Here is a 63513-nt window from a genome sequence, read left to right on the forward strand (position 1 = left end):
CATTATTTCCATAAGTTTATGCTTGTTGTTTTTCTTTCTCAAAACCTGATTTGCATTCTTTAAATAAAATACTGTACAGTATACACACCAATACATATTGCAGCCACAATTGTCACAAATAAGGTGGAGATTACTTCTTTAACCTATAATTGCCTACCAGACTTAGCACCTCTTTATTTTCTCTGGGATTTACACTCAAATTTTTGTAGGTTAGCTAAGAAAAAAAAATCCATTCCAACTACAACTGTACAGTACAGTACTTCAGATACAATAAGTGGGCTGTGAACCACACATCTTCAGTGATTGAAATTGTCAATGAACTATCTGCTTTTAGCAAGAGCAAACCACTCGGCAATATACAGTATATATTCAAGGTAAGCTCAACTGCCTAATAAGCTGACAACTGACAAATAATATAATGTGCGATGGCTAATATTCAGCACTACTGACACTAGTACAGCGGTCCGACTAATTACCCAAATGTAGCAAAATGTAGTCGCAATGGAGTCAATTAATGGTCCTACATGAATAAATCGGACTGCTAATCACTTCTCGACTAGTATTTGGTGTCACAAAGTCACAAAAAATTGGTAAAACTTAATTTAATGAGTTGTGTTGTGTTAGGTTAGGTCAGGTTAGGTTAGGTCAGGTTAGGTTAGGTTAGGTCAAGAACTCACCTTCATTCTCCTCGTCAATCTTGAGTGCCTTTGATATGTACTCAAAGGCTTTACGATGATGATGCTTCTGCCTAGCCAAGAGAGGGTCTCCTGGACCAGGGTTGGCTGGGGTTTTAGGCGGCATGTCTCCTCCTCCCGTAACACACAAATCAACTTGGGTACCTTCCTCTATCTGCCCCTGCCCGCCTCCACCGCCTATCCCCACACTATCAAGTTCAGTTATCACCACAGAGTTAGAGGCAGGCGCTTCGGTCTGACTTTGAGCCAGGTAACTACCCGCTCGGAACAACGTTTTTAACAATAAAAAGATATGATATAGCACCGAACGAAGTACATTAAACACCAATACTACAGGATAAGACGCTATGTAGAAGTTCTTCGTATGGACACTCAAACTTGGCGATTTGGTACTCTTGTCATCACTTTTTTTAGTTTTCTTTGGAGACCTGACTGCATGCCTCCTCAGCGAGTGGGCGCCATCACTGCTAGACATGGTGGGACTGACGTCACAGATACAGTGCTGGTGTTTACATCCAGTCTGGTGCTGCGCAAAGCGGTGTTCCCTCCGCTCACCCATCTACCACAAACCTCCACCCAGATCAATATCAACTAGATTATATTTTACAGTAAAACCTAAAAATTAATATTCATATTTTATGATATCAGAAGCATTTTTGTTTCCTTTATGATGTTAGAGAGTCTAAGATTATGGAGGAAATAGCTCTCTAATGTATTAACAATTTTCTTGAGGGAAAACAGTCGCACAGGTATTTTATGCATGACAGTCCTACAGCAACGAGTTAGCTTGTTCTTAATTTACCAGAACTTAATATTTAAAGTCATGGTTACCTCATGGTATGTTATATAGTGTATTAATCATATATTTTTTTTAAATATAATGGCAATCTTAGCTTAACAGTATTTGCAATAGTCCAGTGGTAAATCACACCCCTAATTACTCTATGACTGGAAGAGTTGTGGGCTCTTTTCCTCTTGCTGTTTTGTTTCCGTGTGAAGAATTTTATGCCATTTTCTTTTATATATTTGTACAGTACACTTGTTCTACGTCTCCTCTTTCCTTCTCTCTTCGAGTTTGCCTTCATAATTCTTATTTTATCTCTCTTCCCATGTCTGTAGTCCCACTAAACTATATCATCATACAAATTTTCAATGGTTTGCATTGTATACAGACTATGCAGACATACAGTTCAACATGTATATAAACAATGCAGGTACTGTGATACGGTGTGCAAAAAAGACCATGGAAGTACATAGATTGCAACTGCATAAACCCGGAGCATAAGCAGACACCCCCCCCCCCCAACAACACAGTGACGCACACTTCCATTCCCATGATGAAACAACTTGACATTACCCGGGGTTTAGATTATGTCATATTTTGGTAGGATAGGTTAGGTCAATTCAGGTTAGGCATTTTCTACCATATATGGCAACTCCACTAATATTTTGTAATTCTTAACAATCAGTTAAGATTCAATGTAAACTTGTATGACAATTTTATTTAACATCTGTCAGTCTATCTGTCCATATATCCAACTACAAATCCAGATAATCCAGGTTCGCACAGCAAACAAAATTAATTATAAAAAAAGAACTCATGAACCCTGAATTAACAAGTGATACCGAAACACCAAACCCTCAAACGCTCAAAACCCTGGAGTTAATGAAGCCGTTGATGAACCTTAATTTGTTTAATAATTTATGGTATTTATATTAAATACGACTATTATTATCCACACACAAGAAAGTGTGCAGATTTTTAGTTACACTTGGAAGATGTAGGTGATCTAATGCATAGAAGAATTAATCACTAATATCTCCCCCCCCCCAAAAAAAAGGTGTATTATTGTAAGTAGGTTAACAAAAATAGCTATAATAAATGCGACTATGATAAAGTAAAATAAAAATGAAGTGTAACAAGTTCTAGAAATGGTTCTATTATTTGAATCATGGGATCGGTATCGGTAGTAGATAGAAGGCAGCTACCAAACAGGGAGGTACTGCCGCCTGGGAAGATATTGGAAGCATAATGTGTTGTCTAATGGTAGACCCTGCTGTCATATGGCATCACGAAAATTGTGACAAAGTCCCAGGTTGCTGATCTGACTTTCTGCCTCATTTACACACAATTGCAGGGTCTCAATTGTTTCTCTTACTTTGACAACACAACATACAGTACTGTGCATTGATCTTTTTTAATTTTTGTATTTCTTTATGGTTCTTTATTATTATTATTATTATTATTATTATTATTATTAGTGTTATTGTTATTATTATTATTGCTATTATTATTTTATTTTTAATTTTGTATTTTTTATCATACATTTATTTACTTTTAGCTAATTATTATTATTATTATTATTATTATTATTATTATTATTATTATTATTATTATTAAATTCCCCAGGACCCCCCATATATATCGAGCTACATTATCAAGTTTGTGGACGGCTAGAAGAAACTATTTAGGAAGGTGGCAAGTCAAGATGTCGCAACCGTGCAAAAAGATCTGCACGAAATGCTCAAGTGGTGGTAAGACTTTCAAATGCTTTTTAACATATAAAATGTAAGACTCTTCACGTAGGATACAACAACCCTAATTACAACAATTTCTTGGATACCGTTGATAAGGAATACATCTAGGGCGCTGTGACAGACCAGTATACAATATACAAATACAATGCAGGTACACTCGCAGCAAAAAGTATCGGTGCATACTGTAGTGTGAACAATTTGAGACCAGTGACGATAGGTATTGGGAAAGGCGAGTTGTTCCAGCCGTATGTTGGCAGCCCTGGTCAAGTGAAACAAACCGTTATAAATAAGGTCGGGAAGTGATAAATAGACAGTATGAAATATGAGGAGCTCCCTGTTAACAAAATTATTTGTGATACTTGTGAATATTGCCACATTAATTTATGCTACCAAATAAACCACTCAACCTGGTCGTTCTAATGGGTGGTGCAGAGTGGACGGCCGCTCCGAGACCTGTCGTCTGAAGCACCAGTTTCGAGGTATCACCGAATCCATCGTACATTGGACACCAACCCGCCTGCTAATATCTGTGACGCCGAACCCTTCGTTATGAAGGGCAATAATAGCTCCTCGTGTTCCCTCTGAGGTTTCCATGTCGTCTGGCATGCGTAGATCTCTACTGCTTCATATTGCCTCTGTTTTATACCCACATTCACCGAGACCGAACCCTCGCTCATCATTCAGTCGACACAAAGCAACAATCCGACAAGAGGAAACAAACACACTGATTGTCAGCCATATGGCAACACCTAAGGGGGGGGGGGTGTTATGAGGATACACTTACCAACCTTCCCGATATATCACAGTGTATACGTATCGTTTCGGAAGTCGTCGATCTCACCCTGCACCGATACTTTTTGGTGCGAGTGTACAAGTATACAATATACAGTACATAGTGTTGGAGTAGACGATGGTCATTAATGATAGTCTCAGACGTGGTCGCTGATAACTTTGATTAACTTAACAAACGTAGCCTGGATAATTTAATATAATTGAAACGGTCATAGTAAAAAACTTAACATAATTTAGTTAAGGTAAATAAGGTAAACCTCATATTTCGTGATGGTACGAGTCCATCACAACCCCACGCTTTTGTGAGTTAAATAAGTTAATGAGGTTAATATTCGCTTGTTTCCATGCACGGAACTCTATATTGAATTTCAAACTGGAAGATAGAAAAAATATATTTTCGATTTTCTTTTTACGTTTGCATTTCAGGCTTGGTTCTTTAGGTTCCTTTGTTTTTAGATTACACATCAGGGTCCAGAGGGGCCAAGAGGTTAGGTCAGGTCCTTCTAGTTTGTCTGGTTAGGTTAGGTTTGGTTAGGTTGGGTTTGGTTAGGTTTGGTTTGGTTTGGTTTGGTTAAGTTAGACGGGTATACTGATATGTGAAAGTCTTTAGGTTAAGTTCTTGAAGATTTTTTTTTGTGTGGCCAAAAAAAAAAAATCTTCCCTCCATTTTCGGGATGTTCTTGATAAACCGCAGAACTTTTTTCCGAGTGAAAAGTTTCCTAACTTAGCTCCTGTACCCGGGAACCTGTAATTAAATACTACAATTTTTAAAGTTTTCTGTAATAGTTAAGTAAGGTCAGCTTTAATTAGGTTTCGTTCCGTAAGTTTTCGCGAGGTGTTACTCCCAAAGTTTCCATTTACTTCAAAGCCCTACCCACTTTGTGTGATCAAAATTAAAATTTTTAGTTAATTTAAAAATATAAAAAAAGAAGAAAAATATTTGAATTTTCGACGAAACGCATAATTACTGTTAATATAATTATAACACATGAAATATTTCATTTATTATTGAATAACTTGCCCGAGGTGATACAGCACTTTGACCGAAACAGGAATGTCAGAGGGGGGCGGGAGGCGTCCAAGAGGTTGTGGGTTGGGAAACATGGCGAGCACAGCAAGCCAACCCAGCTGTACGCTCCCCATATTTTGTTTCTATAACTCTTACCAATATCATGCGCAATTTGAGGTCATGTGCACTTGATATTAGGAGATATTCTGAGGTCAATAGTAATTACTTTTTACGATACAAAAAACCCTGAGTACAATGCTGTATTAAAGAAAGGGTGATGGTATTACGGATATTACAGAGATGATTTGTTATTTAATAAACAAAAATATGGTTAAGAATATTATGAACAAATTCTGCAAGTTTAACATAAGATTGTAGATTTTATGCATATCTATTAGTTGTATACACATCTGATTTATGATTAGTAGAAAGTTAAAGAGCTCTTGTTAAGACTAGTTTTGGGCAGGCTAGTTAGCATGCTAACCAGCTCCTTTTGATGTAATTGTCAATAAATGTTTTGAATTTGAATTTGATTTGTATTAAAGAAAAAGTATTGACATTTTCTGATGAAAAGGGAGGCTACGAACCCCCAGGACCCCCGGCCAAAAGCCATCATTTTGGAGGATTAAATTCGAATAACTATGTTACCCCATTACAGAGTGAGAGTTGGCGCTCAGATATTATAAGAGAAAACGGCCAAGAATATTATTTATAGGACACTATTTTATCTTGCTTAACCCCCCCCCCCCACCAACACTCACACACATTACACTTATTTAATTTATATTTGCCTAGGGAAGGAAGCTGTTAGCCTGTGCAGGATTTCTTTATTGTTTTTATGAAATTTTCCTCTGAACGAAGGCTCTAAGCTTGTATATTTAGAAATCTAGATCTTCATTTTGGTTTACGATAATACTCTATTATATAGCAGGCTGCCCAGTAACTTCAAGATAAATAAATATTCAGGTACTTACAGTATAGTCAAGAATTATACCTTGATCTGTCCAATGCTGGTTTAGTCCTTTCTTGAAGGTCAAAACGTTTGCGGACTCAACCACTTCATCAGTTAAGTTGTTAAGACTATGTTTGCTAACTAAATAATAATTATCTTCTAATGAGTATACCGCCCCTTGGGAATAATTAATTAGCGATGAAAAGGGTTCTGCAGATCTATAACACCAGTAACCAATTTTTCCTGGTTGGGATCGGTGTTTAGGCGCGTCTTGAGCAGTTTGAAGTTGTGACTACTGTTTTAAGCAGTGTAGACCCAGTGGTAATCACCCCTTCTTCAATACCTTGTATTGTACACGCCTTCTGAGCGTTTAAAGGTTAATCAGATTCTTCACGTTAAACTCGAACGTTATTTCAAATAAATCATACATTGGCAATCATACATAAATGTTTAATTTATCATTTTCACCACTTATCAGCTTACTAGCCATTCGGGTGGGTTGTCTGGGAGAGGACGCTATTGTGAGAGGCGCCAAAGTTACCCCTTAGATGAAGTGATTCATGAAATTTGAGGACAAATAGAGAACAATGTTTCATCATCGCCTCCTCAAAAATCGAGAGGAGTAACAAATAGTTGACAGTTGTATGCGTTATGTACCCTTGGCATTACGTTTTACTTAACAGTGTTCGTCTTTACAGTATTTGTTCTCAATGGTTCGGGCATGTGTCGCCATCAGCTTTTCCTTTGTCTTTCTTTCACCCCTCCACTTTAAGAGACCATTACCACGCGTCCTTATACTCATCCTAGTGTTGTAAACATCATCCAGGGAATGAATACCATTTCTTGCTGACTCTTATCACCCTCTAAAATTACTATCTTTCTCTATATTCCGACAACACTCATTTCCTCCTCTAGCTCATATCATACAACTGTATGTTTACACGAAGAAATGGGAACGCGTTTGGCGTAGCTACGAATCACGATCAAGTTCATTTATTGCCAGTTTGAGATAAACACTTGGCGATGTTGATAATTACTCGATGCTGGGATGGTTGTTGCGGCAGGGACATACAATACTTTCCTTGCTCAGTCTCCCACAAGGGCCGGATTATGGGGAGGGAGTACCGGGCGCACGCCCAGGGGCCCCCCACATCTAGGGGGCCCCCACATCTAGGGCCCGTCCACAACATTGTAAAGAAAAAGTTTTAAAAACCTTTACCTCAGAGCGATAAACAAGTGGAACAGATTGCCTAACACTCACTGTGCACCACTTACCGTAACTCCACCAGGACGCCACAAATATTTCCTACTAAAACTCATGTTTGGTGAACTGATTTAACTTATTTAACACAGAGTTTATAATAAAATAATAAAAAGGCTGTATAAATAAGTGAACACTACACCACACAAACTTCTTCAAGATCCAAAACTAATTATTCAATCAGCAGTAAATTCGCTGATTTCCCTGAAATGTTTCGTTGAAAGAAAGCGAGACAGTTTTGATGCCTATGAGGAAAAAGCAAAAGATTTGGCAGGAAGCACCGAGTTTGTCCATTCAGGTCGTCAGAGGCGATCAAACGTACGGCTCGCTCCACTGGATTATGGACGTTCAATAGAAGTGGATCTCAGTCCAAGAGACAGTTTCCAGACAAAATGCTTCCTCACAGTCATTGATCACCCAGTGGTATCCCTAAACGAAAGGATTTCTGCATACACGTTGGTGAAGGATCGCTTCGGCTTTTTAAGCAATCTGGAAATCATGTCAGCCGATGCCATTCATTCTGCTTCAGAAAATCTTCTGCAAACTTATGGAAAAGATATTGATGAAAACATCTCCAATGAAATGATTCAATTCTCGTCTCTGGTAAAGTTGTATGCAAAAGCCGCGGATGAGCCCAATGAGTCGTTTTATTACATAATTATAAAGGAAAACGATGACTTACAATCAGCATTTCTAAATGCAGAAACGGTTTTGGGCATGATGTTAATTTTAAAGTTAAGAGGCAGAGGGTGAGCAGGAAGAGGATTGAGGATCCTCGTCTTGTCAACAGATATTATGAGACCACATTCCACAATTCTCTGAGCAAATACATCCAGCAAGGCTTGGAGCCTGAGCTTGGTCTGTGTCATAATGCAGATATCATCAGCATAGCATATTACAGCCTCTTTTGTCCTCTAACCTCGGGAGTTGTATCTCATATTTTCATTGTTGGTGGAATAGTGTAATTACTAACCTTGTTACGCGCTTAAAGACATTAGTCGTTAAAGAGCCGTAATAACATTATAGCAACTCCTCTCTAATAGGCGTAGCTAATGTCTATAATTTCTAGTAATTGATGTTCTATACAGTGAAAGACCCTAGCTACTGACATACATAGATAGGTATAAAATAATAAGGAACATCTCGCTCTTGTATACTCCTACCTTAATAGAATACGCTAATTTGTTACAGTTTGCATTCTTCACATGCACATACAAACCTGAGCTGTACCTCAGATGTATACCAACACATCCCTACCACTGAAATACGTATATAGTTTTCTATTTCCACATTTAGCTTTCAGGGTACATTCAACTTTCAGGGCACATTTAGCTTTTGAAAATGTGATTTAGTGTTTCGACGTCCATCCAGCCTATTTTTACTCTTCATTTCATTTCGTTTGATTAACTTTCCCGTGACGATACCAGCTGCGCTATATGTATATTCAGAGTCGTCCTTTAAATTCAAATTGTCGACTCTCAATGAAAAGGAAATTGTGAGCCTGATATTCTTTTTCTCGAATTTAATTTTTTGCTTGCTTGCTTCATTAAGCTCTTCGTTTGGTGATTACAGTCTGCTGATGTTGATGCTCCTATGATAATGTCAGCAATTTGAAAGTAACTCAACCAGACGTCATTTATATTCCTAATTTAAAGTGAACAATAATAACCAAATAAACCTGACGATAACTTAAACATAACTACTATAAATTCGTACAGTTAAATTAGGTTTATATCATCTATTTATTTACTTTAAACTAACTGAACGGTTGGATTCGTAAAGCTTGGCCAACATTGACCAACTTGTTGATGTGATGTCTGAGCTACGTTTACTATTGTCCTCATAATGTCATCTCCTTGGTTTCCTATTTTATTCTGCCTATTCATTTATGAGCTACCATTTCTTATTCCATAGATTATAGACATTTTATTTCTTATCTATTCTGTTATTATTCTTGCTATAGTTATCACCTTCTCTATAAGCTCACTAAAATTCTTATTGCTACAGATTCAAAGGCTTCTTTTCTCATAATACATTGTTCCTATAGGTTGTTGCGCCTCATTTGTATTTCCTTAGTTTTTGATAAATTGAAGGGTAGTAGCCATTCCGGTGAGCATTGAGCAGGTATGGTGATATTACTCTTAAGTCACTCCTCTTGAGATCTCTTTACTGACTGATTTCTGTCTTTGTATTTTTACATTGTGTCCTCTTGTATTAAAAGAGATACGCTGTCAAACGATTCTCGAAATCCATAAATACCAACAAGGATTTTTTTATCCCTTCTGTTGTTAGATAATAATCAAATGTTGTCTGTCAATTTGTTATTCAAGATAATCCCTTTCTAATTATGTTATCATGAGTAAAGATAGCATTACACTGAGACAAAAACTATTTTACTTTACACATTTTCCTTCCACTTGTTTGAGTGGATGGTTGCTTGATTTAAAAATAAGATTATACTATGTTGAGAATAGTTATTTGTAAAAGAAATCATTAGATAAGATAATAGCCAGTGTCGATTTGTGTTTGTTTACTGTAAGACTAGTTTATCCTGTTATACTGATTAAAGATGTACAGTAAATGAACATGTGCAATACTTCGAACACTTTATCTCACACCTGAAGGGATATTTGAGAAGAGGTGAGTCTTACATATATTACGTGGCGAGCTATACAACTTTCTTACTTATAATCTTTGACCAACAGTAATAAAGTGCCCCAAAAAGACGTGACACAAAGAATGATACCAGAAATGTCATTACAGAAACATAACAAGTTACTTCCGTATCCAAATCATCTACTTTTCAAACCACCGTCAAAAATCCGCGCAATATACAACTCTTTTGATCTTATCCGGCATACCGTTAGCTTAGTGTTGTAGTTTTAATTGATATCATAAAATCATCAGTTACTTTACAACGTTTACATGTCAAGAAATAATAGGCCTATTGTGTCTATTATTATTATTGTATTGGTATTGTATTATCATTGTCGTATTATTATTATATTATAATTTTATTATTATCATTGTATTATTATTAATTCAATTTCAATTATTTATTCCTTGATAGAGGAAGCGGGATTCTAGTGCGGGCACTAGGTATCCCTGTAGAATAACACCAGAAGCATCTGGCAAGTGTCACAAGTATATACAGTATAAATAAATATGATAAAGGGGCTTACTAAAGCCTAAGGAAGGAAGGATATTCCTTTAACACATAATCAATATTATTTACATAATATCTGGCCAGTATGGGGAGGATCATCGTGTCTCCGTCATGGGGTCGTGGAGTGGTGGTCCAGCAGGCGTCACGGAAGCGTTGTGTGTGGGGACATCTTAGGAGGTATATTATTATTATTATTATTATTGTATTATTATTTTTACACAAAATATCGTGTTCAACATATTTGATTCAAGCTCATCACAGCCACATTTAACTCTTAATAACTATGCATATAAACGTAATTCAATCTCTCAGAGGATCGTTCAAGAACGTCCCCGTTGTCAGACGTGTCTGATACCATAGTTACCCCGTCCTCACCTACCCGGGTGAGCAGCATAGTTATAAGCATCACCTGACTGTGTCCGGTTGGTTTGCAAGATATCTTGCAGTTTGTGGACCCTCAGCACAGTATATTTACGACGATCAGAGTTACAGTGTTTAGTGGCGGTAAAAGTGCAATATCTCACATGCTTGTGTAGAGTAGGAAAAATAGTGCTTGGACAATTAAACAAAAATGCAGTCGTCTTCTGCGACAACAAGCGGCGGATCTTTCATATTGGTCGACTCGAAACACTCAGGTAAGTCAATGATTGATGAGATTTAAGAAGCAAGTGCTGTAGACGTCACCGCTCCTTTTCCGTCTTTTTTTCACGAATTGTCAGTTTTTAAAAACTGCTTAAGTATATTTATTGATGTTGACATTCTTTAATACATCTGATAAGTTTGTTTACATTGAGTCATGTGTTCAACTTCTTCACGGCCTCTCTATTCCTGTGCGGACATGATGATGATGATGATTGTTACCGCAAGCGGTACATACCGCCAGTCAGGCGGTTAAGGATATTTAGACTCTTCACGTAGTACTCGAACATTATAATTCGGTCAAACCTGTTGAATACAATTCATTTAGTATTTCAAATAAGTCATACATAGGCACTCCTACATAAATGTTTAATCCAATATATATTTACATAACAATTATGGATATGTAATTAGTCTAATCTTAACACTCACAATGAGTACTCAATTTGCCATATTTCTATATTGTCACACTGATAAATGATGTAATGGACACAATCTTCCTGTGTACACAATAAGTTCTAGTTTAACTTACGTGTTGAAAGTCTAGAGAGAAGCCAGGGTAGGTGTTGACTCTAAGATATGGGTAGCTATACTGAAATGCCCACCCTATAGCCTGGCCCCCTGGCTGGTCAGCTATGGCTGAGTCAGGTGATTATAATTATACATAAACAAACTCCCTTCACACCCTCCAACCTCCTTCTGGGCCTCTCATCTTCAACCATCTCAACATTCTACTTCCTGCATACGGGCAGGCACACCCAATAAACATGACATGACTTACAGCCTAACATATTATTTGTTTATGTGTTTGCTGCTTGCGGTAACACCCACTCCGTTGAGCGTTAACGCTCAAAACCATGTCAGGCCTTTGATACTTAATGCTTTGTCACGTTCTTGTGACCGGCTGGTGGTATTTAACTTTGTCACGTTCTTGTGACTAAGCTGCCATCAGGCTGGTGCCCAGCCGGGCACCGCCAGCCTCACTTTAGCTATCCCCATCACACCACCAACACCTAACCTGTTTCTCCTGAAGACTGTCATCACGTAAGTTTAACTTGTATTTATTGTGTACACAGGTAGATTGTGTCCATTGCTTCGTTTATCATTGTGACGACATAAAAATATGGAAACTTAAGTACTCATTATAAGTGTTAAGATTAGACTGATTACATAGCTATGATTGTTATGTAAATAATATTGGATTAGACTTCTATGTGATTGCCCATGTATGATTTATGTGAAATACTAAAAGGAATTGTATCCAACAGGTTTGACCAAATTATAATGATTGAGTCCAACGTCACAAGTTTCAATAAATCCTCTAATCGCCTGATTGGCGGTTACAATGATAATGAAGTAAAGTGGCAAATGACTTTGCACTGGGAAAGGAGAGGAGAGAGAAGTAAAGCATAGAAATGGGAAGAAAAGTAGGAGGGGGTGATAGCAGGTGGGCTGTCCACCTAGCTGAGACTGAGTTGATATGTTGGGTGTGCACGAAGCAGACGCCGCTCTCAAGGGAGGCGTGGAGGGGGTGAGCTAAGCTAGCTAGGTATTCATTATTGTAATGGGTGTTAATTTATGTTTGTTAGATGGTGGTGTTATTTGTTCACATATATGTGTAAAGTGGGTCTTGTTCTACAATGTCAGCATGGAGGCTCTTGGGCCACCAGCTGTGTGTTTTAGTAGTTCCTTCTTTTAACTGGGAGAATATTGGGTCCTCCAACTCTTCAAGTTTGCTCCATATTCTCTGCGCTTGGTTGTGTGTACGTGTGTTCAGTGGTTCGATATTGTATAATTCGTGAAGTTCTTGTATTTTGGTGGTGTATGGCGGGAGTTGCTTTGATGCTTTAAGGATAGCTTTGTTTTGTATTGATTGAAGTTTAAGTTGGCTGGTTTTGCTGATCGTGCCGAGTGGTATTGGTGGATACTCCAGGTGGGGGCGGACAAGTGCTTTAAATAGGTGTAGTTGAATTTTGGTGTCCATTTTGCTAAATCTTTGTAGTTTCGTGAGTTGTGATTGGGCAAGCTGTTTGCGTTGTGTTATGTGTTTTGCTATGCCTGTTCTTGTTACTATGAGTCCCAGAATTTTGCCTTCGTTGGAGTATTGTATAGGTACGTTGTTGACTGTGATTGGTGCAGGGTTTATTTTGGCAATGTGTATGATCTTTTGTTTTTTCATATTCGTTGATTTGCTAGATGGCGTGGGCTGTTTTTCGTGCCATCATTTGTTTGCCCTTGCCTGGATGTCGGATGATTTGGGTGACGTCATCAGCATAAGCTACGTATTCTCCGTGTATAGGAGGTGGCATGTCCGCCGTGTATATTATGTAGAGTGTGGGCGAGAGGTTACTTCCCTGTAGTACTCCGTTGTATAACTTGATGCTTGGGCCTATGTGGTTACCAATGATAATTTTTGCCTCTCTATTGTCAAGGAAGTTACAAAGAAAGGAAGTAAAGTTGTTGGGAAGTTCTTGGGTGGTAATTTTGTATTTGAGCCCTAGGTGCCAGACCTTGTCGAATGCTTTTGCTACGTCCCTTAATACTACGATACATTGCTCCCTGTTGTGTATTGCGTTTGCTATGTTTTCGTAAATTAGGGCTAAGGCTGTATGGGTTCCTCTGTGTTTTCTAAATCCGTGCTGCCTGGGATTGTATTTCTCTTCAAGTTCGAGGTGTATTCTCAGTCGGTGGTTAATTATTTTTTCTAGGACTTTTCCCGGTGTTTCTAGAAGAGAGATTGGTTTGTAATTTGATACTTGGGTGGGGGATTTACCTGGTTTTGGTATAAGTCTGATGCTTGCTGTTTTAAATTTCCTTGGGAAGTAGCCAGAGGCAAGTGCTGCATTAAAAATGTTTCTGAGTTGGAGTATCATGTTGATTGGTAGATGCTGGAGTATAGGTTTGTTTATTTTACTGATGCCCGGGGCCGTGTTCTTGAAACTGATTATTGTTTTGTGAATTTCCTCTGCGGTGATTGGTTTGATTAGTGTGGAAAAATCGTCGAGAGCGTTTATGTCTTTGCTGGGACTTGGTTGCCAGATGTGGGTTGTGTGTGTCATGTGATTGGTTACTTGTTGCTCGCTGTTCATACAGAAGTTCAGGTTGTCTTCCTGGCTTATTTGAAAAAAATTGCTCCAATATTTTCTGAATTCAGGCTCTTGTTCTTTGGGTTCAGTTAATTTGATTTGGTTGCTATCTAAAATGTAGTTTGATTCGTTGCTGGAGATTCCCATTAGGTGTTTAATTTTCCGCCAGAATTCTTTCGGGTTGTGGTAAATTGCTTCTGTGTCTGTTATTAGTTTCTCCCAGTTATTCACGTATGCTTCTTTGGACATGTTTCGTAGTTGTTCGTTTATGGTGTAATATTGTCTCCTGTATTCTGGCGTCCATCCTTGTTCTATGATTAATTTGAATAAATTACTGAATTGTGTCTGTAGAATTCTTGATTGAGGTGTGTATTGGGGGTGTGGTAATGTACAGTGAGTGGTCGTGGGTATGTGGTGTTCCATTGCTTGGCTCACGTTTCCGTACCATGTCTCCAGGAGGTGTGTTTGTTGTTTAGTTGGGCGATTTGGTGGTTGCTTAACTCCTTTGGATGGCGACGTGGGTGTGGCTACGATAGGGAGATGGTCTGGGCCGGTTCCATTTGCAGGTTAAGATGGTGATGCTGGTTGTTAGTACTATGTCCCGATGTGACACCTCAGGCCAAGGTGTATTGCGTTGCCGTGACTCAGTAATGTGTTTAAAATCTTGGCGTTGTTATCCTGGTCCCCAAGACGCGATGTCGTGCATTTAGATCCCCAAAAATATGCTGGTATATTTCTTCTCAGCAGTTTGAGCATGTCTGAATATGGTCTTCTCGGAGAACAGGTGCCGATTATAATAGGTCCTGTTGAGTTAATTTCGATCACTAGAAGGTTTTCTTGAAATGAGTCGTGTATCTTGTGTTGTATATTTTTCGTTAGATGGCTATGGCAATTCCATCATGTTGTTTTTATTTTCCGAGTTTTTTCCATGCGAATTTGAGGATATCTTCTGTCTTCTTACTCTCTGTGGATCCATGCTAAGACATTATGTTGGATTTTTAAGCTTATTTATTATGAAGGCTGGTGCCTAGAGCAGGTTTGCGCCATTTTGCTGACCGGTGTCTCCCCTGACACCCCTCCTGTCCAGGCCCAGGCGGATCTTTCTACATGTTGTCTGATCAACTCTCTCTATTCTGTTGTGTCTTGTGAGCCTTGATTGGTGTTTCAATATATCTTTTTTGTCTGAGTATGTGTATTTAATCTATTTCTGCCAACAGTCTTTCTGTTGAGATTATGGGTCTGTAGTGGAGTAAAATCTTCTCCGTGGTCTCTCTGGGAGAGTTGTGCCATAGTTCCTGCTTGATTCATCTTTGGGTGTTGACTCTGGCGGCTTGTTCTGTTATTGTGGTGGTTTCATCTTCGCTTTCTCATCCATCGATTCTTCCTCGCTTGTTGGCTCGGGTTGTATGTCTGAGATAGTCTGTTCTTGAGTTGATGGTTCGTGAGTTGATGGTTCTGAGTTGCAGTGCTCTCTGAGTTGAACATTTCGGTAGAAATTGTCTGTCTGGCAGGTTGTTGGCGGCAAAAATTCCGCTATATTCATGATGTGGGCGTGGATTATGGAGGTCATTATTTTTACGGAAAGATTATTTCCAAGTTGAAGCAAAATAGGTTTGCTTTGGGGTGGTGTGAACTTTCGAGGGTCTTTGTCGTTTCTCTGGTTAGTTTTGTCACAGCTGAATATGTCCTTCCTGTTTTGCTGTTCCTCTTCTCCCTCTCCTTCTCCTTCTTTTTGGTTAACTGTTGCTTTTCGTATGGGGCAGCGAGTAGCCAGTGTCTTCCCAGTTTGGCATTTGGGGGTATCTTTGTTTCTCTTGTCCCTGTTGGGCAGTCTGTAGCCTTGTGTGAATCTATTTACATGATAGACAATATTAGATCTCGTTGCCTGTGGGACCCAAAGGAAGATACAGTAGAAAAAATAACGAGGAAGGCATAGAACGCCATCTTCTTTGTTTAACAATACTGACAAACGCAGAAAGACCGGCGCCCTAGTTCTCTACCCGTATGTGACGGGCGCGGACGGGTAGATGACGTTAAAAGTGCTAGTGTGACACCGCCTTAATTTTCAATAAAGTTCCATTACCTCCTCCACACCCAGTGCGTGACGTCGTGGGGCAGGTGTTTCACATGCTAATTTTTGCTTCCCCAAGTGCGGAAATTATCGAATATCAACATGGAATAATTATTATCCCTTAACATGTTATAATATAAATATGATAGATTAAATACAAAGGAAATGTAGTAACCTTTACTGTGTCCGCCAACCAACCAGCTGCCTTGTTTCAGTTGCGTGCTACCAATAAACAGATTTGTAAGTGCTCACATTGTCGTTCCCTCTTTTACTGAGTTTGAGCGGAGACGTAGTTATATGTAGGTCAGCAGTGACGTAGGTACGTACATGTGAGAAGAGACGTTATGTATACATGAGCAGTGACATCACGTGAACAGTGACGTAGTTATGCCTCTTGTGCTACCAACTTTCTTCACATAAATAAATAAATTAAACAGCTGGTGTAAAAAAGTGGCACTGAGCTGTAACAGTATACTGACGGTGGTTCTGGAGGGCCCATATAGACTGTCTCTTTGTGGAAGCCCTCATTATAACTACCCAAGGTGGGGTGGCGGGTGGGAGTTCCTGGGGGCCTATGGCAGGGAAAATTTTGAAATTTGAACACTTCTTTGGAGAATTTTGAAGCCATATGCAGTTATATTGAGGAAATTAGGACATTGAGAAATTTTTTATTAACTGTATATTTATTGATAGTGTACAAATTCCCAACACACACACACACACACACACACACAAAAGTGAGACAGGACTGGAGTCATTCATGTGGATTCAAACCGACCAGCCCTGATATAGGTACTACCGCACATGTCAGAAATATGTGGAGGCCCCCAGATTGTGGAGGCCCCTGGGCAGCTGCCCACTTTGCCCACTCCTGAATCCGGCCCTGGTTGTTGATGAGAATAATGCCGTCTGGTGGGGAACATTTTGGTACTGTAGAAGCAGCTGAGAGAGACTTCCAGGTAGTATTTTGTAGCATGTATTTGGGTGATATACTCCACTACACAAATACCATATTGGAAACTGTAGGTGTACGTGCATTTGTATCGTTTTCTAAAGTTAGTTGAAAAATCTTTGTCACACCGGCTGCTTATGGTGTGTTTCGTGAGATATTTGATAAATAAAATGGTTCATTTCGTTTGGTAGTACTGTATTGTATATATGGCGAGTAATAAAACTTAGGGATAAGAACTGATAAAATATTTAGTGAGTATTGCAGTAGACGTAGATATACACCGTAAGGTCAGTTGTTAATTAATAGTATATTCGTATCTCTTTAACTCTGTCGCACTATACAGGGTGACTACAAATGATCTTCCTATCATCAAATATTTATTTAAAAAAAACTAACAATGGTGGCTCAAAAAGTAACACATAATTTCAAAACAATTTATTTATATATATTTTTTTCAATCTATGATATTTCAACACATGCAGCCTTTGTGGTTCTCCAAACATCGAAACGATATTCTGTTTCTCTCCATACAATGTTCCGTCTCGACGTTTAACTTTAAGAACAGCGCTTTGGATCCTGTTCCATAACTACTCCAAAGATGTTGGCATTGGTAGAACAGTTAACATAAACCCAAAGGAAAACTCATAAGGAAGTAAGATCAGGTGAACGAGGCGGCCAGTTAATGCCCTCCCCACTCCGTGCCCTATCCAATAGTTGGGCAATTGTTTATTAAGATGAACAGAATGGGAATATCATAGAATGCAAAAAAAAAAAAAAAACGAAAAAGCTAGACATTGCTCTACCATTGTTAGTTTCTTTCTAATAAATACTTGAAGTCAGGAAGATCATTCGTAGTCATCCTATATTAAAATCTGGGTTTTAAGCAACCACAACGAAAGTCGAAGAATCCTTTACGAATTACGCCAACTTAATACTGTACAGTAAAACTCAGAGACCTGTCATGGAGAGTTGTCTATATTAAGAACAAGAAACGCAGTTTAACAAATTGTAGACTTTAGAATGTTAGGTCTATAATCCTCCTTGACGAAAGTTACTTATTTGTATACTAAAATGCAGTTAACGATTAGGAATGATAAGTGAGGCAACATTAACAAGGTCAACATTGTGCTAAGTACTGATGGACAGACGTGGTGCAACTCTGTGTCGTAAACACTTGAGGCGAGGAACATCATCTACTTCATTCTTGTTTATTTTCTTTGGGTGGGTGTCAGAACGTTCTCGTATGTATCTCAGAAGAAATAAAGCTTTGCTGTGATGGTAACTTGAGGCTTGGGGATTATGGTGAAAGGCCCAGAGTGGTAAATAAAGGGTGAAATAGAAACCGAGTTTGTATGGGTAGAAATTGCGGAAGGAAGAGAAAAACTAATTATGGGAGTGATTTACAGGCCTCCAAGTCTGGGCAAAGAAGCAGCTCAGCCCATATGGCAGGAAATGAGTAGGGCAGCAAAATACAACAACCTGTGCATTATGGGGGATTTCAACTTCAGAAATATTGACTGGGACAACATTGTACGTGACTATGAATTTGAAGACTTCCTAGACGCAGTACAGTAAAATTTTTTAAAACAACTAATTACAGAACCTACCAGAACCAACCTACCTTCCAGTTGTTACTAACTGTTACGTAATACTTCCTTGAGATAAATGTACAGTATATATCAGGTGCCTACAAGAGAGTTCAGGCTCTCAGTTGACTCAGCCATGTTAATATTACTATTTTTTTATCGACTCTGTATCTGTGTTTTACTGACTAAATAAACTGTTTCAATATCAATATCAGCCGAACCATATAGTGGACCAGCTGAACCATATAGTGGACAAGTTGAACCATATAGTGGACCAACTGAACCATATAGTGGACAAGTTGAACCATGTAGTGGACCAACTGAACCATATAGTGGGCCGGCTGAACCATATAGTGGACCAGCTGAACCATATAGTGGACAAGTTGAACCATATAGTGGACCAACTGAACCATATAGTGGACAAGTTGAACCATATAGTGGACCAACTGAACCATATAGTGGGCCGGCTGAACCATACAGTGGACCAGCTGAACCATATAGTGGGACCAACTGAACCATATAGTGGACAAGACTGAACCATATAGTGACCAACTGAACCATATAGTGGACAAGTTGAACCATGTAGTGGACCAGCTGACTGCTATGGTGGACTAACCTGGACCATTCCTAGTGGACAAGTTGAACCATATAGTGGACCAACTGAACCATATAGTGGACAAGTTGAACCATGTGTAGTGGACCAGCTGGACCATAATGGACTGGGCCATGTATGGACGGCTGGACCATAGTGGACCAACTGAACCATGTAATTGGACCAGCTGACCATATAGTGGACCAGCTAAATATATAATGGACCAAGAACCACAGTGGACCAGCTAAGCCATATAGTGGACAAGTTGAACCATGTAGTGGACCAGCGCTGGACCATATAGTGAACCAACTGAACCATGGTGGACCGGCTGGACCATATAGTGGACCAGCTAAAAACCATATAATAGACAACAGACTATGTAGTGGACCAGCTAAACCATGTAGTGGACCGGCTGAACCATATAGTGGACCAGCTAAAGGATATAGTGGACCAGCTGAACCAAATAGTGAAGACCAAGTGGAGAACCTGATACAGTGGACAAGTTGAACCATATAGTGGACCAGCTAAACCATGTAGTGGCTAACAAATAGTGGACCAGCTAAACCATATAGTGGACAAGTTGAACCATATAGTGGACCAGCTAAAGATATAGTGGACCAGCTGAACCGATGTGGACCAGCTAAACCATATAGTGGACAAGTTGAACCATATAGTGGACCAGCTAAACCATATAGTGGACTAAAGTTGAACCATATAGTGGACCAGCAACCATACAGTGGGAACCACCAGTGGACCAGGTAAACCATGTAGTGGACAAGTTGAACCATACAGTGGACAAGTTGAACCATATAGTGGACCAGCTAAACCATGTAGTGGACCGGCTGAACCATATAGTGGACCAGCTAAACCATACAGTGGACAATTTGAACCATGTATGGACCAGGTAAACCATGTAGTGGACCAGCTAAACCATGTAGTTGACCAGCTGAACCATATAGTGGACCAGCTGAACCAAATAGTGGACCAGCTAAACCATGTAGTGGACCGGCTGAACCATATAGTGGACCAGCTAAACAGTGGACAAGTTGAACCATGTAGTGGACCAGCTAAACCATGTAGTGGACCAGCTAAACCATGTAGTGGACCAGCTGAACCATATAGTGGACCAGCTAAAGCATATAGTGGACCAGCTGAACCAAATAGTGGACCAGCTAAACATTGTAGTGGACCAGCTGAATCACATAGTGGACCAGCTAAAGCATATAGTGGACCAGCTGGACCATATAGTGGACCAGCACATACATTGCTTATCGCTGAAAAATGTGTTTGGTATTTTTAATCCAATTACCCCTTTAAAAGTTCCGTGTGATTTCTCCAGCAAGAAAACAATCCATTGAAGAGTCTGGTATTGTGAACCGAGGATCACCCACCTCGCCCGGCGAGTCTGCCAGTGAACACAAGAAGAAAAAAGGTAGAAGAATCAGCCTTTAGTTTGATATTTCTTGGGGGTTTGTGTTGTATTTGACCTAGCCTAGCCTAGCCTAGCCTAGCATAACATAAACTAACCTAACCTAGTCTAACTTAACCTAAACTAACCTGACTTAATCTAACCTAACCTAACCTAACCTAACCTAGCCTAACCTAATCTAACCTAACCTAAACTAACCTACCAGAAGGTCCCACAGTCACCTTGTAAGGACATCACGAGGTGGAGATACAGCAGTTGACCTTCAGATGGGTATTAGTATTCCTTTGCCGGCGTCGAGTGATATATGTGATGTGTCAATTAGAATAATGTGAACACGGCTGCACTAAGAAAGATTTTTCTTTGCTCCTGAAGCTGTGTGTGTGTGTGTGTGTGTGTGTGTGTGTGTGTACGAGTGTCGTATACTAAACGTGGAGGCAGACATTCATTCGTTGTTGAGGAGTCCGACTAGATGGTTCAGCCGACTTGGGTAAGAACTAAAAGAACTAATTATATTAACAACCTTTTGATCCACATCCATCAAACATATACATTGATCCATCGCTAAATTATTAAACCCAGCTTAATCCACCTTAAGATTAATCATACCAACGCTACCCTAACCTAACCTAACCTAACCCTCCAAGGTAGTATAAGGGTGTTTAATCAACAGGTGAAATAAACTGGGGGTTATTCTGTAGGTGATTCGAATATTGTAAAGTATTTCTTAAATTTCAAAATACAATTAGTGTGACAAGATTAATAAAATATAATTATAATGCAACAAAATGGAACTCAAAACGAGAATGTGTTGGGGCGCCCTTGAGATACTCCTTGGTGTTGCAACTGTCTGTAAGAAACTGTAGGAGATGATCATGTGTGGTGACGCTACTAGGATGACCTTTACAGAACTTGACGTACTCGTAGTTTATTAGCAGTAGCAGCAATAGTAAGAGTACTTAATATATTAGTCGGAGTACTATAAGTATGAGAAAACAAAATGAAGGAGAAGGAACGCTCTAGTTTTATTGCTCAAAATACGATGAACTTAGTGAGATATCTGCCCAAGTAAAGTTTTAAAGTTATTTATTTAACAGAACCATTGTTGATTGAAACTTAATTTTAGCTTCCAAAGTTGACACATCGGAACAGGTAATAATTATCCACGAATAAAACTAAAATAATCATTGTTTTGATGTTTGTTATTGATGTGGTTCACCAGAGAAAAGTTGTAAAAGAAGAAACACACAGTTCCTTATTTTACACGAGTGAGTTGCACATATGTGTTCTGACCTCACTAGGGGAAAGGTCACGGCAGGGTTAGCTCCCGAGGGATAATTAGCAGATATGGCCAGTGCTATGTGCGGTCTTGGGTATGTGAGTTTGTTGACCAAACTGGAGTGGTCCATGGAAGAATTGGCGAGGGCCAAGGAAGAAATTGAGAGGGCCACGTTGGAGAACCTGAAATTAAAGGAAGAGCTGGCGAGGTTAAAAGGGGAGGCTGGACAGGGAAAGCCAGTGTCTGACGAAAACTCAAGCGAGTGGAAGGTTGTGAGTAGTGGGAGGATCAAGCTGGTGGTGAAGAAGTACACCAAGGATACTACAACAACGACAACAACAGCTAAGTGTACCAACCCGTTCAGTCCCTTGATAGACGAATTGGACGTTAGTACAGTCAGGGACAGGGATGACAAGGAAGGTATAAAAACTTTAATTGTTGGTGACTCACAGGTAAGGTACATGGACAGGGCCTTTTGTGGTCAAAACAAAAATAGGATGAGGGTGTGTTTGCCAGGAGCTGGGGTGGGGGATATAATTGACAGGATGGACAATATCTTGTCTGGTAATGGGAACAAATCCATTATCTGCCTCAGTGCAGGAGGCAATGATATTGGACGGTGTAGGAGCGAGGAGCTTCTTGATAAGTTCAAGGCAGCTATAGATCGTATTAGGTCTAAGGGAGGGATCCCTATCATATGCGGTGTCCTGCCTAGAAGGAGAGTTGGCAGTGAATGGTTGTCAAGGGCGGTTGGTGTCAACGACCGTCTTGACAGATAGTGCAAGTCAATATCGGTCCCATTCATTGACAACTGGGACAACTTCTATGGTAGAAGGGACCTTTATGCTAGGGATGGGGTGCACCTGTCTCGGGATGGGGTGGCAACCCTGGCTGGGTCTCTAGAGGGTGCAGTTCAAAGGATATCGAAGTCTTTAAACTGCTAGGGAAACATATGGGCACGGAGGTGGGGGAAACTGCAGTGGGAGCGGGTAAACAAAGTAAAAGATTACAGGGAAATAGTGTTAGGAATGATGACAACACTAAATTAAACAGGGAGTTTAAAACTAAACGCGGTAAAGGGAGGACTCAGAACACGACTAACTTAAATGTCTATTACGCGAACAGTAGAAATATGAGAAACAAAATGGATGATATTAGGGCCTTGGTATGTACCGAAAAAATCGATATATTAGCATTCACTGAAACATGGATCAACCTAGACTCACGTGAGTTGCCGGTCGAATACCAAAATGCGGGTTACAAATTGTTCCATACCGATAGGCAGACCAGGAAAGGAGGCGGAGTAGCAATCTATGTTAGGGATAATCTGAAGTGTGAAATTAATAAGGAAATAAAAACTGAGCGGAATACAGAAACAATTTGGATAGAATTAAGCGACGGTAGGGAAAAATTAATCACAGGAGTAATATATAGACCTCCCAATCTTGATAGAGTCAATGAGCGACTTATCTGGGATGAAATGCGCAGGGCTTCCATACACAACAAAGTCTGTATAGTAGGCGACTTTAACCTTGGCCAAATAGATTGGACTGACCTTACGGGTAACTCAAAATCAGAGGATTTTCTCGAGACGATCCAGGACTGTTTCCTAAGTCAACATATAACCGAACCCACAAGGGGTAATAATATACTCGATTTAGTTCTGTCGAACAGAGAAAACCTCATTAGCAATGTCGAGGTAGGGAACGAACTTGCAAATAGCGATCACAAAGAAATTCGATTCCAGTTAGATTTTCAGGGCAGACGTAAGGAAAATTCCACTAAAGTACCAGATTTCAGAAGGGCAAACTTTGACAGTTTAAAGAGGCAGCTGAGAGAGGGGGTGTCGCGCTTGGCCGTGAACCTGACAGATGACTCCGACCTGACAACAACATCTGAGACTGCCGAGTTCCACGACAATTTAAATAATGAGTCACTTAATGCACAAAGGCAGAACATACCATACAAAAAACTCAGATCAGACAACAATGACCCTAAATGGATAAATAATTATTTAAAGAACATCATTGGCCAAAGGAAGGCTATAGGTAGAAGGATAAAGCGTGGCGAAATTTACCTCCAGGATTATTATAAGATATGGCGAGTAGGGTTAAAACCGAGATAAGGAAAGCCAAGAGGAATAATGAGGTAAGGATAGCAAGGGAGGCGAAGACAAACCCCAAAGGATTCTACCAAATGTATCAAACTAAAACACGAGAAAAGATTGGACCAATACGGTCAGATACCGGCGAGCTCACTGATAACGACGGAGAAATGAGCAATAATTTGAATAAATATATTTCAACAGTTTTCACCACCGAAAATTTAAACATGATACCCGAGGCACAGACTCTATTCAGAGATAGTGAAGACAACAAATTAAGCGAGATAGTAGTGACTAGTTAACGATGTTAGTAAGCAAATAGACAAACTAAAGCCTAATAAGTCACCTGGTCCCGATGAGATATTTGCCAGAGTATTAAAGGAATGTAAGGAAGAGCTTAGTATGCCCTTAGCAAAGTTGTTTAACATGTCCTTAAAAACAGGTGTAGTACCAGAATCCTGGAGGATAGAGAATGTAATACCGATTTTCAAGAAGGGGGATAGATCACTATCCTCTAACTACCGCCCAATCAGTCTAACATCAATAGTAGGCAAATTACTGGAAGCAATCATTTCAAACTCTATTCGAAATCATCTGGAGAAGCACCGATTGATCAATGATTCCCAGCATGGCTTCACAAGTGGACGTTCTTGTCTAACTAATCTATTAACATTCTTTTCATCAGTTTTCGAATCGGTGGACGCGGGGCACAATTATGATGTGGTATATCTCGACTTTAGCAAAGCCTTCGACAGAGTCCCCCACGAAAGACTAATTAGAAAGGTAGAAGCACATGGCATCAAAGGTAACATCCTTAAATGGATTAGGGCGTGGTTACAGGACAGGAAACAGAGAGTGAGCATTAACGGCACTAAGTCCCATTGGAGCAGCGTCACAAGTGGAGTTCCCCAAGGCTCAGTACTTGGACCATTATTATTTATTATATACATAAACGACATAGATATCGGCATAGACAGCAACATAAGTAAATTTGCTGATGACACTAAAATAGGACGTATTATTAAATCTGACGAGGACTCCGCAAAACTACAGGAAGATCTAAACAAATTTTTCGAATGGTCTGAAAATTGGCAGATGAAATTCAACGTGGACACAGTCTACCTGTGTACACAATAAGAACAAGTTAATCTTACGTGTTGAAAATCTTCACGAGAAACAGGTTAGGTGTTGGCTCTATGATGGGGATAGCTACAGTGGCAGTCACATGTCCAGGCCGGCTATTCAAACTTGCTGAGTCAGGCGCGTTATACGCAAACAAGCTCCCCTTACACCACCCAACACGTCAACCTACTTTGGGTCTCTCCATCTCTACCATCTCAACACTCTGTATAATGTATACTCATTACTGCTTGCGGTAACAGATATACTGTACATTTATGTGTGTATATTCTGTATAAAAATGTATAGTATAACACAGGTTTAATATAATCAATGTCTGGCAAAGATGAGACAAATAAAGTGTTGTGCAGTGTTGTCTTGATGTAACATATAAGAACATAAGAACGGAGGAAACTGCAGCAGGCCTATTGGCCCATACTGGGCAGTCCCGTTTACACCCAACCCCTATTGCTCATATAAGCATCCAACCTATGTTTGAAGCTATTCAGCGTATTTGAGTTAATGATGATATTTGGTAACTTGTTCCACTCATCCACTACTCTATTTCCAAACCAACGTTTACCTATTTCGCGCCTAAATCTAAATTTGTCTAATTTAAAACCATTGTTACGAGTTCGCTCCTGGTTGGATAGTTTGAGTACCTTTGTAATGTCCCCTTTGTTTAGCCTTGACTTCCATTTATACACCTCGATCATGTCGCCCCTCGCTCTACGTCTCTCGAGGGAATGCAGATTAAGATGCTTTAACTTGTCTCTGTACTCAAAATTCTAAATGCCCGTGATTAGTCTTGTCATTCTCCTCTGAATTCTCTCCAAGAATACTATATCCATTCTGTAATAAGGAGACCAGAATTGAACTGTGTAATCCAAGTGAGGTCTCACAAACGCAAGATATAGTTTTGCAACTAACACTCCTTTGTATGAATCCAAGTACTTCATTAGCCCTGTTTCGAGCAAATACACATTGTTTACCTGGCTTAAGATTCTTACTTATCATTACTCCTAAATCTTTCTCGCAGTCGGATTTCTCAATAACATCGTTGTTCATCTGGTATCTGGTTTCCCTGTTTACATCTCCTAAACTGAGTACTTTACATTTGTCCACATTGAATTTCATCTGCCATTTTTCAGACCATTCGAAAAATTTGTTTAGATCTTCCTGTAGTTTTGCGTAGAGTCCTCGTCAGATTTAATAACACGTCCTATTTTAGTGTTATCAGCAAATTTACTTATGTTGCTGACTACGACGATATATATATGTCGTTTATGTAAATAATAAATAATAATGGGCCAAGTACTGAGCCTTGGGGAATTCCACTAGTGACGTTGCTCCAATCGGATATAGTGCCTTTAATGCTCACTTGCTGTTTCCTGTCCTGTAACCACGCCCTAATCCATTTTAGAATATTTCCTTTAATGCCACGAGCCTCCACTTTTCTTAATAGTCTTTCGTGGGGGGACTCTGTCGAAGGCTTTGCTAAAGTCGAGTTACACCACATCATAATTGTAACCCTCGTCCACTGATTCGAAAACAGATGAAAAGAATGTTAATAGATTAGACACCAACTGCCCTTGACAACCATTCATTGCCAACTCTTCTTCTAGGCAGGACAACACATATGATAGGGATCCCTCCCTTCACCCTAATACGTTCTATAGCCGTCTTGAACTTATCAAGGAGCTCCTCACGCCTACACCGGCCAATATCATTGCTTCCTGCAATAAGGCAGATAATGGGTTTGTTCCCATTACCAGACAAGATATTGTCTATCCTGTCAACTGTATCCCCCACCCCAGCTCCTGGCAAACACACCCTCATCCTATTTTTAATTTTACCACAAAAAGCTCTGTCCAGGTACCGTACCTGGGAATCACTAACAATTAATGTTTTCGCACCTTCCTTGTCAGCCTTGTCCCTGACTATGCTTACGTCCAATTCGTCTATCAGATGATTGAAAGAGTTGATACACTGAGCTATTGTTGTCGTATCCTTGGTGAGTTTTTACTCCTCACAACCTTCCATTCGCCTGAGTTTTCGTCAGACACAGGCTTTCCTCGTCTCGTTTCTTCCTTCATCCTCGCCATCACTTCCTTTAATTTCAAGATTTCTTCCTTGGCCCTCAAGTTGTCTTCCTTGGCCCTCTCTAACTCGGCCCTCAGAAGGGCACAACCCAGTTCACAAGTGGCACTAGCACCATTACTGACAATTAATCCCCAGGAGCTAAGCCTGCCGTGACCTTTCCTCTAGTGAGGTTAGAACGCAAATGGCGTAATGTATAATGTATCCGATCTCTGTTGTGGTTAATATTAAAGAGAACTGTGGCTCAAGGGGTGGCTGTCAGGTCATTGCTTTGGTTATGTTTCAGTATGTGAGTGTTGTGAGTTGGGCGTCTGTAGGGTACGTCTGGTGTTGCTGCCACAATGTTTAGAATTGAATTGAAACAGTTTATTGTAGGTTAGGTTAGGTTAGGTTAGCATGTTATATGAACATATTCGGTATATTAGCAATGCAATAAAATTATTGTTACTGATAAGGTCATACCTGTTTGACTGCAATTGGTTTTGCTTGCAACCATCCTACAACAAAAAGTAATTATTGCATCTGTTGAATGAAGGTAAGTGAGACACAGCTTCCCTGCAGTTGTATTTCATCATCTAATTAAGAAAATTCTGTAACTAAACAAGAGCAATAAAAAAAATCGACTACAGTAGTTTGTAATAAAATCAACATACGTTTGCATGCTATCAGACAACATGTTGATGTTTAGACCCATTATTTAGTAAGTGCAAAGCGACCAGTTCCTTCTTAACAATAGTGGTTTCCTGCATGCGGGTTGTACTGCTGGAGCGAGTGTCTTAAAGCATGAGACTCTAAGGTGTGTCGAGTTATATAATGGTATATAAATGTCTCTTCAACAGGAAAATGGAAGAATTTAATCGCCAACAGGACCCCGTAGCCCTAGCAGAAATGAGTGCAAGAATTGCCAATAAAACTCAAATATTGGAAAATTTACAAAACGAAAATGAAAGACTGGAACAAGTAAACAGAGAAAAGGATGAAATTATCAAGGAACAGGAGATGAAACTGACTCAAATGAGGGAGCAACTGGAGCAGGGATTGAGTCAGCTCCCTCAAGAATCAATTGGGAAGCGGTTCCTCGCCAACCTCCTCAAGAAGAACTTTAATGCCTAACCTAACCTAACCTGATCATCTACCTAACCTAACCTTACCTAACCTAACCTAACCTAACCTAACCTGATCATCTACCTAACCTAACCTAACCTAACCAAACCTAACCAAACCTAACCAAACCAAACCTTTACTTTAGAAATAAATATATGAGTGATCATGACTGTCAACAGGAGGGGCCTCTAACAGACCCTTGTTCTAATAATCTTAGTTAATGACAATAGTTTTAAAATAAAGAATGAGATATAGTTATTTATGTGTATTAACATAAACCTTTTAATAGATGTGCTTGAAAATTGAATAACACATTGTAAAAAATAAATATTTTACTTTGTGTGATGTAAGGAAAATTCATGATGACAGATGACAAACAAAATCTTCCAAGAAAATCAATCACCCATAACTGGTCGCTACACGCTAATGTTATTTTGTTAAATTGTGAATAAACTCTTTCGGATCTTCTCTTATACTTTGCATTTTCCTTCAGTCTTGAATATTCTTTACAAAATCCTCTCTTGATGTCCATTTCAGGTACTTTTAATCCACAAGTATGGAAGATTTACGAGAAACACTGGCAATATTTCTACATAAATTAAACAAATGAGTTAGTGACAGTTCGACAGAGGCGGTGGTGTCACTACTTCTTGGGTCTGCCTGTAGCTGTTGTAGACGCTGGGCCACCGTAGGCTACACCTTTCACCTTATGGTACATATGACAAAGTTCAATGAATAACTTATGCCACATAATAATAGATGAGTCGGTTTTCTCTCATTCCGATATTACATTTTACAAACAGTACAATGAATTATTAAATGATAACCATAAATTGAAGAAAATAAACAATTCAACAACATTAAAATCTATATCATAAAAAGGGTCTTTTAAGTATGCTTCATGATCATTATTCATAATTTTGCCAACCACACACACTACTACTTTGCTGTCACTCGGAATCAAGTTTGATGATCCTCCAGTTATGAGACAATGATATGAGTTATTAGGGATGGTCACCTTCGTTGGTGAGCTCTGAGGTGACTAGAGAAGCCGATACGGGACCGGCAGAGTTGTTCACAGATGTTGCACGTGTGGAGGGCTACATCTAGTGCGGGAGGGGTGGTGGCAGCGTCTTTCCTGCGTTAGCGCTTATCTGCCTCGTTGTGCAGTCGGGGGAAATCGAAAGTATTGACACCTTCTCGTGTGGTGTTCTTCCAAGCGTTACAGTGTGGAGTAAATGTCTCCCAGGTGAGGGGGTCGATTTGGCATTTTTTCAGGTTTGTCTTAAGACTATCCTTATACCTTTTCGGTTGCCAGCCAGTGTTACGTTTACTATTCGTTAGGTGACTGTAAAGTAGCTGCTTTGGCAGTCTACTGTCGTCCATGCAGGTAACATGGCCAGTCCAACATAGTTGTTCATGGATAATGGTAGCCTCGAATGTTCCTACAGTTGGTGTTAGCGAGAATACTGGCATTTGTTCTTTTGTGTTCCCAGCGAAAGTTTTCAAGTGCCTTGAGGTGCCTCCTGTATGTGACCCATGTCTCGCTACCATGTAGCAGGGTGTGGAGGACCACGTGCAACTTTGTAGATCATTTTATCTCCCTACAGCTGAAGACATGGGTACGGAGTCTGCCAAAGGCTTGAGATGCACATCTGATCCGATGTTCAATCTCTTCATCGATGTCCGCAGTGGTGGACAGGTGGGAGCCGAGATACTTAAAGTGGGTAACATTAAAGAGGGCAGTACCGTTAAGCTGGATGAATGGTGGAGGTGTGGCTGAACCAGGGGCAGGCTGATCCCGCGGTAGTTGCCACAGTCTAACCGGTCTGCCTTGTTCATATAAATATTGACGATGGAGGCGTCTTTAAGAGCTTGGGGGATTTCGTCCTTTTCCCATATATTCTCCAGGAGAGAGTGGAGACATCTGGTAAGCAGAGGTCCTCCTGCTTTAAACACCTCGGCTGGGATTCCATCAGGCCCTGAGGATTTGTTATTTTTCATCTGTTTGATGGCAGTAGTTACCTCATCAAGGGATGGAGGATAGCTGAAGTGGGTCAGTTCTAGATGCTGAGGGACCTGTTGGGTAGTCAGGACATCCACATCGATGTTTCGATTGAGCAGCGAATGGTAATGCTCTTTCCAGCGCTGAAGAAGGCCTTCATCGTCTGTAATTAAGGAGTTACTGCCTCCCTCCCCTCTCCCTCTATTCCTCTCGTTTTGCTACATGAACCTTTAAATAGGGATTCAGAGGGATACCAAACTCCTATAAAGAAATCTTCACATTCAATCACGAACACTACTTTGCACAATAACCTGCAGCATCAGTGAAGTCAAGGATTGGCATGCTAAGGTGGATGGCCAAGGGGATGAGCTAAACGTGATCTGCCAATAGGAAATGAGACAAGAGCACAGTTATCTAATAAACAGATACCATGGTGGAGTTCCCGGCCTCGCTACAAAAGGGTGGTCATAGGTACCACAGAGAGCACAGGGGGGCAGTTCTTACAAGCAATCTGCAGTAACTCTTGACACATTCTGACATAACACTCACACTGAAGGGACACTATGTTGAATTCAGTGTCTTGCCTGCCGACAATTCACGTTCGTCACTGCACGAGGCAGGCAATGACCCTCCTGATACACGAACCTCGCCTTACCGGATACGACAGAAGATAAAAGGACGCGTGAAAGTGGGGTTCGTACAAAAGTCCCCTAGGACAAAATCCCCTGGACAAAACTCCCCTCAGTTAAAGTGCAAACTAGGACAAAAGCCTCCCGATTAAAGTGCAAAATGGGTTCATCAACTGTAAATAATGAAGAATAACAATAGTGATTTAAAAAAATCTTATTATTATTAATTTTGTCCTATGTTGTTTTTGTCCCACACTCCGTGGAAGTACATGTCGTCACGCCCAGCATCCTGACCAGACCCTGACGACAACCTCGACATTAAACAAACAAGAAACTGACGATGGAGTCACTTGATGGGAATCACAAATCGTGTTGATGGAATGACATGTGGCATCCTTAATGTTCTCACTACAGTTGATGGCTGCTCATTTAACAGGTCTTCAACCTCTTACGAGGCGGGAAAACTTTCAACCGTTTGTGGAGGACAACCACAGTAACTATCATTAAGTTCAACTTTAATAAAATTCGTTCTTCTTCAGAGAAAATGATCTTACACAAACTCTTCTGGGAAATCGAAGATAAGCTTCGGTGTGAAATACATGACATCAGAGAAGGGACTGTGACTGTTGATGGACTGTACAACCATCTTTATTAATATCAAAAAGTCCTCTTGACTGATCGAAAGAGAGAGTGGTCTTCATAGAGATCGTTCAGCTGGGCATCTAAGGTCGTCTCTTACAGTAGTAAGACGAATATTTCACTGGCAGACAAGCTGTACCCCTTTAACTGGAAATATTCAATATGCAGACTTGACAGTCTTTGGATACTTAGGGAGGGGTGTTGACTCCAACATTACTTAAAGTCAACAACACCAAGTAGAAAGGTGGAAACTTCTCTGTTATGATGATCATGAATCCAAAAAATAATAATTTTAAATACTTTGTTTTTTATATCTGGATGTCACAACAGCCAAAACCCCTGTAAACAATTTTCACTTGTGTGTGCCGGGAATCCCAGCACACACACACATGTGAACATTATTAATATTGATTTATGTGAGTATATTATAGGTTCTCGTATAAAGGTAAAACCATGTTGAAATAAAAACTATATGTCTCCTTCAACCACTCTTTGGATAGTGTTAAGTAAACCACCTTGTCAGTAGTTCTGGTACGTTGTGTGTCGTGCTAACCATGTTTTATACTCGATTCTATACAGGAATTATGCCGGTTAGTTGTAGGAACACTCAGCTCCTACAGGGTATCCAGAATCAACACACGTCTCATTCTCTTCTAGTGGTGAGCAGACCTTGTATTCTTTTGAAACTCGGGTACTTCCCGCCCACTCATGGTGTAATCGTCAGACCCAACCGACAGTGGTAGGTGACGAAATGATAAGCTAAACTTTTCCTCATTCATCTCGTGTCCACGATTAATGCCGTAAAGTCACAAGTTACACCATCGTCACAAGTTACACCATCGTCACAAGTAGCATAATCGTCACAAGTCACAGTACCGTCACAAGTTACACCACCGTCACAAGTAGTATAATCGTCACAAGTCACAGTACCGTCAGAAGTTACACCATCGTCACAAGTAGCATCATCGTCACAAGTTACAGCATCGTCACACGTTACAGTACCGTCACAAGTAGCACCATCGTCTACTAACCCCTTGTGTACAGGGATCCTCTGAGCTAAATAAAATCATCTGACGTTAACCAAGTATTAAAAATAGCGTCCACGTTGCAAAGGAGTTAAGCTGAACACGCGGTACCACCTAGTGACAGGATTAGCTACAACTCAACCAAATCTCCACTTAAGTCATATATTATTTGTCCTAGTCAAGAAACTGATTTAAGACGTGAAATATAAAACTAACTACCATGTATGATCCCTCACCCTAAATTTGACGCTTCAAGGCAAAAAGAAAAGAACAAAATATTATCCACCACTTTGGGAAAAAATATTATCAACGTTGCCTTATGACTTGGCAACCTGGTTATATCGGTAGAGGAATATGATATACTTAGATAGATTAAACTATAGCAAGACAGACACCAATATAAGTGAGAGATGGTTGCTATTGGCAGTCATATTAGAGTGAAGATTGGAGAAGAGTGACAACCTGTTAGATTAGGTTAGGTTACAAGATGATAACTCTGAAAATAAAAGTTCAGGTACATGAGACAGTTATGAAGTCACTCTTGATGTCATGAGTTGGTACAAGGGACAACAAGAATTAAACAGGGATGATGGGGATGTCCTTGAGAGAGAGAGAGAGAGAGAGAGAGAGAGAGAGAGAGAGCAGGATGGGGGGCTGAGGTGTGTCAAATAAAGACTGAGAAGAGATGGCGGATATGTCAACTGAGGACAGAGGAAGAAGAGATATAGGAGACAAAGGTGTGATATGGGTAGATAATGAGGGAGATAAGGATAACGTTAGACAACTTTTGTATTTCATTTCAGTGTATTTCTTTGTGGGATAAAATAAACAGTAAGTGTCTTTTACTTTCGTTCAAACATACAAAATCTCCTATTAAAAACTGTAAAAAAAATCGATGAATAATTTTAAAATTTAAGATAAAAAAAAAAAAGACGATTATCAGTTTTTGTTTGTTGGTTTTTGTTATGTCATCATTATCATTCTATCGTTTGTCTTTATCATTATCAATATTACGGCTTCTTCAGTGTTTACACGAAGCAGCTCCATCAATTCACTAGAGTCGGTGCAGCGAAGAATGACGAAAATGATTCCGGGACTTAGAAACCTTCCATATCAGGATAGGTTAAAGAAACTAAACTTGCATTCCCTAGAAAGACGAAGAGTGCGGGGAGATATGATAGAAGTATTCAAGTGGGTGAAAGGAATCAATAAAGGTGATATAGATAAAGTTCTTATAATATCCGAGCAGGATAGGACTCGGAACAACGGATTCAAGTTGGATAAGTTTAGGTTTAGGAGGGAGATAGGAAGAAACTGGTTCACAAATAGGGTGGTGACGAGTGGAACAAGCTTAGCAACTTTGTAGTAAGTACTGGAACGCTGGAAAGTTTCAAAGGGAGGCTGGATAGATTCATGGATGATAGAGAGTGGTAGTAACTCTCGACAGGAGCTGCCATGCACAGGCCAACCGGCCTATTGCAGACTCCTTATTTTCTTATGTCCTTATGTTCTTAAAACAAAATCTAACACCAGCGTGAGACTGTCAACAATAATCACCCTCGATATTAACCTAGACGAACTTGTGTAAAATGTTCGACCCTTTCTGTCATTTGATTAATTATGAAAACTTGACTATCAATCTAAACCGTTTTTAAATCTATGAACATTGAACTTATATTATTTTCTAAATATAAACAAATAATTTTTTTTCAGCGGCTGGGAATACTAAGGTAGTGATTACATGTGCAGTTGGAAAATATTTTGATGTATTCAAGGTCTTTGATGCCTTCATTGTCTGTCTCATAAAATCTTTGGTTGTGAAGTGACGTGGGAGATAATTTTCTTACAATACCGGGCAGGTGAGCGCTGAAGGTAATAGAACAACCTTGAATGTAAATTTAATGGAAATTATGTAGGTCAGACTGGGAAAGCATTGCAACTTAGAATAAAGCAACACATGTATAATATTAGAACAGCATCTGAAAGCAGTGCACTGTTCATTCATATAAGGAACAATAATCATCCCATAGATTCGGAAAACAGTATAAATGTGTTTAAATCAACATGTGTCCCAGAATGGCTTCTGGTTGAGGCAAATCTAATTAGGGAAAGGAATTTTATAACCTTAGCATTGGTCAGTACAAAACTGATAATATACAACATAGATTTATTTGTCAGTGGCCAAAGGTTAAAATGCTTTGTAGGGTAGATGATTAGTGTGTCTCATGTATTTGACCTGACCTGACCTGTTGCTATGTCACCCACTTTTTATAAGTTTTTCTTTCATTTGCGGTGGTGGAGGTGTGTGGATTAGTGGGTCCCATGATATTGACCTGACCCCATGTTATATTAGGTCACCTATTGTATATAAGCTTCTCTCAGTCCCCGTGAATTTAGTTGCCTCTGAAGTTGTCTCGAATGAAGACGTAAGCTAAGGTGCTCCAGTGTTTCCCTTTCCCAGTGTGATTTATCAATAGAATTCATAAAGTAAAAGAAAGTTCAGTTGTGGGTTGGACAGCTACGGAACTTTATTATACTATTACGCATCATTTGGGTCGAGATCATCACACACTTGTTATGATCTCTTTCTCTTGACACACACACACACGCACACACACACACAAGCTGATTTAGCGCACCCGTGTAGTGGCACAAAGGGAACCTCTCTTGTCACTTGTGTAGGGTTCCAATAGAGAGTGCGGTTTTACTCAGTGAATATTATCATGTAACTTCTGTGATCAGTGACAGTTAAAGTGTATTAGTTCAGAACCGTAGAAATAGAGATGTCAGCACAGACACATAACATTAAGGACACCAGAGAAAATGTGTCAAGCATCCAAATAGGAAGTTGTGCAGCCACCACTCCTGGGAGGGGGTGTGTCACTAAACAACACACCGCAATGCAACTTGTCACTGTACACGATATCGAGGTATATCGTAAGTAGCACAGTACACACAGGGGTATAAAGTGCTTGAGGAGTCTATTAATGAATTTAGCGAAGCAAAGAGAAGAAGGGCCTAGAAAAACACCTCGCTAATCATGTGATCAAAATATTTAACAATACCGACGAACGAGTGGACCATTTATGGCAATGTGGCTGTGCTCAAGGCTAACTGGTACGATAGGTTCTGATAATGAGTGACCAACGGAAAACCAAGTAATTCTGTACATTTATTTATTACGTGCAAGAATGAATACTGTTGGTCATTTGCTTAATAATACAGTTACGTTCAGGTGAATCAGTATCAGATACCTAGAGTTAAGTAAAAATAAGCGGCGTGGCAATGAGTGTAGCTGGCTCATTGGCTGGCTCACTGGTGCAAAACGTTTTGGCGTCTCGAAGGACGGGTTGCTAAAGATGTTTTTTTTTTTAATAAATAACGTCAACTGAATATTCTTGATATAATTTTATATGGTTTTATATATAATCATTACAGATAAACGTAAGTGAATGCAAGATACACGACAAAAACTGGTTTGATAACTACGCAACAATACAGTGTTAAATTCCTCCTTCAAAGTAATTTAGATGAGACTAACACTGCTTGTTGTGAGAGAGGGATATTAGGGTCACTTAAAGATTAACCACGCTAACCTAACCTAACCTGCTCCTCAGGTAGCGTTAGGGTGGTTAGATCAACAGGTGTAATAAGGGGGGAGAGAAACTAATCTTCAGGTGATACGAATGACTTAATTAGCTTATTTCCTCGTATTTCTTAATATGACGTCACACCATCCTCCTGTAATCAGTTATATGTTCATGTTTATCGTAAGGTCCATTGTTGACGGTAGTTCATATAGTCACAAGAGTACAGCCAGTAGGCGGCGTCGAGAAAACTTTTCCGTATCTCCAACTCACACCACCTCTCTCTCTCTCTCTCTCTCTCTCTCTCTCTCTCTCTCTCTCTCTCTCACGTACAGAATAATGATTATCTGTTGTAATCTCGTCATACCATTTGGTCGTACTGTATAAATCTTTCTAATACTTAACAAAGATTTTTTCCCTGTACAATAATCATGAATGTAGGACTTTTAAAGGCCCCCCCAAGGACAAAAGCCCCACCCCCCGGACTAAAGCTCCCAAGGACAAAGGCCCCTGGGACAAAAGCTCCCCAGAAAAAAAGGACAAAAGCTCCTTAGGACAAATATCATGAGACTGCAATACCTAACCTAACCTAATACAACCTACTTTGCACTTTAACTGGGGTAGGATTGTCCTAGGGGGCCTTAGTCCTTGGGTATTTTGTCCAGATCCCAATAATCATAAAGTTAATAATCTAGTGACTATATTTCCTATCTTAGAGATTCCCAGAGCTTGTATAATTACCCTCAAAACATTCAGATATGCATAGTTCAGAGTTCCAGTGTATATTATTAGAATGACAGGACACAGAAGAGAAAAGATGAGTTAAGCAGCTAGAGAGAGAGAGATCTTGAGTTAGTGGTATATCAGGGAGTGAGGTAGACAGTGCTTTCACATTTCTCATTTCCTTCAGCTCTTACGTTATGGTTAATAATAAAGATGATATTTTAGTATGTTAAGATTATGGGTAATACCAGACACGATGATATTTAAGTATGATACAAGCCTACTCGATTTTGGCCTCTGAATTAGTTTATGAAGCCGATCTTGACTCGTAAAATGTGGGACTTGAGGACGACACTTTCAAGTACCAGATGAAACAGATAAGGAACAACACCTACATAGTCTTGGTTGTTCGAGTCGATGCTTTTGTCATATTTCAATTAAAGTGGAGTTTTTACACCACGTGACACCTAAGTTCACTCGATATTATAGCTTATACAAATGAGTGAGTATTAACTAATATGTATGTATATAACGGTGTGTCTTACTGTAAGGTCAGGATTTGACTTCCTTCCAACTGCTAATGACAACCAGGCGTAATCACATACCCCAAAAAATCATGTCATCTAACTAGGGCGTCGTAGTCTCAGCACACGTCACTTCCGAGTGTGGATTACTTAAGCTACGGATTGACGGTTCGGAAGGGACTTGAACAGCGGATGGTGAATAGCATAATCGTCCTGTTCTCCTTGTAACCCTGTGTAACATATTCCCACAAGAGTCCTATTTTTTTTATACATAGAGTGTTCGATTCCCCTGCACACTTAACCCAAAAGCATAGAGAATAAAGGAGGTACAGACAAAGCAAGATAAGAGAACTGTATCTACAGAATCTATCAAATCGCTTGGGGCTACAGGGCAGTTTACATCTCTACAGTATACTACACTACCCATGGTGGCAACATGATATTAGGTTTATTTAATGAATAAATCTTAAGGTAAATGGCACTGAGACGCGTCACATCACACGTAGCCTGCGAGTGCTAAGTCCAGACCTGAGCAGGACACACCCACACACACTCAACAAGGGATAGAGGTTACTGGTAATCGTTTCTCTTGTCTTTCAGCAATAGTATTCAGGAGTCAGAAATTGATATGAATCTTTTTATTTATTTACTTAGGCTAATAACTTACTCAAACATCATCTCATCTTATGTGATTTATTTATATTTTCTAGCTTTTCAACGCTTTCATATGAACGCAGTGAAGTAAAAAGGACTGTATAAAGTTAGTTTGTCTTCAGGGTTGGTTTCATCAGATCCAAACTTTCCGTGTTGTTCTTATCATGCCAACTACTGTTAACAGATTCATCCATAAAACAACTCAATTGTTGTGGTGGTGAAACGTTCTTGAGCAACAATTAACCATTAATTTTATAACCAGGTCTACATTGACCTTGGGTGCACGGCACGTATGCAGACGTGGATAACCCGATACGTTTTGACACCGAGCTGCGTCGTTATTCTGTGCAACTGTGTTGTTTCTTCCTTTACACTCGTGTTCTACTGAAGGGTGGAGTTATATAATTATATTCCTCTATTAATAATAATAAAAAAAATTATTGCCGAAAGCTTTTTTTAACAAATCAGTAATTAATTATGTCAACGGCGGTGTCTGGTGGGAATAGTACAGCAGCCGTCCACCCGGGGAATCCCACAATTACGCAACTGTTGGACCAGCTGATAAGTTTACACTAAGATACGTAGCTGTAAGATTGTGCAAACGATAAATAAAAAAGAAATTGATGTGTAATTAACAAAAACTGCCTCTCCCAAAATAAAGAATTGGTAAAAAGTGTACATACAGACGTTAGTGCCATTTATTGGTAAACAAAGAGACTAGTTTAGGTCGTTCGTACACGGCTTTGAATGCGACTCTACTACTGTCTTGGTCAGCTGTGTGGATTCCTGAGCGCCAGGCCGGCAGGAAAATCAGGGTCCACGACTGGGCCTCCTCCACTGACACTGAAAGCATAGCCATCCTCGCGGGCATTCATGAGGGGGCGTCCTATGCCCGCACTGAACGGCGGAACTTTCTTATAATCAGTGACAGCACTTCTGCCCTAGCGAGGCTCAAATCACCCTCCCCCCCCTCCTCCCCTGCCGCCCAACACACCCTAGCCGCCGTCGCCGGGCTAGAACACACTGATGACATCCGTGTCATGTTTATTTGGATCCCGTCACACATAGGAATAACTGCCTGTGACACTGTTGATCGACTTGCCAAAGAAGCGACACAAGAAGAAGATATTGAAGCCACCCTCGCCCTCTCCCTGAATCATCTCAAATCTCTCATACACGCCACACAACGAGAAGCATTCGACGGAAATTGGACACACCTGAAACAACAGGGTAGCGTCACACTACGCCACTATGACGCTGTAACCGGTGACGACAACCGCCACTACAAAGAGTATCAATCCCTGACTCAATCTCAACAGATTATGTACATGAGACTGCGCCTAGGGTACAGGTACCTATGGGAGTACATTGGCAACCCTGAGCCTGGCCGCACTGCTTGTAAACTTTGTGACCAACCCGACTCTCACACCCTCTCTCACTACATCCTCACTTGCCCTATGACCTCCTCCTACAGGTCCCTAGCCTCTTCCCTCCCTGACCAGATATCCCTCCTCCAAGTGACTGGCCTGGCACTTGACATTATTAGGGACCTGCCACGCTTTGCCATAAACAGATGAAATGTACCGGGAACTTTCCCCCCACACACTCATCATTCTGTTATGTAACTTGCTGACAAAACCTATGACCCTTCAGGCTTTTACGCCCTTAATACCTGAGTCATAAAGGCAAGCATGAACTTAGCATGCTTCCCGGATGGGCCCTGTAAACGTTTCTGCGCTTCACTTTGCTCAGGATGTAAGGGGGTGCCCAATAAACTAGCCCCCTCTACTGTCTTGGGAGGAAGAATGGCAGAATGAGAGGGACTAAACGTGTGGACTGATACATTTAATTACGAGCAGTTTTACCCACCTTACGGCCACGGTATTGCTTTTGCAACACTTTAATGTATTCACTGCTTTTGCCAATCCCAATCCGGTTTTAGTACTGCTTTATACGAGTCCGAGGTGAACACTAGCAATCTGGTAAGCGTACAGCGTAATTTAAAGGACATAGATAAATGCATTCTCAGTTACTGTCAGGCCTTTTAGAGCCATCTTCGTGGAACTATCACCATACTGACCCAACCGAGGAGTGGAAGGGGCAAGTTTTACGTGTGGACAGAGACGACGGGTGGACTATCAGAGGCGCTCAGCTGAATCAAAGTTTAGAGTATTATTATAACTTGCAATTTAACATGGCTAACTATGTGGCGTGTTAAAATATACCGTTATTCATCAATGAGTTACATGTTTGTTAAGGTGAGGTGGATTCGCCTCCTGTCCTACGGGTCGTTGGCTTGTGAAGTTGTGATAGATGGGGACGAGGAAGATGGTGAAGTGCAGTAATATGGGCTGAGTAGTGAGTACTCTATGTTACCCGCCCTGCCTACTGAACCCACTTTCTCTCTCAATGTGTTTGATTGCTTCTTAATTATTAACTCAAATTCAATCGTCACCTCAGTCTATCACGCCATTAAGGTTTCCTATTGTTTATCCAGAGAACGAGCGATTCAGTGACTGTGGGTCTTCTGACTCTGATGACGAATCTGCTTGCCCGAATGAGGTTCTTGCATCTTCGGACAACAACCCGGACAACCCAGAGAACGAGGCTGTCAAGAGGAGAAGATTACAAAACAAGCAATCGGCCAAGAAGTTTCGCGACAGAAAGACAAGGTAAGATTTAGAGAGATTTGAGGGAGTAGCTGTTGGACGAACGAGGTTACAGCGATGTTTGACCACTTAAACACCAGGGGAGAAAAGACTTGTAAATCCTTGGTGGACTAAGTAACCTGTGCATAATTATAGTTTGCAGGTGTATGTCGTATGGCTGAACAGATATAACCTAATCACGTCGTTCGCTCATCAGCTGTTTTTCTCTTATTTGCAAGGTGGTTAATATTATCTCATTTAGTAAGTGTTTAAATTTTCTCTTATTCATCACCAAATTTTCGAATAAATTTTAGTTGCCAGACAAGGAAAGGGGGGGGGGGTGGTGTTGTGGGAGCAAGTGTGTGTGTGTGTGTGATTTTTAGTATACGTACGTTTTCTCTGTGACTACATAAAATGAGTAAATGTGGTTACTGGGAGTGGACTGAGTAAACAAGGTGGGATTTACAAATTGGAGCCATGTTTGAGCGAAGGTGGACTAATCAGAGTAGGTGGGCGAATGAAGAATGCACCTATTAGCCTTGAGAGTCAGTATGCCATCTTGCTTCCTTATAAGCATCACGTCACTGAAATTATAGTAGGAGATGTACTTGAGAACCAGGCTGGACATTCGGGAAGGGAACACACACTGGCGTGTTTGAGACAGACTTTTTGGATTCCCAGAGGTCGCAGGCTACTAAACAATATCACCCGGCTCTGCGTGGTGTGCCTCCGAAATAACTGGAAGCCCACACAGCAACGCCAAGCTGAATTATACCGGCAGATCGTGTTACTCCACCTAAACCTCCGTTTGCTTATAAAGGGACAGACTGCTTTGGACCTTTCAACGTTAAGCAAGGACCACCCGGGCCGTACATCTTGAGGTCCTTGCATTGCTCGACGCTGACGCCTTCCTTAATGCCATTGAAAGATTCTCAGCCCGCCGAGGTACTCTGGAACGCTTACGATCGGATAATGGGACGGATATGGTCGGTGCCGATAAGGAACTAAGATCAGCAGCACGAAGTTGGGCGTATGATGAGAATCTTCAAAATACTTTCTTGAGGAAACAGATAGACTGGGTGTTCAATCCCCCACCGCGTCACACATGGGCTGCGTGAGGGAACGCCAGATACGGACGGTAAGGAAGGTTCTTCGAGCGATCGTGGAATCACAAGTGTTGGACGACGAGTGCCTTCAGACGTTTTTTTTTGTGAAGTTGAAGTAGTGGTGAACGAGAGGCCTATTACTCCTGTATCAGAAGATGTCAATAATCTGGAGGCACTTGCACCCACTCACCTCCTGCGGTTGGGGTCAAAACATGGCCTCCCATTAGGTGGTCTGCAGATTGGGGCATCATATAGAAAAGGGTCAAAGCACGCCCAGTTCTTAGCAGACCAGCTCTGGAAACGCTGATTGAAGGAATACTTGCCTTTGTTATGCAGTCGACAAAAACAGCTCAAACCCCAGCACAACTTTCAATAATGACATGGTCATCGTAGCCGGAGAATATACCCATAGGAACTAATGGCCTTTGGAAAGGGTTGTTGAAACGAGGCCTGATGATGATGGGCTTGTATGTTGTGTTAAGGTGAAGACTGCGCGTAATGTGGTAGTGCGTCCTATTGTAAAATTCGGTTATCCGGAAGGAGCCTCACTTACAGCGAACACACCTGATGCTGGTGTATAGACATGGAATTGCTGATTTTATTTTGTTTTTTGCTTGACAGGAAGGTGAGCCTGTTCGACCAGTTCTTTTGGCTTCAGCACAGACACATTCTGCCCATTTTGTAGTACACCAGGATCTCTTGTATTGTTTTCTTGAGCACGCACGATCAACAGGGGGAATGTTACAACCCACGGGAAATCTTAAGTTATGGGGTAGTGAAGATATAAGAGACGGGAGTGAAGCGAGCTATCAGGGCGTTTACCCTGAGCTACCCTGGTATTTGCTGAATGCGTAATTCTGCAGATCGCGAGGGGCCCTCCACGCAGGGGGTACACTGAGACTACCCGGTCAGACTACCTCTTACAGACATACTGTGAACTGCTAAGAACCTCTGCTGGCATTAGACTCGTAACACGTAAGATGATTGTAATGTATTAAATAATTTATATATATGAGAATTACTTATCTTATAATTACACATTCTTTAATATAAGTCAACACAACATTATTGATTCTAGAATTGAGGAATAGATAGATGTGGTTCTGTTACTGTGTTCTGCTATGATTACTGTGTCTACAATAATTATGTTAAGATTTTTATATCATGTGTTAAGGAATTGATTCATTGATATGTACTTTGTTTTGACAGATTATGACCGAATTATGTTATTCGAGTCCATAGTAATGAGTCTCACTATCCTGCAAGCCCATAGTCGTCTTAATTGGCGATTACAGTACAGTAACAATGAAACCTTCATAATATGTTAAAGTGGTCTGCTGGACGGTCGGACGGACGGACGTGGCTAACCTCAGATTCATGATCACTAAACGCTGGAAATGTATTTATTAGTTTTGAGAATGATGACGACTGGAAAATATTCAAATGTTGAATTTTTTGTACTCTTTATATTTTGATGTTGGAATTTTCCATCGTGAACATTATTTAGTGAGATTTTGTACACTGACTGGCACCTGTACAGCTTCTGTTGTTAATTATTTATTGTCCTTGAACTTAACGAAATCCTTGGTAGTAAAGGCACCGATTATGAAGCTGCAGTTGTTCTTCTCTACATCACTGCTTTGAGGTCACTTCCTAAATAAAGATATTTGTAGAATGCTAAAAGGACGAAAGATATCACATGTTAGGTGTAATGTGATAACGCGGTACAATAAGTTCCTCCTCACGGTTCTCTTTTAGTCACATGGAGGTTGTGTTGCCTGAACTAGTGCTCTAGAAGATGAAGGTGTGAGGTGTGCCACTCTACATAATGACATGATTTCTTCCACAGGCAAAGGGAAGAAAAGACGGCAAAGAACGAAAGGTTGAAGAATGTGAACAAGGTCGCTAGGAGAGCCTCACGAAAGATGAACGCCCGCCAGGCCGCGTACGAAGAGGAGCTGAGGAATTTGAAGAGAGAGACAACTTGCTTGGAACAAAAGGGCAGACACATAGACCAAGTGACTAAACAAAGCACGACGCAGTTGGTTTTGTTCATAGGTCATCTAGAGATGATAGCGGACACTTTAGATGACGACAACGAGGCCAAACGATTAATTAAGAATCTTGTTAAGAATCTTTCACCTGTTCACGCCCACTACAAACGTCCTATGATGTGATGTTTATTTAGCTAATGACAACTGTTATATTTAAGCTGCAACACCTCTCACTCACTAGGAGGATGACCTCATATGTTCTGGGGTCACGTTAGTCAAGGTTTTTTATTTGAACATAACCCTCCAGTGACACGACACAGATCATGTCCCTCTTCCAAGAATTTACCAACCACATTGAAAAACTCTTCATTACACTCTGTACCACCATCTAAGCCCTACTCTTGCCTTCTGTTGCCACCCAGTCACTCCTCTCTTCTGGTTTGACACATGCTGGTAGTTCCCCTGCGAGTCCCCCTGCTCACGACCTACTCCACCTTCGTCGGCCATCACTACTGGCGTAGCATCTACCGGGTCTGCCCTGGTGTGTCCTGCTGCCCCCGAGCGAAGTCCTGCCTCATCTTTACGACACGTGGTGCCTCAACCTGTCTACCCACCGCAAGCCGCGCCCGCTACTGTGTCTGTGCTGTCTCCACCAGGGCTACTTATTGGACCTGAGGACACCACCCCCGGCTACCTGTACCCCACTGGCATACCGACGTACACGTCATCACAATCACACTAAAAGGTATGTCCCTCAATGTTGTCAATGCCTATGTGCCTCCCTCCACCCCTACTGTACCTGTCCCACCACACCATATCACCTCCACCCTCACTGTACTTCGCCATGCCTAGTACATCGGCAAACCTGAGCCTGGCCGCACTGTTTGTAAACTGTGGCCAACCCGACTCTCACATCCTCTCTCACTACATCCTCACTTGCCCTACGACCTGCTCCTACAGGTCCCCAGCCTCTTCCCTCCCTGACCAGATATCCCTCCTGCTAGTGACAGGCCTGGCACTAGAGACCTGCCACGCTTTGCCATAAACAGATAAATTGTACCGGGAATTTTTCATTACAGATTTATTATTTTGTCACTTTATGTAACTTGCTGACAAAACCCATGACCATTCAGGCTTTTACACCCTTAATGCATGAATCATAAAGGCAAGCATGAACTATGCATGCTTCCCAGATGGGCGCTGTAAACGCTTCGGCGCTTCACCTTGCACAGGATGTAAGGGGGTGCCCAATAAACTAATCCCCTCGGGGGCAATCTAAAAAAAAATCTGTCATAACTCGTGAGGGAACTCTGGAGTTGAACAAGGGTCAGTAGAGCAGCATATCCAAATTACCAAAGTAAATCCAGACAACCTTTTTTTAAATATAGTACTCAATTCTTCACGCATTTAACAAAACGTATCATTTATCTGTATCTTATTACTTCTCATCACTATCCATAATCAAAGGAAAATTCTTGACAGTGTAAAATTAGGATTCGATAGCACCCAACGCCAAAGTAACAGAATAAAGCTGATAGCAGCTATTCCTTTGATAAGTTATCTCAACGCTTCACCTGACAGATAAGGTGACAGTGGTGTGTGGTTGAGTGATCAGCAAGGTTGAGACTCGTCAGCAACCCTCCAATTGTCTAATACTGTGAGTGATGCTTCAGACTAGATCTATTGTGGTGACCAACCCATGATGCAAGATACCACCTCCGTCTCACACCTATACAAAATATCATGGAAGGAATTAAGGCAAGGATGTAATTCTCTATACCTTTCTCTTAGGATAATATTCTCATAGGTTTGAAACTGAGGTGGAATCATGGTTTGGTGGCACATTAGCTTTGGCCTATTTTCTCGTTTGCCCAGATCCTGAAAACAAATATTCTCAAGTTTACTACCGAAGCTGCGAAGATGAGACGGAATTAACGCTTATTGTTTAAACTTATTAGCAGCTTCAAGTTTGCAAACATTTCCTTCGTGTGTTTAAGTAAATCGTTGTAGGTAAAACTCCCTTTAAGGTAGCAGCCAGCCAGATATAGAGGTAAAGTGTTGGTGGTGGTGCCTTGAGGCTTCCCACTGTGGGTAGATAAGAGTATTTTAGACATGTTTTGATGCTGGGGAGAGGAGCAGATGACGAGTGAGGTAATGTACACGATTTAGTACAATTTGTTGATTACTTTTTAAATATATTGTGTTCATGCTCGGTTAGGTTAAGTAGGATGTAAATCATCTCTTAGATCTCTAATGTTATATTTAAAAGGCTTTAGTCAGTGTTATCGGAGCTGGCTTCAGATTAGATTGCCCCCGAGGGGGCTAGTTTTTTGGGCACCCCCTTACATCCCGTGCAAGGCGAAGCGCAGAAGCGTTTACAACGCCCATCTGGGAAGCATGCAGAGTTCATGCTTGCCTTTATGACTCGTGCATTAAGGGCGTAAACGTCTGAAGGGTCATGGGTTTTGTACGCAAGTTACATAAAGTGAAAGAATGATGAGTGTGTGGGGGGAAAATTCCCGGTACAATTTATCTGTTTATGACAAAGTGTGGCAGGTCCCTAATAATGTCAAGTGCCAGGCCATAGCCATAGGCATTGACAATATTGAGGGACATACCTTTAGTGTGAGTGTGATGGCGTGTAGGTCGGTAGTGTCGGCTTCAAGGGGGGCGTCGAGCTACAGTGGTGGCATGTGCTGCCATTAAATCTTTCGACCTGTGACCTCGCCAGATGTAGAAGTGTTTACAGACAAGTCCTGGTTCCGCTGAATGGACTGTCTTAGGCGGGTGGCGGTGCTGTGACGACCAGCCCTCTACTCGCACTGGTGAACACCAACTCACAATCCTGTCCGAGAATTTGTGTTGGGACAATTTATGCAGTACTGTTGTCTCTTGGAACACCAGACATATAATATACAAGTAACAGAAGTGATACAAATATGATATATAATAACTAGGTAGGGAGAAAGTCATACTACAGGGCATTTCAACATAGTGACAGTGAAAAAAGGTAAGATTGACGAAGTGAAAACACTGGGGGTGTATGTGTGTGTGTGTGTGTACACTTAACAAATAATAGGAGAGTTTAACCTTACTTAGAAGGTTCCTGTAACGACACAAAACGTACACGATGTCGACGAAGAGTTTTTATGACCTCTCTGAACTTTACTGTGAGGGGGTGAAAGAGGAGTTGGTCCTCTTAGGTTAATATACTTGGTGCAGCTCAGCCCACACATAGTGGCTTATGAGGAAAGGTCACAGTTTCACATGACACATTGTATCCGCCGGATCAGTGCTGGTAGAAATGATTTGCTTTGTAAGTTAAGATGTTATAAGTTTGTCTTCCTTTTGTGTTTATATTTTCTTCCATGAGAACTAATTACCTACAAGTTTCTTCGCAGCTAACTCGTCTAGTACTAATGCCATGTTATTTTTCTCTATTCAGAAATTATCAATAAAATTGTATAAAATCAGATTTCTAAGTATATTTCAACCTTCATCATATGCACGAGATTCATGTATGAAATAATTAAAAATAAGTTGATTTTGAAATGTGATATATATACGAGGACAAGGTATTACATTGATTAAAAGTTGATTAAATTATTAAAAAAAATAGATAGGTTTGGTAAAATGCAAAAAGGGGGGGGGGGTCATGTGAAAAAAGTTAGGAACCACTGAACTGTTAAAGGATGGAGGCAGTTGTTATTGATGTTATCACTGCTCTTCAACACCTTAGGTAACGAGGTTAGTAATAACACTAGTTCATCAACAATTAAAAGTTATGGGAGATAGAACTCTCAAGACAGTTAACAAATAAAACTGCAGGAGCTCACTGTGAAGATGAACTCCACGACTCTAAAGTTTATCCCTGATGGTACACAGACCCCAGCTAGGAAAACCCAACCACTGAAATCAGGGCAGCCTTTGAGGTGACCGCTCCCGTGGCCAGGGCTGACGATACGTACTGGGGTCCATGACCTGCGGTAACTCTTTGTCTAGACTCGAGAGCCTCAGCAGCAACAGTTTGGGCCCTACCAAGTGTCAACAGACTCATTGTCAAGCCACGACCTGTCGGTTACCACGGAGGCTACAGTGAACAAATAATCTAAAAATCGGATCACCTGAAGATTAGCCCACAGCTTATTTCAACTTTTGTTAAACCACCCTCTTGCTAACCTAACCTAACCTAACCTAACCTAATCTTCCCCGCTCAGAAAAGGTTTAATCATGGGACGAAATAAGCTGGAGGACTAATATCCAAATTTTTGTAGACAGTTTGCTACCACGGTAAACATTTTAGGTCCCTGTGCCTTGTATTTTTTTTTTACGGGGATTAGCCCACCCGGGAACAGGTCACTGACCCACATCAGGGCCTGGGGGGGCAAAAATATAATAATAATAATAATAATAATATTAATAATAATAATAATAATAATAATTCATAGTAAATAATAAAATATTAATGATAATAATAATAACACTGTAATAATAATAATAAAGAACCATAGATAAAAAAATAAATAGTGAAAAACATTACAGTATATGTACAGTATGTTGTGTTGTCAATAGTAAGAGAAACAATTGAGACCCTGCAATTGTGTGTAAATGAGGCAGAAAGTCAGATCAGCAACCTGGGACTTGGTCACAATTTTCGTGATGCCATATGGCAGCAGGGTCTACCCCATTAGACAACACATTAAGCTTCCAATATCTGTCTACTACCTAGATAAGAGCCCGCTCACACTGAGGCCGGAATCGGACATAAACTGGCGCAAATTGTCCGGAGACAGACGATGTGTGACGCCGTGGTGAGTTATGGTTTACTCACCTTAACTAATACCTGTTACACGACTCACAGTCCTTCTAGGGAGAGGGAACTGTCTTTCTCGAGGATAAATTTAAAAGATTCGAATAAGATGTGATTTGAATATAGTGTGAGATATGTGTTGTTAATTTGACTCATTCGCTCGAACAATTTACCTCAGGATTTGTTTAGAAACTTTAATAGAACTATATAGTAGAAAGATCATAATATTAACCGGTGATGAGGCTCTGCGCATGGGCTTCTATTTATTTCTACACACACAAAAAAACCTTTTATTCGAAATCTAAATTCACCTAAAAGTAAAAAAAAAAAAAAAACTTGATCATGTGCACAAAAAACACTACAAAACGTCAAAGTTCTTCAAAATACGTCCAAACTTATCGTGAAAAAAAAAATCACAAACTTGTTCAGTGTTAGATCATCTTGTGTCAAAAAACCCAAAAGACTTATACGATTACATTTCCAACTCCTGACTTTATTCTCCCCCAGGGGTTCAAACTTCCCCCTGTACACTGAATACATTTTCACAATATTTAGTTTATATATCGTACAAAGAGTGAAAAGTTCGTAACTAACAAACACTGAGTGATGTGCAGTATCAGGCGACCAAAGCTTGTTGGTATTGAAGAAAAAGATTCTATTCCTAGGTTATTGTGACCCAAGTATAGGTGTTGGTCATAACTAGTAATTACTATCAGTTCATTCCTATTATTCTTTCACTATTCACCTGCAGGTCAAGATAATTTCTAGGATATTTAAAACTTGATGTGCTATTAGTGCTAGTAGAATAAACGACATTAAACCTACATACTAGATACGGTAAATATCACACACACACAAGAATATTGGAAATGGTAGTAAGTTAACGTTAAATCTAGCAATGTTCTTAAGCAAGTAACACAAATACACTCCCAAATGACAAACAATAAAGCGAGAGAGAGAGAGAGACAGAGTGTGCAGTACTTAACTTTCCAGCAGCAGCCAGCCCGAAGCTGATGTCCTAACGGGTCACACAAAACAGATCAACTCCAGTCGTTTAGGTGACACGAGGCAGAACATGACGTGGGGCAAAAATGGATGTGTAAACGAACGCATCTCACTAGTAAAGTAAATATTAATCGACAAGTCTTTCAGCTTTAAAATTAAATAAACTAATGCATGCGTGTAATATATCCACAAAATAAACTTTACATATTATTTCGTATACATCCGAACATTCTAGACCCGCCTCCAAGTTCCACTGGACCACACACCAAACGTAATCCACTAAACTGCTAACTAACACACGAAACAATACTTATACTCCCTACATTGTTATATAGATTTTTTTCTTTTCAGATTGAGTGATACCATAATGTATGGTGTCTTTAATCCAACACAGTGTACTTATTACTGAACGATATTCTAAGATTAACTCAATAGGGATCGTCTTATTTGTGTCGCCCGAGTGTGTTATGGCTAAGCTGAGGCACACGACACGAGAAATTGCCTTTGTCCATAATAATATTTGTATCCAAATCTGGGCTTTCTTTTTCAACGTTTTAGACTCGTGAACCCGAAGCATTTATGGGCAGAGTAATGCATCGGGACTTTTACGGGTGACTGTACTTATAATCAATTACCAACATAGATCAACGCACTAAATAAAGCACATCAATTTACTTCACTCTAGTTTCAGTTAAAAAAAAATAAAGAAAAGTAACTCGGCGGATTTACAAAACATAAATTAATAGTGAAAATCTCACAAAAGATGCCTTAAATGGCTGAAGAGAAGGAAATCTTATGTAGAAATACAACTTTTCTTTATGTCAAGATTTATGGGGAAAATATTTCAATAAAATACATTACACATTTAAAAACAGGTTTATCATTTATGTAAAAAAGGACTGTACAAATTAGGTCATAAACAATATCAACTAAGGCTCCTAGGGATATAAACAATATCAATTTAGGCTCCAAAAGCAAACACGAGTACTTAAATAAACGATTGGAACACACTATTCCCGTTAAGATGGCTCAGATTGTGTTAATTTCTGGGATGGCAAAAGCAGCAGATAGTCTCTCATGAGCCTTCACTTGGGAGGTTTGATCATCATTATCATCATTACCATCATACTTATCATCATTATCAACATCATTCTCATCATTATTATTACCATCATACTCATCATCATCGTCAATCTTATATCTAAAACCGTAATCTGGGGACTGTCGTAACTCGTGATATTGCATTGTAACAGTTTATTTATCCAGAGACACACAGATACGGAGTCGATAAAAAAAATAGTAATATTAACATGGTTGAGTCAACTGAGAATCTGAACTCTCTTGTAGGTACCTGATATATACTGTACATTTATCTCAAGGAAGTATTACGTAACATTTAGTAACAACTGGAATAGTACACATAACATGGTGGTAATAAGAACATATCAGAATGTTACCACGGTTATCATTTCGTTATTTATTTATTTTATTTATTTTGTTTAACATTTATAATTATATACATAGTTTACAGTGGAATTGATATACATTAATATGATAAGGGAGGTAAGCAGTACAACATGGGCTGTATTACGGTGAAACAAGAGGGCAGAGCTGTCAGTATCATGTATTGACGGTAACTATACAGTATATTTATTGCCCAGGTAATTTCTATCTATCTACATGACAATTTAGGATATAATGGTTTTGGTGACACAAGAAAAGTAGGTATATAAATTAGTTATTGCAAAAACATTAATACTTACACAATATTTATTAAGAGATGATTTAAAGGAAGGGAGCGTAGTGTTTGCTCGGATGGGTGGGGGTAAGTTGTTCCACTTCTTCCCACCATGATATTTTATGGAGGTCTGGGACTGAGGAGTTCATGGGGCGTGGTCTTAATAGCTCTGGGTGCCTTCAGTGATTGACAGATTTGTGAACAAATAAGGCACAGTAGTAAGTGTGAATATCTTCGAATTTTAAAATTTTCAATTTAGAAAATTGTTAGTTAGAGAGAGAGAGAGAGAGAGAGAGAGAGAGGTGGGGGCCGGACAGACATAATGGCACTGTGAGCAACACCTCTGGAACCTAATATAAGCTTTTTATGGTTTTTGGGAGAGAGCATGAATAGGACCCGGCTGTAGTACAGGTGGTGGTGAAAGACTCGGCTGTAGTATTTGTGGTGGTGGAAAACTCGGCTGTAGCACTGGTGGTGGTGAAAGACTCGGCTGTAGTACTGGTGGTGGAAGGATCGGCTGTAGAACTGGTGGTGGTGAAAGACTCGGCTGTAGTACTGGTGGTGGTGAAAGACTCGGCTGTAGCACTGGTGGTGGTGAAAGACTCGGCTGTAGTACTGGTGGTGGTGAAAGACTCGGCTGTAGCACTGGCGGTGGTGAAAGACTCGGCTGTAGCACTGGCGGTGGTGAAAGACTCGGCTGTAGTACTGGTGGTGGTGGAAGGATCGGCTGTAGTACTGATGGTGGTGAAAGACTAGCTGTAGTACTGTTGGTGGTGAAAGACTCGGCTGTAGTACTGGTGGTGGTGGAAGGATCGGCTGTAGTACTGATGGTGGTGAAAGACTAGCTGTAGTACTGTTGGTGGTGAAAGACTCGGCTGTAGTACTGGTGGTGGTGGAAGGATCGGCTGTTAGTACTGGGTTTGCCATTAGATGAGAAATACTGATTCCTCATGCTATATTTTTGTTAACATTTATATATCCGTACACACATTTTTCTTAATCAACTATCAGTTATTCACTTAATAAAACATAATAATTTTATGATTATTTTCTCTTTGATTTATCCTTGAGGTGATAATTACAAGTATCACAATTTCTACTAGGACTCCATGCCATTCACCCGTGAGGTCTTTATCCAAATATTCAAGATCACTGATTGTTTACACATCACTCATTGTTTACAGATCACTGAGAGTTTACAGATCAATGACCGACGTATAGGATTCTCTCCCAGGTCAAATACGCGACTGACAATCAAAGCTGGACGCGTGACTGCAGTGAACCAAACACTAGGAACGTAAGTCTATCACCTCACGGGAATTGTATTTTGATCCAGATGATACAATATGATTCAGCTATGTCAGTGTTTGCTGTGGAGTTTTCCCAAATATAGTAAATAAACAGTACCGTTCTTCACTACTCTCGTTTGTAAGGCAGACTGGGAAAAGGTAGACATTAGCAGGTACTGTATCAGGTGTACCAGGAGTTTTCCCTCGACGAGGTATAAGAGGAGTCCTCTTTTTGGAATTCATCAGAGGAGTCTTCTGTCTGGAATGTCTTGAGGAGTGTGGTAATGATGCGCTTGGCAGGATTATGATCATCGAAGCCACTAATGATGATATCCAGGTGAGCCATCAACAAGTTCATCCTCTCCCTCTTCCTCCTAATCTCCATATTATTTTCCCTGATCTGGGAGGTGCTCCTTTCTAGAGTCTCTTCCAGGTGTCTTATCTTTTGGTGCAGCATTCCCACATCAGTGCCGGTTTTTTTCAAGGCTTTATGACATTGCTTGTTGATCGTCTTCATGGACTTAAGTGTTTGCTCCAGAGTCCGCATGTACCTGAGAAAAGAAATACAAATTATAAAGTTTCTTAACATAAACAGAAGAACAAAGAGTAAAGTTGCCAGAGAAAAAATTATTATGGCAGTGACCGAATGAACAACTGAAGTTATTAAAGAATCGTCTCAGTTTCTGTAACACATGTTGATAGTTGGTCAGTTGATTAATGTTGTTATGAAAGGATATGATGAATCATCCTGCAAATGACAGACGGGTCCCAAATTATAGCATGTATTCATGATGACAGTAGACGGACCTCTTGCCTCACTGTTACCACAACCTTCCTATCACTTCATAATACTGTACACATTCCTTACATTTTCTTCGTGTCGCGGTTTTTCTTTGCAGTGATGGCATTTAGTCTTTTTCTTTCCATTTCTTCATCCTCGAAGGGGAGGCTGTCATACACTTTAGGCTTCTTCTGGCGAAGTTTTTTACCAGCAGAAGAGACAGAGCTCTGGGATGGCGCCTGACTCTCTTCAAACTGTCCATTGTACTCAAGGGGTAAGAACGTCGCGCCTGCAGGGACGAACAAGTCGGATATTTTAGTGTGTGATGCTTTTCCGCAACAGATAAACGGAACAAAATGCAGAAGATAATAATTTTCTTGTGTGACTATGTTCACGAGGTTGTGAAGCCCTCAAAGTGCGCATTCACATTGCTATTGTTGTTGTCATGAAATTTGTAACTGTACATTTCTATCTAAATAGACTGTTTCAGCTCTACTCTAAAAGAAAAGATATTTTTACCTTTGTAACTGGAGAGGTACAGACGTAAAATAACTTGACTGATTTAAAACAAGGGCACAAATATTACATCAAAACTCTATTCTAACTAAGTATTGTATTCGAATTTATCTTCAAATGTAAAATACTTCAAGGTACGATACTACGATGACTAATGTGAAGGATACGCAACTCCTGACACTAATTTCTAGTGTAAAACCAAAAACAAAACACAATAATTAAATTACTCCACACTGAAGATAGTAATAAGTATCCAGTGACGATATAACTGTTGTAAAATATCATCAACTATTGAAAAGACAAAAAACAATAAGAAAAATCCCAGAAATCTAATGACCAACTTGAAAATGTAGTCAAGTCGTGTTAAGAATGACCAGAAAGAAACCTGTATAGAATGTCACTGCTCTACACGGAACATTCTATAGTGGTATTTCTGCTGAGCAACATCAATGGGGTGAAAGTACAGGCTTCAGGTTAGGACTGGACAACTGAATATGAAAGTGTTAGGTGAGATGGTCGACTAACAGGTGTCATCCCACTTGAACGATCGTTTGTTTTATGCGAGTTTTACCATCTTAGTTAAATGATCAGGTTAGGTTAGGTTATATCGCATAAATAGACGTTCGTCCAAATGGTATGCAATCTACCAACGTGACCTCTCCATCAGCACACAACCAGGAGACACAAGACAGTTAATCACCTTCAGTATATCATGGGTAAAATAAAGTCTCTTAGAACACAATAGAACGTTTACATGGACACATTCGGGTAAGTGTTGCTAGTTGCTGACCAGAGCATTATCGTGTTGTATACAGGAACTGGCCCTGTCTCTTACCATCACGAGGAATTCAACCACTCACAAGTCTCACATCCTAAACCTGTCAGTAACACACACACTGGGTGGAGAAAGTGCGAATTTGACATCTTTGATATACAATAAATATCGACGTCTTTGTCATGTGTTCGTTCTATCGGAGAAAAACCCGAAAAATCTAGTTTATTATAGTAGACGTCTAATGTTTTGTAACGCTGAATAAAAATAATATTCGTGGGAATAAATTGGATTTTGAGTTAAAATACGAAAACAAATCTAACACCGTGACCCCTGGCTTACCGATAGCTAGAGAGCGAAGTTAATTAACCTTATAATGTTCTAGTTTATGATAAAATATACGGTATATAAAACTATCTCATACACATTCACAAACCATCTCATCCACCACCTAACCCACCTCATCCACCACTGTAAATTACTTCATAAACCACCTCATCCACCACCATAAAACACCTCATCCAACCACCATAAACCACCTCATCCAACCACCATAAACCACCTCATCCAACCACCATAAACCACCTCATCCAACCACCATAAACCACTTCATCCAACCACCATAAACCACCTCATCCAACTACCATAAACCACTTCATCCAACCACCATAAACCACCTCATCCAACTACCATAAACCACCTCATCCAACCACCACAAACCACCCTCATCCAACCAACAAACCACCTCATCCAACCACCATAAACCACCCATCCAACCACCATAAAACCACCTCATCCAAACCACCATAAACCACTCATCCAACCACGATAAACCACCTCATCCAACCACCATAAACCACCTCATCCACCACCATAAAACACCTCATCCAACCACCATAACCACCTCATCCAACCACCATAAACCACCTCATCCAACCACCATAAACCACCTCATCCAACCACCATAAACCACTTCATCCAACCACCATAAACCACCTCATCCAACCACCATAAACCACCTCATCCAACCACCATAAACCACCTCATCCAACTACCATAAACCACCTCATCCAACCACCACAAACAATGTCTATTATTCTTAGACCCACTTTAAGTATTACTACACACTCCACACTCCACACACTCATCGCCATACTTACTCCCCCTTCACTCCCTTTCCCTACTCTTCCTCCTCCTCCTCAAGTGAGACACGACCTTAATAATATAATATGATCTTTAAATAACAGACTCGTCTCTAAATGACCTATGTGAATATCATGACAACATCTGTACAAGGTGTGAATTCCTGTCTGGTCGTCAAATATCTGTTATGGACGGAAATGCCAAGTTATCAAAACACTGAGCTGCAACATTCCTCTACTTGTACTCTCTTCTCTGAGTTCAATCTTCTCCTACTCTGCTGAAGTGATGTGGGTCATAATGAGAGAAAGAAATGGACGTAGAGAAGTGTTGGTAAAAAAAATAAAAATAGGAGTGACATAAAATACGATTCTGTAAAAGGGAGTCGTCAGGAGAACCAAATTAATATGTGACGAGGGTGTTGACGCACAGTGGCAAGATGTGTGCGTAGGTGGAGAGGAGATGATGACCAGTAGACGTGACGCATTACTCTGTGGTTGTGTTGTAATTGACTGCGTTTGAGGGAGCTCTTATATGACACTAGTTGACCTCTGTCTTTCTTCACCCCATACCTGGTAATGTGGCTACCCTATTTATCCAGCATTGTCTGTCTGGCTGCTATAGGATCAGTCTTAAAATGCTGTGTATGTTGTCCGTGAGAGCATCAGGTACACGGGTAAAACTATAGACTCACCAGAAGTATTTGGAAGAAGTGGAAGGCAAAAATTCGTAAGAGAAGTCATTGTGAGGAGAGAAGTTAGAGATCATTTTGAAAGAAATTACAGATTTTGCACAATAGCAGAGACCATCACCACCACCACCACCACTGAAGAGATTTAGAGAATTAAAAAAAATGTGACGGGGAAATTGAAGTGACACGCTAGGGAAAAGGAAATTTGGAGTTAATATGTTTATAGGTTGAGGACGACAGGTGTGTGTGTGTGTGTGTGTGTGTGTGTGTGTGTGTGTGTGTGTGTGTGTGTGTGTGTGTGTGCGTGTGTGTGTGTGTGTGTGTGTGTGTGTGCGTGCGTGTGCGTGTGTGTGTGTGAGGTAGAAAACAAAAGTCAGTCATCATGACATGAAGGGGAAAAGTGGTAACCTGGTCCTCCGGTACTTCCCTGCACAGCTACTGTCTACTGTCCACTAATTACCCATTTTAAGCCCAAGTTAATAGACAATTTGGTTTCTCAACAAATAAATTATATAAAAAAGTAACATTTAACTTTGTATTTAGGAAAAGGTTGGGATTCCAGACAATTACCACAGTTGCTCAACCTTGTCTGGGATGGGACACTGAAAGCGAGTTTAAATTCAATAAAAGTCATCATAGATGGCTTCTTCAGCCTGAACCATTATATGTTGTGACAGACAAACAAACAGTACAGTTAACAGTGTCTGGTCCATACCTGAGCCAGAAGAGAATTGCTCTCTGTTCAGGTCACTGGGGTCAAGATCCGAAGGCGACGGTGCTCCTCCAGGTGAAGATACGTTCTCATCTTTAGACAGTGGCTCAAAGTCATCCTCGGGGATTTCCACAATGCTTGAGCGTCCAGGGCTGAACTGGATGCCGAAATCATTTAGAACCCCACTTAAATAACTATCATATGAGACTTCGTCGTAGGTGACGTCCATGATGTCAGGAGAGGTGCGGTGAGAAGCCTCGACCATGGTGTCCTGATGCCCATTGTAATGGCGTTTCTTGGGTATGGACATTAATTCTCTGAGTTGTTAACACAGAACGACAGCAAGCCTCACCGATGAAGTCTCTTAACAAAAACATAAAGACAGTTTGCAGTCTCTGAGATGCGATAGGCCAGCTCAGCTACAGTGTCTTTCCACCTTCAAAGAGAAACAAACATTAATTATTACAGTTCACACAGCTCTTGCGAAACTACGTATTTTACTAAAATGTTCTTGATGCATCCTAAGCTGACACCGTGTTTCCTATGTAGTGGATAACAGAGTACCATTGTTGGCAGCCATAACTAAAAAAATAATCAGGGTGTAATATATAAAAATCTGTATATTTTTGGGTATGTCATTTTGATATTATTAAATCAATGTTTTGTTTGTTTTGCAGTGAGCAGGTGTGTTGTTTAATCGGTCACCCGTGCCGCATATATTACCGCTCTCAAGCAAATACGATGCACTCGGTTAGTCCTGTAAAATAGTCCAGGTTGCCTAGTGGATAGACATCAACTGCACCAACCTTGTAGTAGCCAGCCCCAACAACACCTTTACAGAATATCACCCACTGGAAGATCTGTTCAGGAGCATGAGGGCGGAAATAGACATCTCGAGCCTGATTATCATTATCTAATTAATTTATTACTCCCCAGGGGGCAACAAACTTAGTCACAAGACCATGCAGTCAGACACTAATACAGTGGTACTGTAACTCGCAGGACACGCTATGACTTATGATATGGAGACATTGTTGTGAGTTGAGGACAATAGCACCCACCAAAGTGTGGGTAGCCTACAGGAATTATTATGTATAAATAGGAGGTGACATTTCGTGGTTAGTGACTCGTCCTGTGTTAGGAGTGGGGGCAGTCAAGGCAATAGTGTATTGGGACAGTTACAGGAAGAGAAGTGGTGGTCATCCCCCGCCTCAGATACTTGCCAGATAAGTTTGTATCCTAACATAATACGAGCAGAGACAACATTATGTCTGCGGACCTTAAGTCCACGTCGACGATACTTGTATGGATAAGGGAGAAAAGGATCATAATGTTGGATGGATATACTCTCAGCCCGTTCACTATCCTTGCGATGGATTGTAGGCAGAGGAGGTAACAGAGGAGGGAGGGCATAGCCCCATCACCAGGGAGGGCCAGTCCACAGGCATTCTTCGCTAGACGGTCAACAGTGTCATTGTTTGTTATTCCAACACGAGATAGAACCCACAAAAAATGTATGACAGGAGAATTATAATGGACTAAAGATAATAGACCTAACAACTGTTGAATTACAAGGAGGCATAAAGGCTTAGAGGAGGAGACCAATTGCATCCAAGAGTCCATGTAATAATTCACTGTAGGTTGAGCTCTACCAGTTCTACATTGACCTTGGCCGACCGAACCTCCCGTTAGTGGGTCCACGTCCAGTGAGAAGAGAGCGGTCAGGCGCCCGAAGCCCACATTCAGGTATATTGGTTTCCACACTACTTGAGCATTGAATAATGACCATAAACATTTAAATAGGTTATGCAATCGGATTAAAAAACAAACAAGAAATCTTACGCTATTATACTCAACAGTGTAATATTTTTTTTACATGAGTTAAAATTAATAATAGTTCCAAACTGTATGGTTATACCACATCTTGATTGTCTTACCTGGTGTGTGTAGGTAACTGCAGTGTTGAGAATGATCCTTCCTTAATTCTTAGTAGACGTTTCAGTATTGATTGACCGAGTAGCTCATATATAATATCTCAAACTCACTACGTTCAAAATGCACGCTACATATTATTGCTCTGTTAACATTAATGGAATCTTGACTACTGCAGAGGTAAACCCATCCCCTTTTCACCTCTTCATTCTTGTGAACTTGTGAAAAGTAATATTCCCTTTGAGTAGCAACTATATACTGCACAATTACTGGGCATGGCTTCACACGTTTATAATTCCACAACTGCAATCAACTATTCAGTAAGAAAATAAATGAAACTCGTGGGCGTCTATATGCGTTCAATTTGTTACGTCATGTTGGGAAGCGGTCGCGTTGCCGTCCACTGGTGTGCACTACATTATGATTACACACACACACACTTATACAAAGAGAAATTTACGTTAGAGAGAATAATGTTGCGTCATGTATGTGAGAACAGTGAAGGCAGTTTTAAGCTAAATTCTTCCTGTCGTCCTAAGGGTATCTTAGGTGTTCTATGATTGCAGAGTAAAATTGTACAACAAATTTATTGTTACTGCTGTACCAGAACTACTGTACAGTATATATATCGATATATACTGTCCCAGCAAAGACACTCGTTCATACACTGAGCGGGGAACTCACCTGAAATAGTAAACTAACATACTGTATATTGTTACCTTTCTATTCGACGAGAGTTGGTTTACCGTGTGAAAAAGCTTCCCCTAAGTCGCACTCACACACACACGTTTTGATACCGAGTGGAGAACAGAACACACTGCGAGTACAAAGAATCGCTGAACCTCCAAAACGAATCTCATTCTTTAAGTTGCCAACTCGTCTTAACTGTGAACGTTCTGCGTGATGATACTAATTTACTTTCTTTACGTAATGACCACCCACTTAAATAGACTTTGATATAAGAATACGTCTACAAAATCATCGTAATGGTATCTATACTCTTAAGAAGGGAATAAGTAAGTCACTGATGAAGTAAAGGCGTGGTGTTAGTGGTAAATATATACCTTTCATCACTGGGTTTGATCCCATTGGGCAGATGTAAGAAGAGTGTTTTCCGCCTTACCAAACATTGCAAGTTCTCTCGCCACGTTGGAGTGTCTGCCAGGTGAGTAACACCCATACATATTCTTTCTCAAGAACAAACCTGTCGAGTTGAAACGTCAGCAATAGACATCAGCTCTTACCTGTTGTTCATGTAGTACTCTACCTGTCTCCACACACACACACACCTGTAGGCACCTGTCTATAATTTGACCGAATAATAATTTCAAAGTAATTTACAAGTGACTCGTGAAAATGTGATTGAGAGAATAAGATGGATAAGCAGTTGTAAAGTTATATATAAATACCCGGCAAAAAGCAACACCACATGATGGTAGTACAGTCAATGTCACACCGCTTCGTCATATACCTAGAACAGTGACTCAGGTCGTTGTTCAGTAATATGACGAAACTAACTAAAACTATAAACTAGATAGTACATGAAACTTGTATGTGATCTCAGACATCCTAGAAGTATATTAGATTGAATTCCCTTTCACCTCTACGGTACTCGTTTTTACAGTGTCTAGTGTTATACCCGCTCAGCCAGCCAACAAAACCGCGTCTTTCCTACCTCGCTTCTTCTCAGTACTGGTCGAGACGGCCAATTTATTAAATTAAAATGTTCAAATGTTTATTTAGTCATAAAACACAGAACAGGTGATAACAACAATATTAGCTGGCCAGCTGAGACACCCTCTTTGGACCTGATATATATACATTTATCTCAAAAGTATTATGTAACATTTAGCATCATCGAATACAACAGCATGGTGGTAATAGAACATCTCATAATGTTACAGTTACTCAACATTTAATAATCTTGTTTATGTATTATTTTTTAGTTATTTATTTATTCTATTTATATATACACAAATTACAGACAATGAAAACCATAAATATAGAACAGTACAACCTGGGTTACATACAGCAATAAGGTTGAACAAGAGGACAGGGGCTGTCAGATTATGTCTAGTTGGAATATATCTTTAATGAGTAATTTATTTGATAATTTCATAAAACGTTTGGTAATAAAAAGAAATTTCAATATAGTAAAGAACATATTAATTCTTAGACAATGATATTTTTTAAAGAGATGATTCAAATGAAGGAGCGTAGTCTCTTTATCGGATGGGTGGCGGTAAGTTATTTCCACACATTCGCACCGCGATATTTATGGAGGTCTGGGACTGGGGAGAAGAGCGCATGGGGTTTTTTTTTTTTTTTTTTCCAGAAATATATAGTTCCATCGTGGTGGTCGTAGACAGGTGCAGAGTACCACGGAAATCTCCCACGTTCAATAATAGATGTGAATTTTTTTTTTTGTAGTGCTTCTTGCAAACCGACCATGGGGCTACCACAGCATAGTGCCACACCGCGGATGTTCTTGATGTGGCGGAGTTAATTGAGTTAGGCTCCTCACTTCAGGCTCGGCAACTAATCTAAGAGGTACATAGTGTGAATATAAGAAAATAAGGGGTCTGTAATGGGCCGGTTGGCCTGTGCACTTGGCTCCTGTCCAGGTTTCTACCATCTCTCTCATCCATGAATCCATCCAGCCTCCTTTTGAAACTTTCCAGCGTTCAGCACTTGCCACAGTTACTAAGCATTTCACTCATCACCACCTATTTGTGAACCAGTTCCTTCCTATCTCCCCTAAACCTAAAACATCCAACAAAGTATTTCTCAGTCTATATGGATATTATAAAACATCTAACTCCCCTTTATTATTCCTTTCACCCATTACATTCCTCATATCTACCCACCCTTCGTACTCCCAAAATGCAAGTAGTTTCTTTAACCTATCCTGTAAGTTTCTAAGTCCCCTAATCATTTTGTCATCTTCCCTGCACGACTCTAGTGAATTGATATCCATTCTATAATTGGGGCACCAAAACTGAACCGCCACTCGAGAATTGCAGCTGACTAACGCCGCAGATATAGTTGCAATAAGACCTCTGCACTCTTATTACACACTTCTGAATATAAAACCCAATACTCTGTTTGCCTTATTTCGAACATTAACACTGTTTTCCTAAAGGTCCAGGCTTCTAAGTACCCTAGGTCTCTTTCACAAGTCCAACTTCTCGGTTGATGTTGTTAAGGCTTATACATGACAGTATTTGTTCTTCAATATTAAATGCGCTGCACTTGCTACTGCTGAATTTCATTTGCCATTTCAGACTACCCCATGATTTATTTCGTCCTCCTGTAATGCATTGCATCCTTGACTAATCTGGCCCTATTTTAGTGTCATCCACAAACTTGCTTATGTCACTCTTCGGTCCGATATCTAGTCTTTATGAATTATGAACAAGAGTGGGCCTAGTACTGACCCTAGAACCCCACTGGTTACACGGCCTCCAGATTTACCATCTACCGCTGACCCTCTGCGTTCTGTCAGTGAGCCAACGATTTTATCAATTTATAACTTTCCCGCGATACCATGACCATAATTTTTCTCTAAAACTCAGGTAAATTACCCTGTCAAATGCTTTGCTAAAAGTCTAAATAAATAACATCGTATTTTCTTCATTATCCCTACTATCGAAGACTTTCCCTAAAACGTCAGCAGATTTGTTAGACAAGCTTTCCTTTGTAAACCCAGCCAGAGAGTCATAGAATTAATTTGCTTTCACTCTAAATGCGATCGGATGCTATCTGCTATAATTAATTCAAGAATTTCCCCTACTGACGTCAAACCTGATCGGCCAGTAATTTGACAATGATGCTCTGAAGCTTATCAAGTCAGATTACTACGTTTACCCAAGCCTTATTCCTTTAAATAGACGCATTCCTTTACTAACACACCAAAATGTAAATTAAAAGCACTGATAACAAATTTACAATAATTTGACCAAAATTGCACAATGCAACAAACTTACTGATAATTTCCCATTAAAGAATAACTAACTTAACTTACAATAAATTTTGCCTTACATAAATCACATAAAAACAAAGCAAAAGACACCACATAATAAGTACACAACATAACTGTAATTATTGTCTTGATAGAATACC

General features: G+C 40.2%; 2 protein-coding genes across 3 annotated transcripts; one reads left to right on the plus strand and one right to left on the minus strand.

The window, feature by feature from the left end:
- The first annotated feature begins 35256 nt into the window (after positions 1-35256).
- On the plus strand, positions 35257-44990 carry LOC121858784. The gene is made up of 3 exons (XM_042355419.1): positions 35257-35706; positions 40755-40929; positions 43861-44990. The coding sequence occupies exons 1-3, from the start codon at positions 35553-35555 to the stop codon at positions 44186-44188; spliced, it is 657 nt and encodes a 218-aa protein (XP_042211353.1). The 5' UTR covers positions 35257-35552; the 3' UTR covers positions 44189-44990.
- Positions 44991-50680: 5690 nt separating this feature from the next.
- On the minus strand, positions 50681-60240 carry LOC121858785. Of its 2 annotated transcripts, none has more exons than XM_042355420.1 (4): positions 60111-60240; positions 57463-57895; positions 53716-53917; positions 50681-53398 (listed from the first exon to the last, which is right to left on the minus strand). In XM_042355420.1, exons 2-4 carry the CDS (start codon positions 57767-57769, stop codon positions 53029-53031), a joined length of 879 nt encoding a protein of 292 aa, XP_042211354.1. In that variant the 5' UTR covers positions 57770-57895; positions 60111-60240; the 3' UTR covers positions 50681-53028. The 2 variants fall into 2 exon arrangements, with proteins under 2 accessions (XP_042211354.1, XP_042211355.1); XM_042355421.1 differs by lacking the exon at positions 60111-60240 and adding an exon at positions 59397-60093.
- Positions 60241-63513: the final 3273 nt, after the last annotated feature.

The sequence above is a fragment of the Homarus americanus genome, unplaced genomic scaffold, assembly GCF_018991925.1.
Source record: "Homarus americanus isolate GMGI-L3 unplaced genomic scaffold, GMGI_Hamer_2.0 scaffold22369, whole genome shotgun sequence".
NCBI lineage: Eukaryota > Metazoa > Arthropoda > Malacostraca > Decapoda > Nephropidae > Homarus > Homarus americanus.

What these genes read in the sequence shown, in the direction of transcription:
- LOC121858784 (XM_042355419.1), top strand. Translation starts at nt 35,553, where the DNA reads ATGTCAGCACAGACACATAACATTAAGGACACCAGAGAAAATGTGTCA. An exon ending in ACACGATATCGAGGTATATC is followed by an intron (nt 35,707 to 40,754) that starts GTAAGTAGCACA and finishes TTGTTTATCCAG; the next exon opens with AGAACGAGCGATTCAGTGAC. An exon ending in TTTCGCGACAGAAAGACAAG is followed by an intron (nt 40,930 to 43,860) that starts GTAAGATTTAGA and finishes TTTCTTCCACAG; the next exon opens with GCAAAGGGAAGAAAAGACGG.
- LOC121858785 (XM_042355420.1), bottom strand. Translation starts at nt 57,769, where the DNA reads ATGTCCATACCCAAGAAACGCCATTACAATGGGCATCAGGACACCATG. An exon ending in GCAATTCTCTTCTGGCTCAG is followed by an intron (nt 53,918 to 57,462) that starts GTATGGACCAGA and finishes TCGTCCCTGCAG; the next exon opens with GCGCGACGTTCTTACCCCTT. An exon ending in AACCGCGACACGAAGAAAAT is followed by an intron (nt 53,399 to 53,715) that starts GTAAGGAATGTG and finishes TTCTTTTCTCAG; the next exon opens with GTACATGCGGACTCTGGAGC.